The sequence below is a fragment of the Malus sylvestris genome, chromosome 12, assembly GCF_916048215.2.
Source record: "Malus sylvestris chromosome 12, drMalSylv7.2, whole genome shotgun sequence".
NCBI classification, from domain to species: Eukaryota; Viridiplantae; Streptophyta; class Magnoliopsida; order Rosales; family Rosaceae; genus Malus; species Malus sylvestris.
This window is the reverse complement of record NC_062271.1, coordinates 11,506,691-11,564,151: the sequence shown is the minus strand read 5'-3', so window position 1 is coordinate 11,564,151 and position 57,461 is coordinate 11,506,691. Positions and strand designations below refer to the sequence as shown.

The 57,461-nt window shown below is 37.5% G+C and overlaps 1 long non-coding RNA gene across 1 annotated transcript; it reads left to right on the top strand.

Annotated features, from left to right (window-relative positions):
* Nucleotides 1–42,975: 42,975 nt before the first annotated feature.
* LOC126594005 (uncharacterized) lies at nucleotides 42,976–44,120 on the top strand. Its single transcript, XR_007613099.1, has 2 exons — nucleotides 42,976–43,754; nucleotides 43,871–44,120. It is a non-coding gene; the product is annotated as an uncharacterized LOC126594005 (long non-coding RNA).
* The last annotated feature ends 13,341 nt before the right edge of the window (nucleotides 44,121–57,461 follow it).

The window sequence follows — 57,461 nt, the reverse complement described above, 5'->3', positions numbered from 1 at the left end:
TAAATTTGAGATTCGCGATCACCTGTTGTGCCGATGACTTCATTAACTATTCTACCTTATCTGCTGAAGATCTGATGCGATGGTTTGTTGAGTATTTACACACTCAAGGGGGAGTGTTGCAGTCATATTTAGAATAGGAATGTGATTGTGTAAATCTTAGGGAATCTGGAAATGTATCTTATATTCCTATTAGGATTAGATTACCTAGTAAATGTTGTAATCCTAAGGGGAAATGTTGTACCCTTCCTACTACTATAAATAAAGGCACAATGGGGTGAATCAAACACACCTCACAATTAAATCAATCTCTCTGGTGGCCGGCCCCCTCTCTCTAAACCCTAGATCGTTCAATCAAATAGGCCTACAACAAAATGCTATTTCTCCACCCACTATTATTCTCAAAATAACCTTTAATATATACATACATGTGAAATTATAAAATTGTCTCTTAAAAAATATAAACAAATAATATGTAAATGAAAAACCACTAAAATCTGCAAATTCAAATGGAAACAACAGCGGTATCCAAATTCAAAAGAATTCGACAACGACAAATTCAAAAATACGATGGACAAATTCAAATGACCCACACACAAATTATTCTTCTACATTTTCAATGGAAACATAATCTTCTACTTCTTTAGTAGAAGCGTCATCTTCCACCTCTTTAATGAAAAAGTCATCTTCTAAGTCCATTGATATTTTTTTTACTTTCTTTGAATGAAAGAAGATGAAAATATGAGTTAAGGTTTAAGGTAAACAAATCGTCTCCCACGCCCAACCTTTTTATTTTATTTTATTTTTAAATCAAGCAAAACAGGATAATTAATGTCCTGATTAGTCGTTTTTGCAAATGGACAAATTTGTAACTAAAACAATTATTAAAAGGTGGGTGGAAAGATAAGACATTGGGGTGGGAATAACATCACTCTAAAAAAATAGGACATTATTTTCGAATTGAGATTTTTTCTCCCACCTTTTCAAAATTTAAAATTTTTAATTTAGAAAATTTAAGTTTTAACCCAAAAATAATTCTTCTGCTCAAATAATTTTGAGCTAAAATTTTAGCTGAGATTATTAAAATGTATTTAGGCTAATTTTTTTTCTGCAACTTTTTTTAAAATAAAATTTATGTAGATTATCATAACTTATTTAGGGTGATTTTGTATATAATCAATAAAAAGTTACAATATTGACAATAAACCATATTTATATTAATTATAAATAGGTCAATAATGTATTATGACACTTAAATGCATTCAAAATATACAAAAAATTACAAAATCCGCCATTACAGTTGGCACCCACTACAAGTGGAGAAAAACTTGTGTGGGGCTTGATTTGCCACTGAACTTTACTGAGTGGCACTACAATCCACTTAAAACTCTCCACGTGGCAAGGCTTGCATATAATTTTTTATCATTCTTTTATATGTAAAATTCTCATAATTATTTTTCCTACCAATTAATATACACCATAAGATCAATCTAATGATTCAATTTTTTCTTCTTTTCTTTAAGAAAGTTATGCACCCCAAATATAGCAAGATCAATCTAAAGAGTTTATGTTTTGTCGTGAGTCTTCACTTTCTTCTCTCTCTCTCCCACCTCTTTCTTTCCGGTTTAATCCTTGTTTGACCTTCCCTTATCCACGTTTGAAAACCTGGTGTGAGCATCGGTTTCCTATCTCATCCCTCTTTTGATTTATCTCATGTAAATTTTTGTTTCAAGTTTTGCTAATTATGTTGAATTTGAATCTGACTGCAATTTTCTGCAATTTTTTCCCATGAGTTTTCACTTTTATAATGGAAAGCAACCAATAAAATATTCAAGTTCTTTAAAATTGACTACATGAGTTGTTTGACATTAAGGCTAAGAGAAGTTAGTAATGAAGGAGTTACTATCTATAAGCAACCGAAGAAGGTCATAAAGGAGGGAACACAATTGAGTTTATCTCTCATACTTCGATCCATATGGTTTCCTGCTCTTGTAAAATGTTTGAAGCTAAGTGCATATCGTGTCATCATGCTTTGAGGGTATTTGATTCGAGTCTGCATGTTTGTATTTAGAGAGAGGAGAAACGGTGGGGGGAAAGAAGATGACAGGGAAATTTTGGGAAGAAAAATGACAGAGGGGAGAAGAAGAAAAAAAAAAGAACAATTAGATTGATCTCATGACATATTAATTAGTAGGAAAAATAATTATGAGAATTATTATAAAAAGAATGATAAATGATATATTTAATAGTTGCCATATGACGAGTTTTAAGTGGACTGTAGTGCCACTCAACAAGGTACAGTGGCAAGCCAAGCCCCATTGTACATGTATACTTGATCATTTTTAAATATTTATTAAGTTTTTCTGTAAATGTACATAAGAATGGGAATGAACGAGGACGATGTGACATAGATATTAGGACATAGGAATGCAACCCAAAGGAGGAAAATCAAAGATAGTTAACACACAAGTTTACAATAAATTCCTCCTTGAAGATCTCCAATCAGAACTTTATGGAGATTTCACAAGAATTTTCTCCAACATTTTTTTCGGTTTTAAAACTAGTATTTGAATTTGTCAAATTGCAAATTTAAAACTTCATAAGAATGTCATGTTATTATTGTTGTTGTTGATGTTTTTTCAGCATTAACTATAAGCTCTAACTAATTTATAAGGACTTAAAGTCCATTTGGCATACATAGCGAGAAAGAAAGAGAGAAGGATAAAAGAGTCAAGAGGAGCATTTTTGCTCACCACCATAAACTATGGTGTATGCTCACCAACTTATTTATCACCGTTAGATAAGTTTGAATTTCGAGATTCGTGTAGTAGATAGGCACAAATCTCAAAATTCAAACTTATATAATGGTGATAAATAGGATGGTGAGCATTACCACCACTTGAGGGTGGTGAGCAAAAATGCACTTAAGAGTCAAGTTCTATATGTGTATAATGACATAAATCCCATGTGGCATTTATGATTGACCTATCCTTAATTAATAAAAGTAAATCATTGATTAAGTCCAAAATAAAAAATGCCATTGATAAATGATTAAATATTTAAGTTTATATTGATGTTTGGCTAAATTACCTTTATTTTTATGAACATTTTAGCCTAAAAATATTTATATTCCGATAAAAGTGAATTTTGTGTGGATGTTTGAACAAATACATAGGTATAAAAAGAGTTTTTTGGATGAATTGTAAACTAAATAATTTTTTTTATTTGTTTTAGCCATTGAAACTCTGCCTATGTAAGTTTATCTTATATTGCCAGTCTCAAGCCCAGATAAAGGAGGAGAGGGAATGCATCATGTAGTCGATAACCTGCACTCCTATATTACGTCAAATCCTTATGATAATGAATCCTAAACGAAATTACGCTAAAGCTAGGTTGTCATCCTCAAATGGCGCGTTGTGTGGCTCGAGCACAGTCATAAGTGAGTAAGAGTCATTGTATCTCCATCGGTGCTCGGATGCAGTGTTAAATGAGCAAGAGGGGCCATAGTAACTTTTTTTTAATGACTCCTCTCAAAGTTGTTTGGAAGTATCTGCTCCTATCAACTTTACACTTGACACACAAAAGAAGTACTTTGACCTTATTAGACGGGGGAAGGCGAAAAAGCTAGGACATGAGGGTATAGTTGAAGAGAGTAGAATGTGTTTAGGAACATGGAATATAGGAACTTTAACAGGAAAATCTATGGAAGTAGTGGAAGTTATGGTGAGGAGAAAGATAAGTATTATGTGCCTCCAAGAAACTAAGTGGGTTGGTCTTAAGGCAAAGGATCTTGAAAACTCAGGTTTTAAACTTTGGTATTCGGGCACAAATAGAATGATGGTGTTGGTATCATCGTGGGCAAGACCCCGACACATGATGTTGTAAATGTCAAGAGGGTAGGAGATAGAATTATGGCAATCAAGATTGTAATAGGACAATAACTCATCAATGTGATTAGTGCGTATGCATCTCAAGTAGGGTTGGTTACTAGTTTGAAGGAGAAATTTTGGGAAGACCTTGAAGATTTGGTGCAAGGAATCACTCAGATGGAGAAGGTATTTATTGGAGGAGATTTAAATGGACATGTGGGCAAGGAGACAGGCAACTACAGAGGTTTTCATGGTGGCCATGGTTTTGGGGAGAAAAACGAGGATGTGGAAGCCATCTTGGATTTTGCAATGAGATATGATCTCTTCTTAGCCAACACATTCTTAAAGAAAAGAGCAGAACATGTGATCGTATAAATTGTAAGGATTGCAAAGTCATACCGGGAGAGAGCTTGGCTAATCAACATCACTTGTTAGTGATGGATGTACATATCAAAAGAAAGAGAAAAAAGAACAACCCTTGAAGTGTTTGTAACGCCCCGACTCAAAAAATTTATTTCGGAAAATAATTTTGGTGATAGGCCAAATTAAACTCTTGTTTATCTAACTACCATTAATCACAATTCTTTATTTAAATTTCTTAATCACTTACAAAATCTGTAACCAAAATTTACTTACCAAAAACATAAGATTAAATTTTCTGATAATTCACCAAATTTCTTTTCTTAAATCAAATTTCCAACAAAAGATTAATCTCAATTATTTAAGGCTGCATCTAACCTCTGTTAGACTGCCTATGTACCCTTGAGTAGGATCAAACCTTTCGTAGTTCACCAACTTTTAAATGTCCAGAATTCTTATGAAGAACCTAATGTTGTCTTTTTGGATATCCTTTGTAGTGACGCTAAAGTCATACAACTCAATGCTTGCAAATAGTAATCACAACATCATTACCAAGTAGTTTATGATGTCTCATTCAACTCCATTGTTTGAAATAAACTCAACAATGTTTATTGGCACCACAATCCAAGTTCGAGACTCTAACCCTCAAATGTAAGCACACTCAACTACACAACCCTTTGTTTATCAATGAGCATAGATCTTTCCAAATAAACAAGCACATAATATCAAGTTAGAAAGTTGACAAAATCATTTATTGGAAAGTATTGAGCTTCCTGTACCTAATTAAATGGACCAAAATTCAAAATTGAATAGTAAGAAGAATTTAGGAGAGAAGATAAACGTTGACAATGTGAAGCATTGCATTTCCCAGGGAGATAATTCCATCTTATGCATTACTAAATTATTCATTCTTGTCTTCTTCGTCAGAATTACTATGCTAGAAATAATGCAAGCAATAATTCATGACAGTTGGTCTTGCTATAAGGATATTCTTGAAAAAAAATTCTAATTCCAATTCAAAACTGGTACAAGGATTAAGGAGTTAAAACACTTATGAAGTGGGTATAAAGTATAACCAAGATGCCTAATAAAATTCAAACTGATTAACAAACACAGATGAAAGGGATGTGAATTGGAGAATTGTACCCTTACCAGCTTAGTATCCAAATCTAACCCACTCACAACTTCTTGCTCCTACTGTTTTACTATCTTATCTGAAAACCAAACAGGGAAAGTCGGAGACGGTGAGTTCAAGCGATAGATGACGGTGAGAGAGGGATGGCGATGTACAATGAGAGAGAAAATAGAGAAGGCTACAGGGTTGGAGCCAATTTGGGTTGAAGTCCCATTCATTTTTATTTCTCTTTCTTCTTCTTCTTCTTCTTCTCCCCCATTCTTCTAGAACTCCCCCCGACCCTCCCCCTTCTTTTTCCCTCATTTCTTCCCTTCCCTCTTTCAGTTCCTCATCTCCTTCCCCCTTTTTCTAAAACTCTTCACGTGGCATATTTCCACCAAAACACACCGCCAGCCAAATCTGGAGCCTTCCATGGAAAAATGAAAATTTTGCCCCTACTTTCGTTCGTTTCTATTTCATTTGTTATAACTCTGTTTGTTGAACGGTTTTTTCCTACACGCTCATGGAATCGTCCTCTATCCAAATATGTCAAGAAATACAATAATATATATGAGAATAACATACATCCTCGTAAAATTACGTTTAGTCAACTTGGGGCATTTTTGTCTTTTCCACTTTTCGATAAATTTTCAGACGTAAATTATAATAAATCCGAGAAACAAAATTCTAATATTTCTTTAATCAAATTTTCATAACCATAAATCTATTTATTTTCGATTTACTCCACATATTTTAAATTTTTAGGGTATTACAGTGCCCAAGGACTAGATGGTGGAATCTAAAAGGAGAAAAACAAGTCATTTTCACATAGAAACTAATCACCCAATGCATTTAGGATAGAGAGGGGGAAACTAGCCAAATGTGAGATTCCGTGGCTAGTTGTATCTGAAAAGTAGCCAAAGGGGTATTAAGAGAGTCTAAGGGTTTTACTCCACACCAAAAGAAATCTTGGTGGTGGAAGGAGGAGGTGCAAAAAAAAGTTAGGGCTAAGAAGGAATGTTGTAAAGCCTTATACAAGGATAGAATCGACGAAAACAAGGAAAGGTATAGAATAGTGAAGAAAGAGGAGAAGAAAGCTGTGAGAGAAGTGAAGTTAACAAATTTTGACGATATGTATAAGCGACTAGATACCAAAGAAAGAGAGTTGGATATCTATAAACTAGCTTGAGCAAGGGAAAAGAAGATAAGAGACCTAAACCAAGTGAGGTGCAACAAGGATGAGAATGGAAATGTTCTTGCTACAGAGAACGCGGTCAAAGATAGATGGAGAGGTTATTTTCATAATCTTTTCAATAAACGACATGAAATGAGTACTTCTTTGGGGGAGTTAAGTAACTCAAAAGAGTGCAGAAACTACTCATTCTACAGCTAAATTAGGAAGGAAGAAATGGTTGTAGCTTTGAAAAAGATGAAGCATAGAAAAGCAGTGGGCCCAGATGATATATCGATCGAAGTGTGGAAAGTCTTGGGATAGACATTTATAACATGGCTCACAAACGTTTTCAATTAGATTTTGAAAATGAAAAAGATGCCAAATGAATGGCGAAATAGCACTTTTGTGCCTATCTACAAGAATAAGGGCGACGTACAAAATTGCATGAACTATAAGGGTATTAGGTTAATGAGTCATACAATGAAGCTCTGGGATAGAATAATTGAGCATAGACTGAGGCAAGATATGCGGATCTGGGACAACCAATTTGGGTTCATGCCAGGGCATTAAACAATGGAGGCAATCTATCTTTTACGAAGATGATGGAAAGATATAGAAATATGAAAAAGGATTTGCATATGGTCTTTATAGATTTAGAAAAAGCTTATGACAAGGTCCGAAAAGACATTCTTTGGAGGATTTTAAAGAAGAAAGAAGTACGAGTAGTATATATCCGAGCTATAAAGGATATGTATAATGGAGCAAGGACTGTTGTAAGAACTCATGAAGGACAAATTGAAAGCTTCCCCATAACTGTAAGGTTACATCAAGGCTTATCTTTAAGTGCTTACTTTTTTGCATTGGTAATGGATGAGTTAACGGGACATATTCAAGATGATATTCCTTGATGTATGCTTTTCACAGACGATATAGTGTTGATAGATGAAACTCAAGAAAGAGTAAATGCGAAGCTTAACCTTTTGAGAGACGTGTTTGAATCTAAAAGTCTTCACCGAAGTCAGTCAAAGATAGAGTATATGGAGTGCAAGTTTAATGCGAACGGAGGCTCAAATGAGTTAAAGGTGAGGATTGAAGATCAGGAAGTACCAAAGAGTGACCGCTACCTAGAATCTATCTTGCAAAAGAACAGAAAGTTGGATAGAAACCTCAACCATAGAATACAAGCTGGATGGATGAAGTGGAAAAGTGCATCGGTCTTGTTGTGCGGCTGTCGTATGCCACTAAAGCTCAAGGGAGAATTTTATAGGACATCAATAAGGCCATCAATGCTTTATGGCATAGAATGTTGGGTGGTAAAGCATCAACATATACATAAAATAAGTGTAGCGGAGATGAGAATGCTTCGTTGGATGTGTGGGCACACGAGAAATGATAAGATTAGGAATGAGGATATCCAAGGTAAAGTAAGAGTAGCCGAAACTGAAGCAAAGGTGAGAGAAAATTGGTTACGATGGTTTGAACATGTGAAACGAAGGCCTACAGACGCTTCGGTTAGAGATACGATTATGAGACAAAGGTTCAGGGTTGAAAGGGTAGACAAAGACCTAGGAAGACTTTGGAAGAGACCCTAAGAAAAAACTTGGAGTACTTAGATCTAACGGAAGACGTGGCACAGAACCGAGCGCAATGACGTTTTAGGATTCAAACAGTTGACCCACTTAATGGGAAAATGCTTTGTTGTTGTTGTTGTTTTAGCCGTTGAATTTAATTTTGGTTTGTTAGATTTTTTTTACTGTTAGATTTGATCATATTGAAAATCAGTCATTGGATTTAATGTATTTATAATTTTAAATGAAAAAGAAAAGTTTGAATATGGACCATTGGTCGAATGGTCTAGTTACCTTTACCATCTGATAAAAAAAAAGAGCTATTGGGCTCGGTTTGGTTGGGTGACAACGATGTCACCGATATTTCACATACCATAACATAAGTAGAGAAAATGATATTTTTTCATGTCTCTCCACTTATTTTGTGAAAAACACACCTGCCATTTGAATTTTGTTTTGCCTTTTCACCTCCACACTTCCTTATTTGTTCTTTCCCTAGATTTGCATTGATTATTTTTAGGGTGTTACTATCCACACACTCATTTTTACCTCTTACACACCCCTCTCAATTTTCGGTTGTTGGATCGAATGAATTGAAGAAGATTAATGAACAAAAGTTAACAAGAGTGTGTGAGAGGTTAAAAGAGGTGTGTAAATAGCCTACCCTATTTTTACTTAATACTAGCAATTTGTAGACATACTATGTATGTGATTATGAAGATTAATAATAAAAAAATAAAAAAAAAGAGTAGGCAAGGATTAACCCTCATATCTATTTCTAATACGTCACTGGAGTCTCGCCATTAGTATTATCCTTCCTTCTATGATCCCCCCCCCCCCCACCATCATGATGTACCTCACCACCATGCTAGCCTCCATAAAACTCCTTATTTCCCCGCAAACTACTTCTCTAAGAAGATTCCTCATCCCTCTTCCTTCACACCCCACCAAAACTTGGACATATCTCTCTTCAACTCCTTACATAGATTCAACCCAAGTTTAAAGCAAGACATGGCGTAGTTTGGTATAGCCGTCACAATTGATTTGAGTACTTGTTTACCTTAGGTTGATTGAAAACCTTCTGCCAAACTAACCTTGGACTCAACTGATCAGCTTATGAGACTTATGGAGCATGCATATGCGATCCCAGACATACCTCAGAACTGCTGGAAGGTTCTCCTTACAGCTTTCAAGGGATGAGGTAGGTGAGTCTATGTTAGAGCGTTGTTATTCTTATGCATGCAGCCTTTATCCATACCAGATATGACTGCTTAACCTCGTTGCGTCAACAATTCCCTTACTAAGTCAATGTAATTTCTCCACTTGCCATCGAATTGAAATTTTTTAAAGTTTTATGCATAGATACTTGACAAAGACATATATAGTACCCCAGATGTATATGCTATACTCTTCAATTGAATTGTTTTGTATCTTAATCTATTGTGTGGCGACTATACAGTAAATAATTAAGGCGATTTATGTCTCTGACTGAAAAGTGTGATATAAAAATGGATGATTAAATGAACTTGGATTTATTGCTGCTGGCATTTTGCATTCATAGCTTCTTCACATGCAGGCTCAATGAGTGTTAATAAAGTAAATTTGTATCAAGGTTACTGAAACTAAAGTTTTACATAGGGTATAAACACTAATAACTTTTGTACTTGAATGAAATTTTGTTCAAGGGATTCTTACTTGAATTTTATGAGTGACAATTTACTGCATGAGACCAATCTTTCCAAAGAGAGAAATAATGAATGGCTTGAACTGTGATTCAGTGTATAGTACTTTATAAAAGTTTTAAGCCAACTCTGTTCCCTTGTCCAAAGACTTGATTTGAGTTGCAATAAGCTATGCAAATAAGGATGTTGTGAAATAGCTATCCAAATAAAGATGTTGTGAAATAGCTATGCAAATAAGAATGCACGATTACGATTGCATAAGTGATATTTTATGTCTCTTGCCCTAAAGTGTTACATAAAATTGCATGTCATGGTTATTCATTGGACAATTAGTTTATCCGCATAGGGCATAAATGAGGCTTAATTGGAATTATTTAGGCAAAGTCATTAGAATTTGATAAGATCAAATATCATTGTATGATATTCTAATGTTTCATGTGAGAGTGAGGTTTTGTATGTGGGATTATGAAGTCTCTGATAAAAAAGGGAGTAACAATGAGGTTATCTCATTATGGTTTCAGATTTCGAAATTTCTTGTGTGTATCAGGAACTCATGAATTCAAATTTCGTTTCAGACATGATGTTTTGCATTAAAAAAATTTCAGTAATTAATATGATGACATGCAAGTATTTGTTTGTGATCTAATATAAAGATATTTTTCATTATTTGTAGATGAGTTGTAGTGAGATTATTGAGCATAAGTGTAATAGAACTGGGGTGGAATACATGTCCCTTTTTAGCAACATAAAGTCTCATGAATAGTGCGCAATTTTCTTGGTTTAAGAAAATGACACAACTTTGACCAGCTTCTGAAACTTGTGGAGTATGCATATGCAATCCCAGACATACCTCGGAACTGCTGAAAGGTTCTTCTTACAGCTTGTAAAGGATGAGGCAAGTGAGTCGATGTTAGAGTGTTGTTACTGTTATGCATGCAGACTTTATTTAGACTAGATATGTTGCTTAAACTCGGTTGCTTCCACAATTTCCTTAGACTTTAGTCAATGTAATTTCTCCCACTTGCCATCGAATGGAAATTTTAAAGTTTTACGCATGGATACTAGACAAAAGTAAAAACAGTAGCCCTAATGTATATGTTATGCTCTTCAACTTAATTGTATTGTATCTTAATCTATTGTGTGATGACTATATAGTAAATAATTAAGGCAGTTTACATCTCTTGCTCAAAAAGTGTGACATAAACATGCACGATTAAATGAACTTGATTTTGTGGCTCAATTCTAATTGGACATTTTGTTTTGTCTTAAGCCCATATTGTTTAGCCTTTAGCTGCCCATATGAGAGCCACATGTGACTAGGGTTTAAGGCAACACCCTTTTCTTTTATATGGTAGTAATCTTTTGGTTTCATGGGAGATGACAAAGCAGCCGACAAAAAAGAAAATGAGGGCTCCTACTTTTGTTCTCCAATTGTGCAATCATTCATTCAAAGTTCTTACTGCTACATTTTGTGGCTTTTGGGAAATAAGGATTTGGTATATATTTTCTTCTTCTTCATATGTTCTTTGTTTGAGTAAGAGTTATTGGGTGTATGTGGATTTTAGGATTTGATAGTTGAACTCTATTTGTAATCTCCATCTTGATATTAGTGGAATTTCCTCGCCATCTTTAAACTAGATGTAGGCTTACGTCGAACCAATATAAATCCTTGTATCATTTTGGATTGTTTGTCTTGTCATATTTTTCTATATTAGTTTATTGGTTTCATATTTGACGCTTCCGCACATCAAGTGGTATTAGAACTCCGGGTTTCGACTTGGGGCTTTGTATAGTATGTCTATGAAACCTCCGAATATGTTGGTGAAATATGATATTGAAAAATTCACGGGAGGATTGATTTTAGCCTTTGGCGTGTGAAGATGCAAGCTGTGCTAGTTCAACAAGAGTTGTTTAAGGCGCTAAAGGGCGTGGAAGCCTTGCCACAAGATTGGTCTATTGACGAAAAAGAAGATGCTTTGGATTGAGCACATATTGTAATTATGTTGTCACTATCTGAAGAAGTTCTTCGTGAAATGGATGATGAAACTACTACAGCTGGTTTGTGGCTTAAGTTGGAGAGTATATCACCAAATCCCTCACCAATCGGTTATATTTGAAGCAATGTTTGTACATTTTCCGTATGATTGAAGGTACGCTTATTCAAAACCATCTTGATGAGTTCAATAAGGTGATTATGGATTTGAAAAGTATGGATAATAAAATTGATGATAAGGACCAAGCTTTGATTTTTTTGTGTTCTTTGCCTTCTTTGTGTGCAAATTTTGTTGAAGCTTTGTTATATGGGAGAGATTCTATTTGCATGAAGGATGCAAAAGCTGCTTTGAATTTAGGAGAGTTAAAGAACAAAGTATTTGGATTTGAACGATGCTCATTCTCAGGCTTTGGTAGCAGAGGCAAAATTAGGGAATATGATTTAGGTAGTAATAGAGGAGATTTAAGATTGAAATCCAAGACTAGAAACAACACATGAAACTATTGTTGCAACGAAGGGCATTGGAAAGTTGATTGCCCAAAACTGAAGGATAAATTTGATGGTTCCTCTAATGTTGTGCTAGTGTGAACGTCGTCGATGATGACTTCGATTTTGTTCTATGATGGCTACACCAAATTTGAAAAAGGAATCTAGTGTTTTGGGTACTTTTGAATCTCTTCGCTACATATGGAGATTTAAGAGTTTGTAAGGATTCTTTTGTTATGATTTGCAAAAGTTACTTGGTAGCCTCTATGTATGTGTGTGTTATGTCAGTTTCCTCTACATCATTTTTTTGTTTTGGATAGTGGTATAGTTTTTTCTTGTGGTAAAATTGTATTCAGTGAAGGCCAATTTGTTGAGTTCAGCAAAGTTTGGATAGTGAGACATCACATTATTTTGGATACACTATGTGCAATTCAGAACATTTATGTGGAACCCTCTTGTAAAAGGCAAGTTATATGCTTTCTAACTTTCTTTAGTCTATGGACATTTGGTTGGATTTGTTTGCCCCTAATATTTGGTTTGTTGGTCTCCATCATCTGCAATTAGCTTTCTTTAAAGACTCCAGTTGAGGTATGGTTTCTCCTTATTTGAATTTGAAACATTTGCAGTTTTAGACCATGGTGTTTGTGAGCAAGTGGAGTTCATTATGTGTTCAACTTTGGTATGGTGTGCTTGATTTTGTTGGTGATACTGAAGAAATTCAGTTTTTTTGTTTGAATTGCTTTTGTTTTGATCATGGCACTTATGGTTTTGCAAATTTAGAGAAGATGGTGGAGAAATGTTATACTTTTGTTGGCTTTGGTACAATTTGGGTCGAGGTGGAGATCATTATGAGTATTGAGAGCTTGTGGAATCTGATTTGGCTTCAATTGTTGTTTAGTTCATATTTAGAGTGCTTATGATGATTGTTCATTCAACTTTTTTTTTTTTTTTGTGTTGTTGTGGAAATTCTGCCAAGGTGGAGATTGTTGAATTTTGTGGTTCAATTCTAATTGGACCCTTTGTTTTGTCTCACACCCATACTGTGTGGCCTTTAGCTGCCCATGTGAGAGCCACATGTGGCTAGGGTTTAAGGCAACAATCTTTTGGTTTCAAGGGAGATGAGAGAGAGCAACCAACAAAAAAAGAAAAGAAGGGATGCTACTTTTGTTCTCCAATTGTGCAATCATTCATTCAAAGATATTAGTGCTATATTTTGTGGCTTTTGGGAGAGAAGGATTTGGTATGTATTTTCTTCTTCTCCATTTGTTCTTTGTTTGAGTGAGAGCTATTGGGTGTATGTGAGTTTTTGGATTTGAGAGTTAAACTCTATTTTTAATCTCCATTTTGATATTAGTTGAATTTACTTGCCGTCTTCAAATTGGATGTAGGCTTACACCGAACCAGTATAAATCCTTGTGTCATTTTGGATTGTTTGTCTTGTCATATTTTTCCATATTAGTTTATTGGTTTCACACTTGACGCTTCTGCACAACAAATTTCACTACTGCTGACATTTTGTATACATTTATATGTAGGCTCAAGGAGTTAATAAAGTAAACTTGTGGCTTCTCGCATCCACAACGAATCCTAAACTTGAAGTAAGTAAAAGTCTATGTTATTTATTCATCTCTTTCATACACTTTTTTTTAATATATGGTTATCATTTTGTCGCAATGAAAGATATGAACCTGGTTGTCCATTTAAATATTTTCTTGTTCTTATTTTTGTGGTGGTTTTATTTTCTTTTCTTTTAATGAACTTTTTGGGCAGTTTTCAATTATTCTTTTTGTCTCGCATTAATTTTCTAGGGGACTAGAGTCTATATGGGATATTGGAAAAAAGAAGACCTTACTTTTGTTTATCAACTTGAGGAGGTGACCATGCATCTTTCTGCTTGCTAGGTCTAATGAAATTGAGTTTGCACGGTATATTCTTGAGCATGCTCAACATTTGAAGAAAGTGGTCATTGTTCTTGGTTACTATAGAACTATAGAGCTAGCAAAAGTTGCTACATAAATGGTACGTAGAAGCAAGATGTTTTGCTTGCCACACTTGTTATTCGGAGTGAATGGTTTGGAGAATGAAGAAGGAAGAAAAAATCTCAGTAAAGTATGCTTATCAATCATGACTTCTCAATTATCATGTTTGATAACTATTTAGAAAAATCAATATATTAATGTATAAGTTGACAATTACATAGCATCTTGGGTGAGAGTATTTATGAGTCAATTTTATACTATATATTTTCCTCTATTCTTAGGACGTTTTGGTAATTATCTTGGTGAGATTTTGATACTTTGATTTATATTTTCAAGTAGGACATGTGACTTATTCTTGAGCAAAAAGTGACCAAACGGATGGATTTTAGAGGGATTCCAATTGAGGGATGTTCGTTAGTCTCTTAGTTTGTTCTTATCAAAGTTTCATATTTTTTTTACCAAACGGATAATTTATGGCAATGAAATAAAGGATCAGCGCGCTAATCTGTTGAATTGACATTTTGAGCTTATTTGGACTTTTTAGCGTCCAAGATGGCATTTTCTAGGTTTGGACCCTTCTGGAGATATGTTCATGACATCTTAATCTTTAAAATAAGTTGTCTTGGGCCTATTTGAGTTTAGAACTTGGCTGATTAGTTTGTTGGCAGATTTCTCCACGTTTGACTACGAGATTGTTTCCTAGTTTCTCTTAATTTATTTTGTTTCCTAGTTGTATTTTAGGACATTTTCTACTAAAGATTTTATTTTGTAGTAGTATAAGTAAGGCTAATTAGCCATTAGGGTTCTCTACGCACAACTTTGAGAGCATTGCCGAAGCTCTGACGAGTTGAGAACTTTATTCTACAAGGTGTTTTCTTTTGCTAGAGCGAGACCACGAGTCTTAACATGGATATATAGTCTTTATTTAATTGCTTATGACATAACTCATGCACACCTTAAATTAATCACTGTGTTTAAACGGTCTCTATGTCTTAATGGTTAGCTACCATTAGGAATTTAGGATTTTTAGATAAGTAATCGGTTGCTTCTTGTGATTTATAATTGTAATTTCACTTAAGGTGAATATAACGCTCTTAAGGGTTGCATGGTTTTCAAAAGGTTTTCACAAAGCTTAACGAGTCTTGCATGTTCATATTTGATCTGAATATCATAGACGAGTTGCATGTTAGATATATGTTTTTACTTAAATATCACGAGGAGAATATGTATAAGGAAAACCTAACCTTCAAAGTGCATATGTAATTCATAAGTAATTGGTAAAATAATATAGGATTGTTAGGATGACGGTAGAACCCTAATGCTTTTACAAATTTGTTTTCTCAAAACCGTTTAATTTCAAAGTGATTTCTTTAAATTTGTCTGTTGCTAATTTTTTTTATTATTATTTTTTTTTGTTATTTTAAGTCACAAAATCAACCTTTCCCAAACTTTGTTTCCAAATAATTAATTAAGATTTGGTTTTTATATAAATTGTTTTAAATAATTCATGTAGGAACGACCTTGCATGAGCATTCTTACTACAATAACCTTATTCTCTTGAAAGTATTTTGTGTGATTTTAACCCTCTTTGTGCAGGTACTAAAAATTCTATCAAATATCATGAACGATATCTAGAGGTTCCTCATACCAAACTAGTTTTAGAACCAATACTCAAAGCACATTTGGCTAATCTATGTGCAATGCCAATGTAATTAAAACTATGAAACGACCAGTGTGCGTAGTTTCTCATTTTATGAACTAAGAGCATCTCTAAAGGAGATGTCAAAAATGCTACATAGACATACAACAACAAAAATGGCAGCAAACTCTCTCCAACCGAACCTTCAGTTTGTTACGTAACGCTAAGTCAATTGAAGGCAAAATCTTATGTTGTCAAATTCATTTAATAAATTTTTAATAAATGTGATGCAATATATAATAAATGTTGTTGTGTGTTCAAAGTATTTAATTAGTTGTTCCAGTAATTGATTCCACTATGAGATGAAATATTGTAAAATGACATTATTATTTAACATATCGGGTGGAGCAAAAAAATTGTACAAAATGTCAAATTGCCACATAAGCCATCAAATATCATTTTGATGTTTTAAATTTTACATCTCCTTAGAGATGCTTTAACAATTCTATGTATTTGTTCGACCAAGTAAAATTTATGAATCTATTCATTTTTTTTCTAAAAATAGATTTGACTTGTAAGTCAGAAGTTTTAGATTCAAATCTTGTATAAATATATCGTTGTGTAAAAAATATTAAACATTAAAACTTTGACAGCTAAGTGAACCCCAACAAATGCTAGCCCAAGACCATGTTTAAGAGGAATTTCGTGCCCAAGAGAAACCTGTTTTGAAATTCTTGCACAATTCCATCCCAAGAGCAAGCCCAAATTTGATTGGAAATCCATGCCAACTAAGTTAGAGACCAGTTAAAGCTAGGAATTGCTAACCCAAACCCATGTTTAGTAGGAAATCTCTGCTAACTGTGCTGCCATGCACAATCTTCCAATTTTGACTTAACTTGTCGTACAATCGGTGGATTGTCCTGATAGTGTCTTACTCTTCAATCCACTATGTTCTGGCTTCAAACCCTTCCTCTCTCCTTAGTGTAGATTTGTGTAAAATATCGTTTGAACTAAAAAAATACATATCCAAATGGTTCTCCTAAAGGGCAACTTTTAGTGTCTGGTATCCAGATCACGTCGCTATTTAAAATGCAGCAACAACCTATATAGCATTGAGAGTTGCTTCCTACCAAAACGTCTATGATGCTTTATATAGACGATCGTCTCCTTCTTCAAAAAAAGCAACGTTTGAGTAAACCGAATTGCGATACATTATTTTCAAAACAACCTCAAAGCTTTAAAAATGCATAGACCATCAGAGGCCTGTGTATGTGATTGGAGGACACTCATTTTTTGATACTTATTTTATTATAAGGCTTGTGGAGTAAAAAATAATCAAGAAAATTATGGAGGCAACACGTGGACTTTTGGATGAAAAAGATAAAATTACCCTTGAGGCACACTGGGATCCCCACGCGCATACAACGAACAATAACGGCTCAATCGAGGTCAAATGTGATCAAAATGGTAATCTTTTAAACCCTCTCATCAATCCTCACCAAATCCACACCCACAAGGTAACTTCCAATTATCCTTTTCAAATTGGGATTAATTACTGTGGATGCAAATTTCTTCCTCATTATTCTTGGACAAAATTGCACCTACAAGACAAATAACACCTTAGGTCAAGGCTAAGAGACTCACGCGCCCATGGTGAATTTGGGGGGGGGGGTTTGGCCGAAGAACCTCTGATGCTAAAGTTAGAATTTTGAGGGAAAAGTGTATGGATAATTTAGAGAGTTTAGCAAGAGAATTGGAAATTGCGTTTTGGAGAGAATGAGAGGCCTTTTATAGGGGTGCGGCCGGCCTCCTTGGGTGAGAGAGGACCTGCCACTTGGCTCTCTTTGTGGGCTGGGTTCTTGATATGTGTTTAATTGGGTATAATTGAATAATTAACTAATTAATAGAATAATTGCCTAATTGATTAGCTAATTAATATAATAAAAGGGGAAAGATTTGAGAGTTACCTTGTGGAGAGGATTTGATGAGGATGTATCAAATAGGTTTTGAATTGTTACCTATTTTGGGCACTTTTGACTTGGTTGAGGGATGATTGCCCGCTGCTCGCGCGTAGGAATCCTGATATGCCTCAAGGGTATTTTTGTCCTTTTAATCCAAAAATCCACATGTTGTCTTGTCATTATTTTGATTCCACAAATGCCCCCACACCTGTTGGGCTGCTCGCAGGAAAGGGCAATAGATGTAGAGATTTTCTTGTTTTAGGAAACTTTGGACTGCTTCCTATTTTGATGTAGATTCCCTCTTTAATAGGAAATTAGATCCTTCTAGGAAAGGGAAATAAATTTCTCACAAAACCTATTTATGTCCACCTTAAGTGGGTTATTAAATCAACTTTAGAGAGCGATTTATTCTACCCTACAAGAAAGAGAAAGCTTAGAGGATATTTGTTCCCCCTCCTCTAGCAATCTTCTACATCTTGCCCTTGCAAATGACCATCTTTCGTTGCTTTTGTTCCTCTTCTCCGTGCCGCACCGATGTAAGAAAAATTTAATTTTTCTTGTCTTCTTCTTGGATAGTGCTATTGCATGGCATCCGTCGGGATGGTGTGGCTCGTCGGCTAGTAGGGGCTAGAAGTCGGCTCAGCATGGACCAAGGATGTGTTGTGGCAGGGACCACTACTTTAGGCTGCTCGGCTTGGCTAAAGCCAAGGGTAGCTTGTGCGGCTGAGGTTGCGGATTGTGGCGCTAGGGCGCAGTGCTAGGCGAGCCGAATGGCTCATGTTCTTTGGGCTCTTGGACCTGACACGGACCAAGCTGGCGATTGGGAAAAATGAGGAGGTCGCGGGCCTCATGGGCTGCTAAAATGTTGGGCATGTAAACCTCTTGCCTGTTAGTTCGAGAGAAGAACTGAGGGAAAAACCAGTATGGGTTGAGCTCATTTGCTGAGTACTATGAATGGCGTTGGCTGCTTGGTCCTCTTTGCCAGGAAAAATGTCGGTTGCTCATGAGAGAGAAGATGAATAAGATCAAGGCGGATGCATTGGCTCGTCCAATTGCTGTTGTGGATCCCGCTGCAAGTGAAGGTGGGAAAAGTGATCTTCCCCGTTTGCTGAAGAGATGCTGGTTGAAAAAAAAAAAAACCAAAAGAATTCTTCCACTGCTCGTGAGGGTTCGTTGACTGCCCTAGGCTTGTGATTGACTTGATTTTTTCCAAGAGGACGAAAGATAAGGTTGCTAGATCTGAGCCAATGACGCTTGCCATGCCAAAGATGGCTAGTTCGATTGCTGATATGGTTACTCAGTGTAGAGCTGTTGTCATGCCCCTAATGCCAAATTTTGTACCAAGAGGTCCGTTGGGAGCTAAGTCTGGTTCACTTTTGGAAAAGCTTGCTATTATGAAGAGCGATAAGGTGGACTCTATTGTTGAAGTGGTGCGAAAGCCCGCTTTTCTTACTGCTGAGACTGATTCGCCTGCTAGAAATGAGGAGATTGCTTACTTGGGCAGCTATGAGAAATCCACTGAGCCTGCTTTTGGGGAGGCTGCTGAGATTTGTGCGCTTTTGAAACCAGATCTGTTTGAAGACATGTGCGTTTGTGCCAAGTTTGTTGATGGCGTTAAAGGGGTTGTTTGCCTAAGTTCTTTTGCGAAGAATATGACCGAGTATAGGAAGACTACCCTACTTGCCATGATGTAGAAGACAACTATCTTAGCAACCGAGTCTATGCTCATTGAAAAAAAGGAAACCAAGACTGCCAAGGAGGTGGCAAGGGCTGTGGCAGCTGAAGCTTATTCTTTAGCTGAGAAGATCAATAGGTTGGAATTTGAGCTCGTCACTTTGAAGAGGTTTAATATCTCTACCCCCACTTTTCTGTAGCTTAATACCGCTTGCCAAGGGATCGTCGACTTGAAGACTAAGCTTGATGCGATCCAACTTAAGTATGAAAGTGTAGAGAATGAGATCGGATGTCACATACCTCAGATTCAAGATCTTGAGCGTGCCGTTTCTGAGCTTCGTTCTGCTGCTTATGCAAATGATAAAGAGTTGATTGCTGCTTATAACCAAGTGATTCACTTCAAGAAGGTCGTTGATAGGCTTGAACCCCAAGTGTTGGAATTCCAAGGTGCACTGAGGATTAACGAAAGTTTGAAGAAAGAAGTAGATGAGTTACAACGCGTCGATGTTAGTCTGCTCGAAAAGATTGGGCAACTGAAATGTGAGACAGCTGGGCTCGAGGCTCCGCTTACTCAGAATCAGGCCGATTTCTACAAGCTGGGTTATGTAGATCATCTCTTTGGTAGACTGTCTGACTTCGAGTTTGCTGGGAGAAACTTTGAAACCTTCTCTATTTCTCCGGAAAACTTGCTTTCCTTTACTTTTGAGGCCTCTATTGGTGAAGTAGTCATAGATTTTGGCGCCCAGACTAAAACAGCCGGGGGTGAAACCTCGAATGGTGACACTGCTGAAAATGTCGAGACTATTGAAGGTGTGGCGACTAAGTAGTCGTGGAGGGTCCAAGCTGCTGAAGAATAGTCTTTTAGGTAGTCTTTAGGATTTTTTGTTTCCCTCGTTGCTTTTTGCTTTGCTTGAACTCCTTTAGTCTTTGCTAGTTGTTTATCAATTTTGCTAGAAAATTTAATAAACTTGCTTCCTTCGCTTTTCACCATCTTCGTTTTTTTCGTCCATGCCCTAACCTTTAGACTTTATAGACCAGTAGAAAACGTGCTACTTTTCTATAAGTAGACAGGCCTGCGTAGCCGATACAGCCATAAGTGTTGGTGTGGAACTTTGCAAAGTTGTTAGCCATAAGGCCGGCAGTCGGACGCCTTACTTATAAAAGCAGACAAGTCTGCGTGACCACTAGGCTGTTAACCTTGGCTTTCTCCTATTTCGTAGGTTGTGTAGCAAGTATTACAACACTTTAGGACTTGGTATAGGTCGTTCCGCGCTTAGCAAAGGTGAAGCTTATCGACTACATAACATGTCGGTAATGAATAAAGCTTCATATATGTACGTTAGCTTATTTAACCTTTCACAAGAATGTGCAGTTGTATAAATCTATTGTGGCTTTATTGCTCAAAGGGCAAACCGTAGGTAGTCTTCTGGAAACCGTAGGCTACCTTAGTGCACTTGGTAGCAGCTTGAGGTTTCCAGGGCAGACGTCCATTGGATGTACTGTGTAATGTGCCCCTCTATCTTTAGGACCCAGTTCCTCACGGATTAGGCTAAGAAACCCAAAATCCTTCAGTTAGCTAAGCCTTGAAAAAGTCCATTGTGGCTACTTTTAGGAATCCCGGCGCAAGCCATCATGCATCTAGTTATACTAAGGCAGCCCGGCTCATCCACGTCTGGATATTCGGAGTGTAGAGTTTATCCTCCCGTCTTAGAGAGTTGACCCATGTGGGTGTCGGGGAATTGGTTTACCCTTTCGCACTGGAGAGCAATTAGTTTACCCTCTCACACTGGAGAGTATGGTTGGTCTCTCAGGGGGCATAATTCTTGCGATGAGTCCCTAGGAAGGGCACAATCTTCTTTTGAAGTGCATGATTGATCAGTTGTTGTAAGCATGCAGTCGAGCCAAGTTGTGATTACTTTTGAATTCTTCATTAAAAAATGAGTGAAACGAACGAGAACTTAGCTGTAAGGTAGAATCTGCATAATAACTGGATAGTCCTCAACTTGTGAGGTGGTGCCCGTCGAGCTGCTTAAGTCTTCAGGCTTTGATGTAGTGGGAGGTCACACATGGTACTCTCTCATATTGTAGACGTTCCATTGTTTTTCGATCTTTTTGTAGTTCATGGTGGCGAAGGTGTAATTTTCTTTGCCTCCTACTCTGCTGATCTTGTACAGACCTTCCTATATGGGATTCATCTTTTTGGAGCCCTCTCTGCTTGCAGTGATGAAGGTTTTCCTTAAGACTAGATTTTTAGGCTGAAATTGCCGGATCTTAGCCCTTTTGTTGTAGTTGGAGAGGAGTTGCTGCTAGTAAGCTGAGATGTGGATGATGGTTTGCTCACGTTTCTCCTCTGCCAGATATAAGCTTATGGCCATCTCCTTACTATTCTGCTCAAAGCTTGGTAGTTAAGTGTGGTGGCTCGTCGTTTGGTGGTGTGATACGCCTTCAGATATCCTGGGAATTCATCTGGCCATTTTCTCTTCTTGTAGGAGAGAGACTTCTTAAGGCAGTCGAGGATCGTCTTATGAGATCTTTCGGCCTGCCCATTGCCTTGAGGATATCTCGGCGTGGACATGTGCTGCTTGATTTCACATTTTTGGAAGAACTTCGCCAAATCTTTGCTTACAAATTACGGGGCATTATTTGTGATGATGGATTGAAAGATGCCAAATTGGCAAATGATGTTCCTCTATATGAAGCGCTCTATATCCGTCCGAGTCGTGGACGTCATGGGCCCTGCTTCTACCCATTTGGTGAAGTAGTTGGTTGCCATGATCATCATGCCTCTACCCCAGTAACAAGTTGCATAGTTCTTACCAGGTCAATTGCCCACAGTATAAACAGCCAATGACTCGTTTGCTGGTATAGCTCGTTGGCAGGCAGTACTAGTACCAGCTTATAGCATTGGTAGTGGTCGTACTTTTGTAATGCGTTAAGAGTCTTCTGTGCTAAGGATTGGCCTCTGGATTGATTTCCACAAACACCTTCTTAGATTGAGCTTAGAACCTTTAGGTCGTCATGAGGCACTAGGCAGCGGAGATGTGGTCTAGTGTAGGATCTTTGGACGAGAATGTCATTCCACATGTAGTAGCGTGCTGCCTTTATTTGGAGCTTTCTAGACTCTAACCTTTCCATGAGGAATATGCCATTGACCAGGTAGTCTATAATAGAAATTTGTCGCTTTGGAATTGTACTAACCTGTGACACTTCGGCTGCTAGCTTTGCCTCTATACTTGGCTTGTCTAGATACTTCACCGAAGTAGAGCATTTGAGTTGGTGGTCAAGGGCGGAGCCTAGGCCGGCTAGTGCATTCATGTAAGCGTTGTCTACCAAGGGAACTTGGGTGAGGGTGTAAGTCTGAAATGCCTCAAGTAGTCTGGCTAGTGATTAGTTAGGAATCAGAATGAGTTACGAGCTTTTTCACCACCAAGTCTTTTTCCATTCGAATACCTGCTAGTAGTACCTCGTACTCTACTTCGTTTTTAGATGCTTTGAAGCCTAGAGTGATCACCTGCTCGGGCATCGAATCGTCTAGGGTGACAAAGACCACGTCTACTCTTAAACCTTTATAGTTGGATGTGCCGTCTATATGCAAATGCTAGACGTCTCCATCGGGTGCAGTAGGCGCGGCTAGGGCGTGCTCTATTATCTCCGAGGCATCATTGGGCCGCTCTGTTGCGTTGCTTAGGCTAGGCGTAAAGGCGCAGTAGAGAGTCGTAGAGCTGTTGTTGGGTCATCTTATTGCGTCGTGAATGCTTGGTAGAGAGCCATGGAGCTAGGACTATGTTACATGCAGCAGGAGATGCTCAACTAGCGGTATTGGGCCACTCTAGAGTTGAATTATGGAGCAAGGGTCAGCTGGGGCAGAGTGACATGTAGCAGGAGGTGGTGTTCGACTGTCGGTACATGTTGCTCCTATGTAGAATCTTTTAGGGCAACAAGGACAAAACTTGCTTTTGAGTATGTCATTCTAGTGTTTGTCTACCCTTGGCGTGCCTTTGGGCCTAGTTGTTGCGTTTGTCAGAAAATTTTGCATCTGCCAATGTCTACGCCTTTATCGTCGTGCGTCTGGATTGGGTAGAATAATGCATCATGAAGATGACTGTGTGCATTTGAAGGTAAAACTTGAGCTTTCGGGTTGCAACAACTATCTCCAAAGTTAGCTTTTGAATTTCTGGTAGCATCGATAAGAGCTTTTGAACTGTGGAATACAGGTAGTAGGGCCCCCAGATCTTCTCATATGATAATAAAGCATATTACTGCTTCAGATACCTTCAAACATGCGAATAAGTCATCTGCTACTTCCGGTTTGGATAGTAAGGAGGTGATGTCGAGTACTTCTTCAAGTCCTTAAATGTGCATTGGCGAGCCTCGTCCTAAAATGCATGCTTCTTTACCAAAGCGAAAGAGTCTTCCAAAGTTAGATCTTCTTTCATGATCAATTTTCCGAATAGCGGATGGTTTGTTGGAAGTCCTCTTTGGAAGGCTACTCTAGCTATTAAGTCGTTGCATTCGATTATCCTTACCTTATCTACTTTGAACCTTTTTGACATAGTCGCGAAGCGACTCCTTTAGGTTATTCTTGATGTTGAACAAATGGTCGGACTTCTTTTTGATCGAGCAATAAGATGAATATTCTTTGGTGAAAACCAAAGAAAGTTCGTCAAAACTCTAGATGGATTATGGCGGCAAGGTGTAAAACCAATCTTGCGCCTCACCTTGTAAAATGGTGGCGAATATCTTGCACATGAGATCGTCGTTGTTTCGATAAAAGATCATTGCGCCTCGATAATGCTTTAAGTGTCTTTCCAGGTCTTCATCCCCTTTGAAGATGTGAAATGTGGCATGTTGAACTTGTGTGGAGGCTCTGCCTGCTCGATCTTGTTCGTGAAGGGTGACTTGCTTATGTTGTTTAAGAGTCTCTCTACTTTTTCCTAAATTTACCTTTGTTGGTGTAGTGGAGCTCTCGGTTACCCCCAGTTGTGACTTGCTGGTCTAGGCTGCTTTTCCATGTGTTTGGCTCGTCTATGTTGCGGATACGGTGTGTTCCTAGTAGGCAAGCAGTTCTTCGCTGGCTGCCGATTGAACTTGAGCCGGATTGAGTGAATGTTTCTCTCCGTCAGTTATGCTGCCTACTCCGATGTGAGTTGGATGATGCTCCTTACGGGTTAAGCCGCGAACGAACACTTCACCTGAAATGTAGCTCATGTTGACTATCAAAGTGTGACCCCAACAGTGAATGTATGTTCGTCCGTGTGCCTAGTCGATAATGCACGCTCATCCGCGCGCTAAGACAGGAGTATAAGCTATCTCGAGGGCCCAGTAGGGAGTGTACACTGCCCAAACACTCGGTTCATGGCTGCTGAGGTTCTTCGTCTACCCTTGTCCTACTTTGGGACACCATGTCTAGGGCACGTTGCATCTCGGTGCGCTGCAAGAGCTAGTTCACCAAGGTCGTATATTGTGCGAGAGCGCTCGTCAACTATATGACTTGTCGAGACAAGTGTTGTTCTCCATTTGGGTTGGAAAAGCTTGGAAGGAATGTATCTCCTTGAGCAGTGGAAGTGTGGTGCACGAGATTTGAGTTGGGAAATGTCAAATCTGTAGAAAATTATGGTGAAAATGCTCCCGGTTCGATCGTCAATCCGAAAATTTGGAGCCGGGACGGTTGAACTAATCTTGGATCGATTTGGGCTGCTTGGAAAGCCATGGGAATGGGCTGCTCGATGTGTGGCACACGTGGGTGCGAGGCTAGGGCTCGGCTTGGCAACGCATTGGGTTCGCATTAGGCTTGGAGTGACATAGCTTAGGCCATAGGCCTTGGATGGCATGGCTTGGGCTTGTTTAGATCACACGACTCAGGCCGTGATGGTGACATCATGGACCTCGTCGCGGGTGGCCACTGCGGTGGTTCCCGTGGTGGAAACTTGTGGTGGTGTTGCCGCTCCACTTATTGTCACATTTAGCCTTGTGGATTGCCCTGGTACCATATCTTGAATATTGGAATTTTCACTTGTTGAATTTTCTAAATTTCTAGTCATTGTACTTCTCTTTTACGTTTTATCAAAGAATTTTTGCAAATAAAAAACTCTAATAATAAAAACGTACTAAAAATCTACAAATTGACAAGAAAATAGAAAAACCTTGGATACGAGAGTCTTCTACGAGTGTGAGACTCAACTCTTAATGAAAGCACCAATTTGTGGATGCAAATTTCTACCTCCTTGTTCTTGGACAAAATTGCACCTACAAAACAAATAACACCTTAGGTCAAGGCCAAGAGCCTCACACGCCCATGATGAATTGGGGGGGGGGGGAGGCTTTGGCCGAAGAACCTCCGATGTCAAAGTTAGAATTTTGAGGGAAAAGTGTTTGGAGAATTTAGAGAGTTTAGCAAGAGAATTGGATATTGCGTTTTGGAGAGAAGGAGAGGCCTTTTATAGGGGTGTGGCCGGCCTCCTTCAGTGAGAAAGGACCGGCCATTTGGCTCTCTTTGTGGGCTAGGTTCTTGATTTGTGTTTAATTGGGTATAATTGAATAATTAATTAATTAATTAATTAGTCAATTAATAGAATAATTGCCTAATTGATTAGCTAATTAATATAATAAAAAAGGGAAAGATTTGAGAGTTAACTTGTAGATAGGATTTGATGAGGATGGATGAAATAGGTTTTGAATTGTTACCTATTTTGGGAACTTTTGACTTGGTTGAGGGATGATTGCCCGCTGCTCGTGCATAGGAATCCTAATATGCCTCAAGGGTATTTTTATCTTTTTTCTATCCAAAAATCCACGTGTCATCTTGTCATTATTTTGGGCTCCACAATTACCAAAATTAATTGATTAATTTCCTAATTGACTGCAAGATATTATTTGGCATAATATCTTGCAATTAGAGCAAGAAAACCACCATAAGTGGTCGGTCCCCATTTCTCCAAATAAGGCCGGCCACACCCCTATGTATAGCCCATCATTTCTCCAAAAACCTAAGTCTAATTCTCTCCCAAAAATTATCTAAACACTTTCTCTCAAATTCTAACTTTGGCATCAGAGATTCTTTGGCCAAAACCCCTCATTCATCATGGGCGCGCGAGGCTCTTGGGCTTGATCTTAGGTGTTGACTGTTTTGCAAGTGCATTTTTGTCCAAGAAGAAGAAGGTGGAAATTTGCATCGACAAATTGGTGCTTTCATTGAGAGTTTGATTCACACCCTCGAAGAAGACTCTCGCATTCAACATTTCTAATTTTCTTTGTTCATTCGTAGATTTTCTCACACGTTCCTACTCCTAGAATTTTTATATAAATTCCTTGAATAGCCTTGGGGAAGAAATACGATGACGAAAAATTTATGAAACAACAACAAAAGGTGTTCCTTACAATTTGGGTTTTTGACCCACTCGACGGATCACGAAGCAAAGGTTGCAGCCATCACCCCCTGCCATTCTTGCAGCCATTGGTCCAATCCCGCAAGTTCACGGAGCAGTAATTGCAACAGCTCCAGCAATGAAGGAGGCCCTATACACCATTGTAGCAAGCACTGCGTCAGGAGAAGGCCTTGCCCTTCCAAAATCCAACCTAACCTGTACTAGTGTCACTTATCGCCCAAAATTAGCTCAGGACCAGATGGCCCACACGCGAACAGATGCGGCTTAGCAAGCATAGGGGTGCACAGCGCCTCCAACGCAGATTGCAGCAACAACAAGCTCGTGCCTTAATCCGCTCAGGCCCAGATTAGGGCTTAGGACCAGACGGCTCATCCATGCAAAAGCTCAGCACAGGCAGCCTAAGCCAGCGGCCCAGCCCACTTTAGCGATCCAACCACGCTTCGCGACCCCATTCGAGATCCAACCTATTCCCATGGCCCTCCAAGCAATCCAAGGTCGGTTCAACTGTCCCGATTCATATTTCTGGACCGACGATTGAACCAGGGGTATTTTCACCCTATTTCTCCACAGATTTGACATATCCTAACTCAAATCTCTCGCCCAGAGCCCATTACACTTCTATTACTTGAGGAAACGCATATCATCCAAGCTCTTCTAACCCAAATAGAGAATAATACTTGTCTCGACAAGTCATAAAGTTGACAAGCGCCCTCACACAACAGACAACCTTAGTGACTCAGCTATTGCAGCACACCGATATGCAACGTGCCCAGATGAGGTGTCCTGAAGTAAGACAAGGGCAGACAATGAACATTTCTAACAACATCCCAACAAGCAGTTCTTGGACCATCCACAACCAAGCGTTCGGGCAATGTACACTCTTGACTGGGCCCTCGAGATAACGTATACTCTCATCTTAGCGCGTTGAGGAGCTTGCACTCTCTGCTAGGCTCACGAATGAGCATACATTCACGGTTAGGGCTACACTCCGATAATCAACATGAGCAACCTTCTAGACAAAGTGTTCATTCGCGACTAAGCCTACAAGGAGCATCATCCACCTCATACCGGAGTAGGCAGCACGAAGAATGGAGAGAAACAGTCACTCAATCCGGCTTAAGTTTAACCGACAACCTACGAGTAACTCATTCTCCTACTAGGGATATACCACATACACCGCAGCTGCGGCGACTGAACACATAGAAGAGCACCCTAGACCAACAGGTCAAGACCGGGGGCAATCAAGGCAAATTCAATAAGAAGTAGAGAAGTTCTTGACCGAGCACTTATGTAATTTCCAATGCAATGAGGTCATTAACGACGCATTACAATGGGACATGACCAACATATGCAGGTCATCCTTTATCGATGAGATCAAGCAGGCAGAGCCTCCACGCAAGTTCAGCATGCTGCATTTCATATCCTTTAAATGGGATGGGGACCCGGAGAGACACCTAAAGCATTATTGAAGTGCAATGATCCTCTATCGAAACGACGTTGTCATGTGCAAGATATTCACCACCACTTTATAAGGCGAGGCGTAAGATTGGTTCCACACCCTATCACCATAATCCATTCGGAGTTTCAACGAACTTTCTTTGGTTTTCACCAAAGAATATTCATCATTTCGCTCGATCAAGAAGAAATCCTTTACCCTCGTAGAGGCCACTGAAGTGTAGAAAGATAACTCTACTTTAACCAAGAACGAGTCAAGAGAGGCCGAGCACATCTTTCTTGACCCAAAGTAGTGGTCAGACCATATCAACAACTTGGCGTAAACTTTCGACATCCTTAGAAAGTACAAGATGAAGCTCAATCCCCCCAAATGCACATTCGGAGTATTTTCAGGCAAATTCTTAGGGTACCTAGTAACCCAATGAGGAATCAAAGCACATCCCAAGCAGATCTGAGCAATCCTATAGATGAAGTCTCCAACTTCCTTGAAGGAGATCCAAAGCTTGACCAGACGAGCAGCCGCACTCAACCACTTTCTCTTGCGGTCCACCGGTCGATGCAAGCCTTTTTTCAAAGCAATCAAGAGGGCACAACAAGACAAATGGGATAATGAATCTGAAAGAGCTTTCCAAAACCTGAAGAAATGTCTTACATCACCTCTCTTACTATCCAAACCGAAAGCAGCAGAGGAATTATACATCTACTTAGCAGTTTCGGAAGTATCAGTGAACTTAGCCCTCATACGAGAAGAGTTGGGGGCCCAACTACCTGTATTCCACAATTTAAAAGCTCTCCTCGATGCGAAAACTAGTTACCAAAAATTCAAAAGCTAACTTTGGGGAACAATTGATGCAACCTAGAAGCTTAAGTTATACCTTCAGATGTACGTAGTCATCCTCATGACACACTATTCTACCTAATCCAAACGCGCAACGATAAAGGCCCAGACACTGGCGGATGCAAAGTTTTCTGGCGAACCCAACAACTTAGCCCAAAAGGCCACCAAGGGTAGACGAACACTAGATGGACACACTCAGAAGCAAGTTTTATCCTCATCGCCCCAAAAGATTCTATATATGAGTCACATATACTAGCAATTAAGCACTACTTCCTAATGCGCATCACACGACACCAGCCGACCCTTACTCCCTAATTCATCTCTAGAGTGGCCCAATACCAGTAGTTGAGCATCTCCTGCTGCGTGTAACATGGCCCCAGCTCCATGGCTCCCTAACATGCCTTCATGCCTAGCCTAGGTGACGCAATAGAGCAACCTAACGATGCCTCAGAGGTAACCGAGCATGCCCTAGCCACGCCTGCCTCACCCAATGAAGACTTCTGGCATTTGCACGTCGATGGTGCATCCAACTATAAGGGCTCCGAAACAGACGTGCCCCTTCTCACCCCAAACAGTTTGATGCTCAAGCAGGCAATCACTCTAAGCTTCAAAGCATCCAACAACAAAGTAGAGTATGAAGCCCTACCAGCAGGCCTCCGAATGGCAAAAGACCTAGCGATGAAAAAAACTTGCAATTCATTCTGATTCCCAGCTAATCACCAGCCAGACTACTAAAGAATACACGACAAAACATTTGAAGATGACGCATTACCTAGAGGATGTACGAAAGCAACCGGAGAAGTTTCAGACTTACATCCTCATTCAAGTTCCGTGCGCAGACAATGCCCATGAGGATGCACTAGCCGGCTTAGGCTCCACCCTCGAGCACCAACTCAAATGCTCTTCCGGTGAAGTATCTAGACAAGCCAAGCATAGAGGTGGAGCTTGTAACCGAGGTTCTAAGCTCCAAACAAAGGCAGCACGCTACTACATATAGAACGGTATTCTCATACGAAGATTCTACACTGAACCACATCGCCGTTGCCTAGCGCCTCCTGACGACCTAAAGGTTCTAAGCTCAATCCACGAAAGCATTTGTGGAAATCAATCCGAAGGCTGATCCTTAGCACAGAAGGCTCTTAATGTAGGCTACTACTAGCCTACTATGCATCAAGACGCTAAGGAGATTAGTACAAAAGTACAACCACTGCCAACTCTACAAGCCAGTACCAGCACTACCTGCCAGTGAACTACACTCGCAAACCTTGGCCATTCATGCAATAGGCAATCGATTTGGCAGGGTCAATGTCGCTCGCTACTAAGGGCAGAAGTATGATGATTGTGGCAACTGACTACTTCACCAAATGGGTAAAAGCAGAACCCATGATAACCACAACTCAGACGGACATAAAACACTTCATATGGAGGAACATCATTTGCCAATTTGGCATTCCTCAATCCATCATCACAGATAATGGCCGCAATTCGTAGGCAAAGATTTGGCGAAGTTTTTCCAAAAATATGGCATCAAGCAGCACATGTCCATGCCGAGGTATCCCCAAGGCAATGGGCAGGCCGAAGCATCCAACAAGATGATTCTTGACTGCCTAAAGAAATCCCTCTCCAACAAGAAGGGAAAATGGCCAAACGAACTTCCCAGATGTCTATGGGTGTATCGCACAACCAAACGATGAGCAACCACTGAGACTTATTTCTCTTTAGCATTTGGTTCAGAAACAATCATTCCTCTAAATGTCATTATGCCAAGTATCAGCACTCTACTGCCAAGCATCAAGTGAAACAGAAAGGAGATGGCCACAAACTTAGATCTGGCAGAAAAGAAACTGAGAAGGTCATCACCCACATCGTAGCCTACCAACAGCAGCTCCTCTCCAGCTGTAATAAAAGGGCTAAGATCCGACAGTTCCAGCCTAGAGATCTAGTCCTAAGAAAAACCTTCATCACTGCCCACAAAGAAGGCTCCAAAAAGATAGATCCCATCTAGGAAGGTCCATACAAGATCAGCAGAGTAAACGACAAGGGTAGTTACACCCTCGCCACTATGAACGATAAAGAGATCAAAAAGCAATGAAACGTCTACAATCTGAGGAAGTACCATGTGAGACCTCTCACTACATCAAAATTCGAAGACTCAAGCAGCTTGACGGTCATCACCTCGCAAGCGGAAGACTATCTAGTTGTTATGCAGTTCCTACTTTACAACTAAGTTTTCGTTCGTTACACTTGTTTTTCAATGAGGAATTCAGAAGTAATATACAACTTGGCTCTACTGCATGCTTACAACAACTGATCACTCATGCACTTCAAAAGAAGATTGTGCCTTTCTTAGGGACTAATCGTAGGAATTGCGCCTTTATGGAGACCAACCATGCTTTCCAATATGGGAGGGTAAATCAATTCCCCAACACCCATCTGGGTTTGCTCTCCAGTGCGAGAAGATAAACTAATTGCTCTTCAGTGCGAGAGGGTAAACCAATTTCCCGACACCCACATGGGTTTACTCTCCAATGCGGGAGGATAAACTTTACGCTCTGAATATCCAGATGTGGATGAGTCGGGCTGCCATGGTATAACTAGGTGCACGATGGCTTGCGTCAAGATTCTTAGAAGTAGCCACAATAGTCTTTTTCAAGGCTTAGCTAACTAAAGGATTTTGGGTCTCTTGGCCTAATCCGTGAGGAACTGGGCCTCAGAGATGGAGGAGGCACATTACGCAGTACGCCCTATGAACGACTGCCATATAACCCTAAAGTTGCTACTGAGTCCACTAAGGTAGCCTATGGTTTCCAAAAGACTGCTTAAAGCTTGCCCTTCAAGCAGTGAGTCGGGCTAAACTTATACAACAACACATTTTTGTAAAAGGTTAAACAAGTTAGTGTGCATATACGAAGCTTTATCCACTGCCGACATGCTCAATGGATAAGCTTCACCTCTGCCAGGCGTGGAATGATCGTTTAGATCTAAACTAGTTCCTAAAATGTTGTGATACTTGCTATGCAACCCACGAAATTGGTTACATAAAAAGGAAGGAGTTCTCTCGGGCCTTTGCTTACAAAATTCCATACAACCACATGCTTATGATACGAAAGGTTAGCGAATTTCTTGACCCAAAAATCTTTACTATGTTATGATGCAGGCCACAAACAACTTAAAGGATTGAAGAAAGCCAAGGTTAACATTCAAGTGGTCATGCGAACTCGTCTGCTTCTGTTAGTAAGGCATCTGGCTACTGACCCTATGGCTAACAACTTTGCAAAAATCCTACACCAACACACATGGCTACATAGGCTACGTGGGCATATCTACTTATAGAAAAGTAGTATGCATGCCGTTGGTCTAAAGGTTAAAGGTTGGGCATGAACAAAGAAGAGTGAAGCAAGCAAGTTTACTAAATTTTCTAGCAAAATTGATAAACAACTAGTAAAGGCCGAAGGAGTTCAAGCAAAGCAAAAAGCAACAAGGAACACAAAGAAAATCCTAAAGGCTACCTAGAAGACTACTCTTCAGCAGCTTGGACATCCCATGACTACTTAATCGCCACACCTTCAGCAGCTGCGACGCTCTCAACAGCAGCATCATCCAACGCTTTACCCCCAGCTGCCCCGGCCTGGGCACCAACTTCTCCGACTACTTCACCAATGGAAGCCTCAAAATTAAAGGTAATCAAGTCTTCTAGAAAAATAGAGAAGGTCTCGAAGTCTTTCCCAGCAAACTCAAAGTTAGACGGCCTACCAAAGAAATTATCTACATAACCCAACTTGTAGAAATCGACCTGACTCTAAACAAGTGAAGCCTAGAGCCCAGCATTCTCACCCTTCAACTGTTCGTTCTCTTCGAGCAAACCAACATGGACGCGCTACAGCTCATCCACTTCATTCTTCAAACTTTCGTTGATCTTCAATGCATCTTGAAGTACCAACACTTGGGGTTCAAGCCCATCGATGATCTTGTTAAAGTGGATCACTTGATTATAAGTAGCAATCAGCTATTTATCCTTTACGTAAGCAGTGGAACAAAGCTCAGAAACGGCACGCTCAAGATCTTGAATCTGAGGTATGTAACATCCACTCTCATTCTCTACACTTTATATTAGACCTCTTCAAAGCAACGAGCTCAGAATCCAACCTCTTGATCTCCTCGGCAGAGGAATAAGCTTCAGCTACCATAGTCTTCGCCATCTCCTTGGCAGCCTTGCTAGATCTGCATCATAGAAAGTAGAGCAGTCATTCTATATTGGGTCGTATGCTTCGCAAAGTAACTTGGGCAAATAATCCCTTTAATGCCATCAATAAGCTTGGCACACGCGTCCATGTCTTCAAGCAGATCCGGCTTCAAAAGTGCACAGATCTCAGCAACCTCTCTAGAAACACGCTTAATGGATTTCTCACAACTGCCCATGCGAGCAGTCTCCTCTTTCTCACCAGGCGAACCAGTCTCAGCAGCAAAAAAAATAGGCCTTGGTGCCACTTTAGCAGCAAAGTCCACCTTATCGCTCTTCATAGTAGCAAGCCTCTCCAAAGGTGAATTGGACTTAGCTCTAATAGACGTCTTGGTACAGACTTCAGCACTGGGGGCATAATAGAACTTCTACGCTAAGCAATCCTATCAACAATCGTACTACCCATTTTCGGCATGGCAGGCATCACAGGCTCAGATCTAACAGCCTCATTTTTCTTCCCAATAGAAGAAGTTAAGCCAATCACAGGCCTCTCAACAGCAGGCAAACCCTCACGAGCAACAGAGGAAGTCTTCATTTTTTTCTCAACCGGCATCTCTTTAATAGATAGGGAGAATCTTCTATTTCCACCTTCATTCATAGTAGGCTCCACGATAGTGATCAGATAAGCCAATGCATCCACCTTGATCTTCTTTATCTCACATCTCGGAAGCAGCCCACATTTCTCTCGGCGAAGAAAACTAAACAGCTAACGCCATTTCATGGTACTCAGTAGAGAAGCTCAACCTATGCTGGCTTTTCCTTCATTTTTTCTCTCGGACCAGCAGGCAGGAAACCTGCATGCCTAGCAGTCCAGCAACCCATAAGGCCCGCGACCTCCTCATTTCTCTCAATCGTTGGCTTGGCCCGCATCAGGTCTAAAAGCCCAAAGGACATGAGCTATGCGACTCGCCTAGCATTGCGCCACAGCGCCTCTATCTATGGCCCCAACCGCACAGCGGCCTTTGGCTCTAGCTAAGCTGAGCAGCCCAAGCAGTGGTCCCTACCACAACACACCTCGACCCATGCCGAGCCAACTACTAGCCCCTACCAGCCGACGTGCCGCACCACCTCAACGGCTGCCCCGTGACAACACTATCCAAAAATAAGACAAGGAAAATTAAATTTTTCTTACCTCGATGCGGCATAGAAAATACGAAGAAAGCAACAAAAGACGGTCCTTTGCATGGGCAAGTGTAAAAGATTGCTAGGGGAGGGGGAACAAATATCTTCTAGCTTTCTCTCTCTTGTATGGTAGAATAAATTGCTCTCTGAAGTTGATTTAATCATCTACTTAAGGTAGACTTAAATAGACTTTAGAAGTGATTTATTTCCCTTTCCTAGAAGGATCTAATTTCCAATTAATGAGCGAATCTACATCAAAATAGGAAACAATATTAAGTTTCCTAAAGCAAGGGAAGATCTCTACAGCTGCTGCCCTTTCCTGCAAGCAGCCCAACAGGTGTGGGGGCATTTGTGGAGCCAAAAATAATCAAGAAAATTATAGAGGCGACACGTGGACTTTTGGGGTAAAAAGACAAAATTACCCTTGAGGCACACCGAGATCCCCACATGCATGCAACAGACATTAACAGCTCAATCGAGGTCAAAGGTGATCAAAATGGTATTCTTTTAAACCCTCTCATCAATCCTTATCAAATCCACACCACAAGGTAACTCCCAATTATCCTTTTCAAATTGGGATTAATTACCAAAATTAATTGATTAATTTCCTAATTGATTGCAAGATATTATTTGGCATAATATCTTGCAATTAGAGCCAAAAAAACCACCATAAGTGGCCGATCCTCATTTCTCCAAATAGGGCCGGCCACACCTCTATATATAGTCCCTCATTTCTCAAAAAACCTAAGTCCAATTCTCTCCCAAAAATTCTCTACACACTTTCTCTCAAATTCTAACTTTGGCATCGGAGATTCTTTGGCCAAAACCCTCCCTATTCATCGTGGGCGCGTGAGGCTCTTGGCCTTTATCTTAGGTGTTGATTGTTTTGCAGGTGCATTTTCATCCAAGAAGAAGAAGGCAGAAATTTGCATCCACAAGGCTCATCCGTAACTTTTTTCAACAATTCAAACGTCTATCTTTTAGATCTTCTCTCATAGACCATGTCTACAAAAAATAATCAAAATCAAATACCATACAACCATTAAATTAAATGATAGTCACCTTAGTAATTTTTTAGTATTTCTTTGCAAAACTGTATTCATCTATTTTCTTCACTACAAATGAATGGCTTAATGGTTTGGATTGTCTAATTTTTTTCAAAGAATAATCTATGAATGATGAATTGACATATAGACTCTTCGGATCGTTGAAAAAAATATGAAGTGAGCCTTGCAAAGTGGATATCAAAATGTGTATTCAAAAAATGGGTGTCCCCCGATCCTAACCCTATATATATAGGAGTTAGGATTGGGGAGCCACCTATTTTTTGACACACCATTTGGAAGGTCCACTCCGTAACTTTTTCAAGGATCCAATTTGTCTATATTTCAATTCATCACTTATAAATCATTTTTGCAAAAACAAATAAAAGAAATAGAAATATTCAAACTCATTAAGACATTCATTTGTGGTGAAGAAAATGGACGAATATGGTTCTGTAAAGAAACATTAAAATGACTATGATTTGGGTCATATGAATTCAGATTTTGGTTATTTTTTATAGAGTAGATTATTGGATTGTTGAAATTCATTACGAACTAAACCTCATAAAATGTGCGTAAAAAAATGTGTGACCCTCAATCCTAACCATACAAGATTTTTTTTTTTTTTTTTTATTATTTGTCTAAGCATGGAAAACTAGTTGAAAGGTTAAATTTTGTTTCAATATCAGACTCGTACATGCATATGGAAATTGGAGAATGGATAGGTCGCTTTCAATTAGTAAAATGGGAAATGGTAAATAGCAAATAGCAAATAGCAAATAGTAAATAGTAAAAGAGGCTTTTGGGTGGGGGGCAACCACAACCCATTTCTTCTGGCATTGACTGCCACAATTGGATTCTTCTTTAGAAAAAAGCAGGCCTCAGTCTGACTGACCCACTATACCCGGCAAGAATCATTGAACTTGAAAACTTGCAATATGCCAAAGATCCTTTGTTTTCAATACCAAATCTTGCTTTCTTTAGGATGGATGGTACTATATTCATGCATGTGAATGGACAATGAGTCTATTACGTATAACTTATGACTTGCATTTCTTAAAAAATATTTGACCTCCTGCAAATCATATATTCCATGTGTTGGTGAATATATTCTAGGATCCAGTATAATGTTGTAATTGATATTTTACAATTGTGTAAATCTTAAGAATTTGGTTTAGGGTTACTCTTTATTGTACTCATTTTTTCCTATTAGGATTTGTATTACTTAGAGAGCAAATTTGTTTCTCTTTATGGTTTACTATAAATAAAGGCACTTGTATAGGAGAATATCATCCTACAATTTCTCTAAGCCATATTCTCTCCACTCTCTCTCGCTTTAGTAAATAGGCTACAACACGTAATCAAGCACGCTCCTAACAGTGCTCTAAGGAATCTAAAGGATATTTTCTGCTACAAACCAATTCACAATCCTCATCACCCATCCAAGTTTTTCTAAAACACAATCTTAAATGTCAATTTTTTTTTCTAGCCTTGATTGCATGATACATGAACCCAACTTTTACGCTTTTCAAATGATAGATTCTACTTAAATTGTGTTCACATTATTTTTCATATATATTCTATTGTGAATTGATGATTGTGAAAAAAAGAAAAAAAGAAGAAGCTAAAATTAGGGTTTTTTACCTTAAATTCGTACGAGCCACAACTTTGAGCCGTTTGAGCTACAAGCCACTTGTAGTTCGCTCAATACTTCAGTAATATCGTCAAAGCTTGGTGATATTCCAGCTTTTGGCAATCAAAGTTCCGTCCATGTGCGCAAGGTTGTACATCCTTTTTTCCTCCTACTCCAACGACTGTGTACAGTTCTTCCCAGTTTGCTCCAAACTTACCTTCTCTGGATATTTTGGTGTCCTCGAAGATTTCTCTTAGGACGAAAGCTCACCTCACCTCACTACATCACACGTGAGAGAAAGGGTTGAGAGCTATTGTTGAGTATATTCGAAGTACCCATGCTTTTTCATCTATTGTTAAGTCCCAACAACGATCTATGAAGAGAACACTGCATATATTAACCAGACCAAGTAAGGATGCATCAATAAAGTCAATGTCAAGCTTGTTGCATCTACATCACATCAGCAAAGTATCAAAAGTTGACGTCAAGTAGATCTGATCCCAAGATAACTCTTCATGAAGTCACTACCAAAGTAAACCTTCTAGAACCTTGTCCAAGGAATTGGTATGTGTTACTATCTCATTTGAAACATTTATAGTTCTTAGGGAGAGTTTTGTCGAGTTCAAGGGGAGTAACCTGAAGTATACTTTTGACCTATTGTACTCTTTTTCCCTTAGATCAAGAGCATTTTTTTTCCATTGGATCTTTTGCTAACCTAACAAGGTTTTGACGAGGCGCCCACATTGGGATGGTCATACCCTTGTTTGCGTTTTCTACTACTTACATCCTAAAAATGTTAAGTGTCGACATGTTGCATTAACTTATCTTTTTCTCCATAGACTATGGGTATTGCCCCCGTTGAGCATTACCATAGCCATGTTTTGGTGAGACTTACACTTACATGCAATCTCTACATGAGACTTGTGTTTACCACTTTTGCTGACTAGACGAGACAACTTCATTAAGTGCTTCTATATTTGTCTGAAGATCTGATGTGTCATCTACTTGAATATTTACAAACTCAAGGGGAGTATTGTGGTTAGAATTATATCTCATGTGTGATAATCCTAGTAGATTATGTATAGGAATCCTATGAGATCTAGATTATCTTTCCTATTAGTGTTTATATTACTTAGAGAGCAAGTTTCTCTCACCTTTACTAGTATAAATAATGGCACAAAGCGTGAGAAATATCGCACACATAATTTCTCAAGCCCCTTCTCTCCTTCTCTCTTTGCCGATTTCTTCCTCTTCCCTCTTTCTAAATTTATGCCACAACAACTAGCTGCAAGAAAATAGAGGTAAATTAATTTTCAAACACAAACATATATAAACAGCAAGATCATGTTAAAAAGAGCATCAACATGTAGTATTGTGTTATTTATCTTCAGATCAAATTAAAATCAAAGAACAGCAGCATTGAAAATTTGAAATTTTGATTAAAAAAAAACAAAGGTGGAAAAAACTGAATCTATCATTCGCATAGGGTGAAATTATACATACAATCAATTAGAAAATTCAAACGCTTAAGAAAATGTTACCAGATTTCCAATATATACGAAAACTTATAGAATACTAGTAATTAAGCTGTGAATGAAAATTTGTTTAATTGGATCCTAGTTATTGGATTTAACTCTAGAAAAAGAAGTACGACAGGTTAAAGGTGAGAAAAAAAATTTGTTTAAATGGGAAAACTCAAAATTTTCAGTTTTTTTTTTTTTTAACAAACAATATTAACAACACTAAGGATGAGAGAGTGGGTTAAGTCTCACAATGGGTTAGCAATAATGCGGTTCAAATTCACCTTTGACAATAATCAAACCTAAGACTTTTTACTAACAAATGAACAGGAATACCACTAACAATAATGCGGTCCAAATCAATTTTTGTTAACAACATACAAACCCCTTATAGCAATCCCAAAGTATACATCGAAACCATGTGTTATACTAGAAGGCAGTGTAAAACTAATTTTGATTACAGAAGACTTTCAAAAGCCATCATAGTCCTAGTCCTACACAAAATACAATGGCCTTCTTTGATGAGCCTCTTTTTGGCACTAATTTTCCAACTTTGGCATATCGTTAGGCTTTTGTGATTGTTTCTTTACGTCACTTTTGGGCGTGCATAATTAACTTTTCCTTGATAATTGGTATCCCCCTAAACCTAATATCATGCCCCACTTCAATGACAGAATTTTCAGTGTATTGGGAACACAGCTTAATACATTAAATATCATAATACTAGTGGTTGGATATTGGATTAAAAAATTTCAATCATTTGTATTATAATACTTAGTGTACTAAGAGCATCTTCAATGGGAGTCCCCACTTATGGACTCATTTAAGAGTTTTAGAGGAATATTCGAGTCCCTAAAAGAATAATGTCTACAATGGAAATTCCTTATAGTATATCCCTAAATATAGGGACTAAAATATTAAAAAATTATTATTCATTCCATTGAAATATTGTAACCATTGATAAAAATAAAAAACTATCTTTACCGTTGATTTTTCAAGAATTAAAAAGAAAAGGCAAATGAGAAGTTGCCCCACTTTTTTTTTTTTTTTGAATCAAGAAAAATATATTAAAGGGAAAAACCTTGAGTGAAACCGTTCTCTACAGAATCAAACTGAAGAGCATGAAGAGCAAATGAAGAAATACAATGATCCTAAATATGACAATCAGTAATAAGAAGGCCATGGCGAGCGAAGGCATCCGCCACAAAGTTAGCCTCTCTATAAATATGTTTCTAGTCAATGCAATAAAAATTGATAGTCGTTCACTTGATATTTTCAATAATAGGAACTAGATTCTGTGGCGTCTCACTCTGATCCAACACTGACCAAATGACTAACTTAGAGTTAGAAGTTGCCCCACTTGGGTGGGTTCAAAAAACAAGAAAAAAAAACCATAAATAGCAGCACTATTCCCACTCAAAATTTATATGAAGTCCATTATTTGAGTCCCTATATGTAGTCCTCATATTTGATAATTCTTTTGAGGTATCCGGCAAGTCTCTATGTATTAAGATACTTTGAGGAATTCAATTCCGGCCCATTGGAAATCATTTGTCCCTCTATTTAGAGACTATACAGTTGTAGGGACTCCATTTAGGGTCTCAATTGGAGATGTTGTAAGTTGTGTTCCCAACACACACAAAAATTTCGTCACTTAAACAACTTGATCCGATCTTTTAAATTATTTGTTTATGTTTTCAAAGATCTTAAAGGACAACTGTATCTCTTAATTTAACAGCCTTGGTTTTGGTTGTGGTTCACTTGTATTTGTCGACAAGTCTTTATACTTCTAAATCATGATTGGGTGAACCTCCTCAATTACTAAATATATATTAGGACCTATAAGCATGTCTTGTTTATTATTTTTAAGGGTTGTTTTAGGCTTTTTAGCTAAAATAATTTGATATTAGCATAACTTCTCATTTTTTTCTATAACATTGAAATCTGATAAAAATGATTTTTAAATTTGTCCATCATATATCAGTTTTGATCATTTCGTAAAAAATTTATCAATCACGTTATGGAGCACTTATATTTCCTAAACCGTAACCCTTGAAGCAGTTATATTCCCATGTTAAGGAGCACTAAATTGCATGCACTAAGACACGTCCAAGAAAAAAAAAATGAAGTCATACCAGAAAACTAACATCCAACCGAGGAAAAAAGGACTGACAACATTTGCAAGCCTACTCCCTGATATTAAAACCAAAAAGTTGTGTTACCAAGTCTAATGATTCATTAGTTTCTCTCTAAAACAATGAAAAAGATATGAAATCTTACCTCATGTGAAGCTTACACAACGTCGATTTTATATTTTATTTGTAAAATATAATTTATTTTCAATCAACATGTGTTCATTGTTAGGGTTTTGTTCTACAATGGAGGAAGGGTGTGAGTGGCTTTGAGATTTTTTTTTTTATTTTATTTTTTTTTTTTTTAACACTCGATATTATCTATATTAGGGAAGGGAAGGGGAGGGGGGGCGCTAAGGCTTACAATGGGCTAGCTATAATGTGGTTCAACTTTGCATTTGGCGAGAATCGAACCTAAGACCTCTCACGTACAAATGAAGAGGAATAAAGCTAGATCGTAGTACTAAATAGTTAGAGTTGAAGAAAATAATAATCTTCGCATATGTATGTTAAAAGTAATTTGGAGTATATTTAGATTTTTTCTTTTTAACTGTGTAAGATCAAAATTGTCGTTGCATATTATGGTATATAAGTCATTAATAATTAATAGTTATAATGTAGAGTGTATTCAACAATATGTGAAACTCTTTTTTAATTTTACTTATTTTTTAGTTTTTTTTTTTTTTTTATCCCAGTGCATTGATGTTCATGTGGCTCCATATACTAATTTACTAATTTAATAAACTCATATCCATAAATATATTCTTTAGAATGAATCCAAATTTTTAGGTACAATAGATTAAGGATTGATAACGTTCGTTTGATGTATTATAAAGAAATTGGAGGCACGAGTTACCTGCAATATTCTAAGAAAGGTTGAGAGAAATAAATTAATGTTGTACATTTTGATCTATGTTCGATTCATGGCGTTAATGGATCACACAATGATAGGAAGAGAGATGTTAAAATGTCTTTGTAAATTTTTCTGGCCCTCAAAAGAATTGACTATTGTGGTTTCACCACGAGCTCTTTTAAAAAAAGAAAAATGTGGCTTTGTTTGATTAAATAGCACTAGCTATTCATATTTAGCAGTTCGGTAATAAGTTAGGTTCAACTTTTTCAAGTGGCACATCTACGTCACATTTCCATTGATCCTTGAAAAGACTAACCTCCACCATATCTTGCACATGAACAATTTCATGTGGCGCGTCAATATTGTCAATTTGTTGACATTGACCCGCAAACTTAATTATTTGATATTTCATTACAAGTCAAATACTAATTGTAATTGTTTGTATATATTAATCATCCTTCTTTTCCTTTGTTATTTATGGATGATAAACTGTGTTGTCGACCAATAATTAATTAAAATATGGTGCTTATTTTGAAACAAACGATATTATCTATATTAAAGAGTGAGATAGTGGGTTAAGTCTCACAATGAGCTAGCAATAATGTAATTCAAAATTGTGTTTGGTGAAAATCGAATCTAAGGTACTTACAAGTGAAGAAAAATATCACTAGATAGCAATATTAAGTGGCAATATGGTGTTTGTTATTAGGACTTACTTATAAAAACAAACATCAAAATGGTAGGTACACCTCTCCCTTGATAATTAAGTTCCACATGTGGCTAATGTATAAATAGTTTTTTTTTTTAGGTCAACCATAATGCATATGTTGTAACAACCCATCCCGAATATTACGATTTTATTAATTTTAAAGGAGTGAATTGACGAAAATGCCCTTGAGGCGAGATTGTTGACTTTCGTTGATCGTATTTTCGTGACGCGTACGAGCTACCAATTTATTGTATTCTCGAAGTACTCGACGGTACGAACATGTAGGTGCAAGCAGAATTGAAATTGAAGTTACGATGGAGATTTTACAGAACTACGAATCCGAAAAAATACTTTTTTTTAAATTACTATTTATTATTTTATATATTTCTCATAATTAATATATTATTATTATTATTTTAATATTATTTGGGGGACATTTTTAACAGTTTAATAATATTTTTAGGCCCGTAGGACCCACACCTCACCCAAGCTATCCTCTCATTTTCTGTCGTGTGTCTCCATCTTCTCCAACAAATTCGGATCTATCTCTCTTCACTCACGCTCTTATCTCTCAGCTCTCTTTTGTCTCTCTCTCTGTGCAAGTGCAAAGAATCTTGCAAACTCGAGCACCATCACTTGTCGGCTCCAGCAAGCCAAACCGTCAAACCACCACAACTTATCATTCCCCACACCTCTGTTAAACTCATATCTTCATATCGAGAACCCAGACCAAACCCTAAACTTTACTGTATCACTGTTTCTGTTCGAGGAGTTTTCCGGCGAGTTCTCCACGATCCCGACCAAGGTAAGCCTAAGGACTTCCTAGATCTTTCCTTTCTTGTTGCTCTAAGTTTACTTCTGAAGCTACAGGCTTGTTTTGGTGGTGTTCAAGCATAGAAAAACCTCAGGGACAATTTTCCAAAAAATTGGTAGGGAAAAACCATGGCCATCCGACCACTTTCAGACCAACTTCCCGGCCAACACAGACCATGACTAGGCTACCAATAGGTATAGATCGACTCCATACATTTCTAGCTTCAAGTTGGTTTTTGTATCATTTATTTTGGTGGTGAATCGAGGTAGATATTAGCCCTGGAAGTTGGCCCAGAAATCAAGTCGAACATGTGCCTCGTGAAGACTGCGAGTATTGTTGTACTCACGGGCACGTGGGTTGCGAGTGGTGCTGCAGTGCTCGGCGAGTAGAGCACACGCGCCTTCCAGAGGTACTGTGCTTCAGCGCGTGGCCTCCCGAGCCTTGCGTGAGGTGTCGCGTAGGGGAACTTGAGGTCCCTTCTTAAGTTTCTCGACGTGCCGAATTCGAATCCACCGTATGTTTTTCGAAATTCGACCATTTTAAAATAGTTTCTTTATTTTCCATACTTTGTACGAAAACGCATTTATATGTTAGTATGTTATATATTTACGTAAATGGTTATGTTTCTAGGTGAAGCGCATTGCAAGGATCTTCGATGCCTGCAAGGCTGGTTCGACTTGACAACATGATTTGTGAGTAGGTCTTTACTTTTAAATACTATATATATTTATCTAGTTTCCATATATATGTTTAATAAAGAATTTACTACGTATACCTAGATTAGATTAACGTTTATAAGAATTAGTGAAATGATGGAATTTTATGCTAAATCCTACAGGATGCACAAGTATATACAACCATGATCAATATTTTATTTGAATAGTATGTTGTTGACTAGATTTATCGAATCGCTGTGGTATGACTATATTTACGTTGTCTGCTCATTGTGTGCTACATTAGTGTTTGTACTCGCCCGAGCCAGGGCCAGGCTTCACGTGTATGTTCACATCGCACTGTACACTCATTTTGGATCCCTTGTAGGTGCCAATCCTATCCTAGATTGCTATAGGCAATTAGGACTCTTATGTGATGCGCATAGCACCAGTTTTCATGTGATTGTAGTACTAGAGCGTAAATCATTATTGCACCCAATCTTGTTCATGTCAAAATACCTCTACATAAACTTGTGTGTTAGCATATGTCGATAAGCCCTCAATATGATATGTTTGTCTATACGAGGTTATGTGATTTCCAGACGTTAAATGTTATTTACGAAAATATTGTGACATATTGATTTCTTGAGAAATTGTAGGCTACTGCAAGTATTTTCATACTATATGTAGTATGTATATTTGGAAACTATACTTGTTTTACGGCGATGGATTATTATGTTTTGAAAAGGTTTTACAAAGCTTTATTTTTTAGGCCCACTCACCTTTGTTTTACGCCCTTCCAAATTTTAGTAGCTAAGCTTTCGTATCGATGGGGATTCTTGGCAATCTTGGTATTGGAGATTACCTTCGATGGTATAATTCTCAATCTACTCTGCTATACTTTAGTTGTGCTCACTTGTGAATTGGGTTCAATCCCGCTCACAAGCGCACTCTTGTATTTAGGCATTTTTAGGTTTAAATTTATCCACATTTTCCACATCACTAAACTTTATGGCTTCATCACCTCCCGACGTTGGCTAGCACAGCTCGATTCGGAGTCCAGGTGGACCTCCCGGGTCGGGGTGTGTCACTTTGGTATCAAAACATAAGTTTGGGCAGTATTGTGTTCATCACACATGTGATGTAAGCATTTTCGGTTTTTGAACCTAATGTCGAACCATGCCACCTTGTCTAATACGAAAAGAAAAAATGGTAGCTTTTCCTAAGTTTTGGGTTACTTAGACGACTTATCAACCTTCTAGAAGAACATTTTGGTGACCGCCTCTAGACTTAAATAAAGAACCTTCCTGCCAAGGAAATTTTTTTACTTGGTATAGATTGTTAGCCCTGAAGCAGGGCTAATGTATCGGTAATTGTGTGCCACCAGAGATTTACTAATCAATCCCACAACTACTGTCTTATCATCATTACCAACCATTTCGAGATAAGAAACCAGGCATAGTTTTGATTCCTTGGCAGCACCCGTTGGTATACCACCTATTGGAATTTCTACGAAGTTTTTCCTTTCATCGAAATTTCCAAAAATGTCTCGAGTGACGATGTGGTGCTAAAGTGGTAGCGCTCGATGGAAGAACATCTAGAGACAATCACTTTTGGTCCCCAATAGTAGTAATCTTCTCAAACGCACTAGTTATAATTATGGATCTTCAGGAGGAAGATCAAATCTCATTATACCTGTTCTGAAGTAGGTTATTAGCAAATTCCTTTTTCTGGCCTTAGGACATTTCAACTAACACTAGTTTCCAGAGTTTCTTTCGATGTTGTACTTGCCATGTTGATGAGTATATGCATGAGAGTGCAAGTTCCAGAAGCAGTGATCAATTTCCCCTAGAACCAACGAAACCAACTCTTAGGATCAATTCCTTACCAATCATATGAAACCATCCACCCGAGCAGGCTCTAACCTGTAATTAGCCTACAGTGGCACTACTAATTGATGACACCGTCAGATATCCAGAAGTTGTCAACCAATATTCAGGCGGTATGATTTCTAATACCGGACTCATGCTAGTATCTGGGAGTGATACCTTTGTGCCAGAACACCAGTTCACAATTTCTGGGTAACGAACAATATCAAAATATCATTATTGCATTAATTAGCAGCGCGACTGATAGACTAATTAACAATGACAACCTGAGCCGAATAAATTAAAATTGTGGAAACTTAGGAGTAAGCCTTGTTGGATATCAGTAAACTTGTAGTTGTTTTAACTATACTTTCCACTTAGGTAACCAAACCTCTTTGACCAGTCATATTTTCAATCACTTCCATAGGTAAACATTAGAATTGTAGCACTAGTTAAACTCTCGTTGTAAGAACGAGATGAGTATTGGGGAAGTTGTGAATGCCTTTAGTACATGGCGTTGTGAAAAGAAGTACTATTGTACATTTCGAGGACATATATATCCAGTGTCACTTCTCAAAATTTATCTAAGATACTACTAAAGCGAGAAGTAGAATACATTATCAATCAACTTTCTAGTATTACACCTATTTTCCTTGCATCTCCTTGAACAACTCCAACATGATTGAGAAAACTTAGTTACAAGAACTTACCGATTAGATATGTACCCAACCAAACACTTTATCTTAGAGAACCTCAAACTTATTTGTAAAGGCAAAAGACTCAACCTTAGGATCGTACCTAGATTTTAGCAACTCAATCGGGTGATGATTAAAACTGTTGATACCCATATTTCGAATTGATGGTCTACCCAACCAACTTTTAGGGTCCGAATTTCTTCCATAGCCTGATGAATTCGTAGTAGTCTTACTGATGACTTTCTCATCTACCCAAGCAACGAAATCAAAATTTTTAAACACCGACAGTCAGCTTTATACCAAATTCCTCAAGTGTAGCTTTGTTTAGATCAAGTACTTTTCTTGGGAGACATGATCTCATCAAACAATATTCATTTCTTTTCCCAAAAGGTTGTAATTGTAGAAATTGAAATCCTCACCAAGTGTTGTTGTAAATTATGAGATATCCTTGACCTTGTCAATTTTTATCAGCAGTTTGTTAACGACTCTTTAGCTGTAGTGTTTCTCCACACAAGTTGACTGAGGAAAGTTAGTTTAATTTTAGACTTTAAATGTGAATAAAGTTTCTAACAACTGAGGTGTTATCTATCTCTTACCCTTGTTTGTACAATTTTCGATAACATCGATAATTTCAAAATCCACGATGATATTTTCCCCGGATGTTTTGGCTATGTAGATGCAGCACGATGGAGTATCGCTTGTGCTTCCCAATGGTTGGACCTGTACAAAATGAACAATCTTATTCATGACTTAGAGTCAACAGTTAACACCTTCATTTGAAAATCGGGTGACACCTCTCTATGGAGAAATGTGCCCATAATCTTTACCAACCTTAGACTTCTCAAATACATCCTCATTTGAAATAAGCTAAATTTCTGACAGCGATGATGGAAGAACCAAATCAACGTCTACGATTACACTATCGTGTATTACCTCGGTTGTGCAAATGTAATTATTGATGAGTGCAGTAAATAACACATGTACGCTTGAACACTTTATGCATGCCCTGCTTATTTCAATTGGAATTCATGAGTATTGACGTGATGTTGCCTACAAATCAACAAGAAATCATTCGAGTGGTTATAATCACTTCCTGTATTCAAATTGAGATGGGGAAATATCACGATGAACTCTTGGTACAAGGTATCTTGTATATGTGGAGATTACAATGATGTCTCGATGATTATCAACCGACTTGACAAGTGAGCTTACTTTCCATTGGTCCAAATGGACTACATTTTAGACCACTTGGTAAAATTTCTCATTCTTGAATTTATCAGATTTTCTGGCATTTCGATCAACGTCTATTCTGACTATGATTCCATATTCACCTCTTTGTGCTAGAAAACATTCTAGTCGACCTTAGGTATGTGTTTATCCAACTACACTTCGTATAATGCAAACAAATTATTTAGGAAAATCGCTCAGACATCTAAATTTTCGTTGTGACCATTAATTCCTCAATCACCCAACAAATCTTTACCGTTGGTGATTGAATATTCCAAAAGCTACAGTTGTAGTGAGATATATGCATTTAATCCAGTTATCTTGTATTCTAGATTTGATGGACTTGTTTTGACCCTCAAAATCTGAGTGTTCTTTTAGCCTTCTCAACATAGTTTTTTGCAAAATTCAAGAGAAATTCACTATGAATCTGCTTGCTAAGGCGTTGTGAACCATATTGTTTGGCTACATGGTATACATGTCACTACTGTAGCTCACCGTGATGTACGTTTCATTTCCAAGTCTTGGGAAGTCTTCTTGAAGACCATGTGTACTATGTTTTTGGATAGTACCACATTTCACCCTTAGACTAACGGTTTGAACGAACTATCCAGACTTTGGTGTACATGTTGCGTTTTGTTCATTCTACAGACTTGGTATGGTTGTAACAGACATTTATCTTTATTAGAGTTGCGTGTAACTACGATTACCATTTTGTTTATGTGTATGGTACCATTTAAGTGGTTGTATAGAGATTTTACACATAGTACATGTTTGACAAATGAGTATTGTGAACTAGAATACGAATGATCGGGATTACGATGTAGCAATTTGTGTGCTATTGATGTTGTTGCCAAAAAGATAGTGTGTGAGCTCAATCAAGGCTTAAATCAGACGATATACATGTGTATTTCCCCAATGGGGGGCATAATGGTAACATTGCACCCTCGGGCTTATCGAGATAATAATGAGTTGTCAGTGTTACAGGATCAATAACTTATTCGTTCGATTCGTTAAGCAAGTGGGCAAGTAGTCTTGTCTACTTTAGTATTTTTATTTATTGTTTGGGCTTGACTCAAAGATACTACACGCATATCTTCGGAGTACATGACGCTATGAGCGTGTAGATGGAAAATCATTTTTATGTTAAGTTTTGATTTCAATACAATTATTTTAAGTTACTTTATTTTATATATATATATATATATGGACGTTATGTTATTACGTATGTATTTTTGACCTTATATTTTTATAAAGGTTCATTATTATAGGATTATACTGAAGGAGAAGAAATGTATGAGTTTGGGGGCATGAAAGATGAATCATTGCACTCCGATCGCGACGGAATGGCATTCTCTTTTGGGGACGAAATTTTTTTAAGGTGAGTAGATTGTACCAATCATTCCCTAATTTTATGATTTTATTAATTTTAAAGGAGTGAATTGACGAAAATGCCCTTGAGGAGAGATTGTTGACTTTCGTTGACTGTATTTTTGTGACGCATACGAGCTATCATTTTATCGTATTCTCGAAGTACTCAATGGTACGAACAAGTAGGCGCAAGTGGAATCGAAATCAGAATTACGATGGAGATTTTATGGAACTACGAATCCAAAAAATACTTTTGTAAAAATTACTATTTATTATTTTATATATTTCTCATAATTATTATATTATTATTTTAATAATATTTTATTATTATATTATTATTTTAATATTATTTGTGGGATATTTTAATAGTTTAATAATATTTTTAGGCCAGTGGGACTCACACCTCACCCAAGCTTTCCTCTCATTTTCTGCCGTTGTCTCCTTCTCCAACAAATCCAGATCTATCTCTCTTCACTCAAGCTCTCATCTCTCAGCTGCTCCTTGTCTCTCTCTCTGCAAGTGCAGAGAATCCTGCAAACCCGAGCACCATCACTCGTCAGCTTCGACGAGCCAAATCGTCAAACCACCACACCTTATCATTCCCCACACCTTCGTTAAACTCAAATCTTCCAATGGAACCTAGACCAGACCCTACACGTCACTGTAGCACTATTTCTGTTCGAGGAGTTTTTCGACGAGTTTTCCATGATCCCGACCAAGGTAAGCCTCGGGACTTCCTCAATCTTTCCCTTGTTGTTGTCTGAGTTTACTTTTGAAGTTACGCGCTTGTTTTGGTGGTGTTCAAGAGTAAAAAAATGTCGGGGACAATTTTCCAGAAAACTGGTAAGGAAAAACCAAGGCCATCCGACCACTTTTAAACCAACTTCCCTGCCAACACCAACCACGATTGGGCTACCAATAGGTATAGATCGACTCCCTACATTTCTAGCTTCAAGTTGGTTTTTGTATCATCGATTTTGGTGGTGAATCGAGCTACATATTAGCCCTGGAAGTTGCCCTAGAAATCGAGCCGAACATGTGCTTCGCGAAGACGGCGAGTATTGTTGTACTTGGCGTGTGGAGCACACGCGCCTTTCCGAAGTTACTATGCTCCATCGTCGTCCATGGCAACACTGACGACTTTTCTAGCTAACTTTTCGACAACTCAATTCAGTGCGTGGCCTCCCGGGACGCCGTCCCGTGGCAACGCGTGGGGGAACCTGAGGTCCCTCATTAAGTTTCTTGACGTGCCGAATTTGAATCCACCATTCGTTTTCCGAAATTCAACCGTTTTAAAATAGTTTCTTTATTTGTCATACTTTGTATGAAAACGCGTTAGTACGTCATATATTTACATAAATGGTTTCATTTCTAGGTGAAACGCATTGCAAGGATCTTCGATGCCCGCGAGGTGGGTTCGACTTGATGACGTGATTTGTGAATAGGTCTTTTCTTTTATATACTATATATATTTATCTAGTTACCATATATGTTTAATAAAGAATTTACTACGTATACCTAGATTAGATTAACGTTTATAAGAATTAGCGAAATGATGAAATTTAAGAAAGTATGCTAAATCCTACGTGATGCACATGCATGCGTACTATTATGAAATTTTATATACGGTCATGATCAATATTTTATTTGAATAGTATGTTGTTGACTAGATTTATCGAATCACTGTGGTATGACCATATTTACGTTGTCTGCTCATCGTGTGCTACACTGGTGTTTGTACTCACCTGGGCCAGAGCCAGACTTCACGTGTATGTTCACATCGCACCGTACGCTCACTTTGGATCCATTGTAGGTGCCAATCCTGTCCTAGATTGCTATAGGCAATTAGGACTCGTATGCGATGTGCATAGCTCCAGTCTTCACGTGATTGTAGTACTATAGTGTAATTCATTATTACACCCAGTAATGTTCATGTCAGAATACCTCTACATGAACTCGTGTGTCAGTATATGTCGATGAGCACTCGATATGATATGTTTGTCTATGCGAGATTATGTGATTTTTGAACGTTAGATGTTTATTTACGAAATATATTGTGACGCATTGAATTCTTGAGAAATTGCAAGCTACGGTAAGTGTTTTCATACTATACGTAGTATGTATATTTGGAAATTATACTTGTTTTATGACAAGGGATTATTACGTTTTGAAAAGGTTTTACAAAGCTTTATTTTTTCTACCCACTCACCTTTGTTTTTGGCCCTCCAAGTTTTAGTAGCTAAGTTTTCATATCGACAGGGATTATTGGCAATCTTGGTATTGGAGATTACCTTCAATGGTATAATTCTCAATCTACTCTACTGTACTTTACTTGTGCTCTGCATCACGTGTGAATTAAGTTCGCTCACAAGCGCACTCTTATATTTAGGCACTTATAGGTTTAAATGTATCAACATTTTCCACATCACTACGCTTTATGGCTTCTTCACCTCCTGGTGTCAGCCAATACAGCTCGATTCGGAGTCCAAGTGGACCTCCCGGGTCGGGATGTGTCATATGTGGTTAATGATGTAATTTTATTGAAGAAAAAAAAAATTGAATCTCCCACCTAAATGTCATTGTTGAGTTTTTTATAATTCATTATTTATTTTTTATGGAATTATAATTAATTATCTAGAATTCTAGCATAAAGCGATTTTAATTATAAGTAATGCTAAAGAGGTAGTAGAGTGTCGTCTCCTTAATATTTTTCTTTGATTATATATTTATCACGACCACCTCATGTTATTTATGTTGTGCATATGCCTATGTTAAGATTTTCAAATGTTTATTTAGGAAAATAGCAATAATAACATGAAAACTCTCTCTCTCTCTCTCTCTCCCTCTCTCAAATAGATACATAGATACATATATATATATATATATATATATATATATATATATATATATATATATATATATTACTACTATGGAGAGAGAGTCGGATGCATAAGAAAGTGTACATACAGCTCTAATCAACGCAGCTACACGCACATATAACATGAAAGTTCAAATAAAAATGATGCTTCAAATAAATTAATATGACGTGACAAAGTAACATGTGCACTACATTAATTAGGACTATTAGGAAGATTGAGTAAACTAATATTTCCTTAAACATTTCGGGTGGATGAATACAGTTAGTATATTATATTATATATAATGTCCTATAAAATCAAAATGATGTACCTAATTAGAATGACCAAAAAAAACATTTGTTGGAGGCATGTTTTCAGAGGGGTAAATTTTCTGGCGAATGCCATCACTAGTGTTGGTTTTTCAGTTGATGATTTTCATGTTTGAGATAGAACTTTTTCTTTAACGGCTTTCTTTTTTAGTGTACTCAAACGGATTGCCCTAGGGGTTTTGCTCTTTAATGAATTTCTTTTCTATCAAAAAAAAAACATTTTGTTTTAAATTAAAATGATTGAAATGAGTTTAGTAAGAAAATAAATGGACATGCACACTAAAAAGAGATTGATTAAATTGGCTTTAATTCATTTAATCCAAATTAATGGAGTTCATGGTGAAACAATATGTATGTAATAATCTAAGCTATGATCATAATAGATCATGATGAGTGCCCACTACACATAATATGTGGTACCCGGGATCAACTTCAGGTAACTTCTTTTAGACATGGAGAAAAAACAAATTGATGAAGGTAAAGGGGGGAGGGGGACCATGAAGACATGAACCAGGAAAAGCCCTTTTAGACATGGAGAAAAAACAAATTGATGAAGGTAAAGGGGGGAGGGGGACCATGAAGGCAAGAACCAGGAAAAGCCCTGAGACATGGAAGAAGAGGGACCCCATATATATATATATATATATATATATATATATATATATACACACACACACCATATATATGTATATATATACACACATATATGGCATTGTATATGTATATATACATATATATATATATATATACACACACCATATATATGTATTGCCTTTTAAGGGAAGGCATCCCCCTTTTTTAAAGAAATTGAGGACTAGTTATGAGACTCATTTTATATCAAACTTTAGCGACTCAAATCGTCTATTTTGTAGTCTTGATTTGTAGATAATTCTTGCAAATTAAAATTCAATTGAATCTAAAACCATTTGCCGATTTAATTGTTATAATGAAATTTCAATGTTTCTTCAAACATAGTGTTCGTCATTCTCTTGAACTCAAATATTTCTAATCAAGTAATGCTATGGAGACTAAATTTGTAGACAAAATTTGCAAATCAAATGATGTGTCACCAATATGAAATGAGCACATTTACTATCACTTAAGTAATAATTCAACTATCAACTTAGATCATCACCAAAAGAGATGTCAAATTTTAAACATAAAATTTAAATTTGAAGGCTTATGTGGCACATTAATCTTTTATTTATTTATTATTATTTTGTTATTTAACCAATATGTCAAATTTAAACAATTATTTATTAAATTATTTACTTTTTGTAGTTGTAATAAGTATAAAAATTATGAAAATCATTTATTAATTACTAAAAATAGATTTGAAGTTGCTGTCAAATTTGATGGCAACTTCTTCTGCTGCCTTTTTATGTCATGCCACATAGAAATTTTCATTTCGGTTGGAAAACACTAGTGATGTTTTTTTTTACCATTATTGCTGATGTGAACTTTTTGATATCTCATTTAGAGACGCTCTTACATATCTTTTTTTACTATATATAATGAACGAATACGATTCGAAGATCCGGAGAGAATCCTCCTGGGAAATCAGTATTCGTTTTGCCTGTCAATAAGTTGTACGTGACAAGACATGTGGTGAGGTGATCGAAGATGCCTGCTCTTTCAAACTCTGCTAGCAATAAGCCGATTCGCATTTCGTGATAGCATACCCATTAACTAATCACACGTTTTCCTTTTGCTTTATCGCAGTGAAAAGGAATGTGATTTAACCGATTTCTCGATTCGTGATTATATGACGTATCGATAAATGGTTATTTGTAAGAGTGAATATGTTTAAGTTCTGTTACCCTTTCTCCCTTCTGTCTTTAATGATTTACTGAAAGCGTATGAGCTGCTAATAATCTGTTGATCGTGACAAAATCATCAGTAATAATCTGTTGATCGTGATTATATTTTGTGACAATTATTAATTAATAAAATGAGCAGCTAATTAATAATAAGAAGTAAGAAGTACTAATCAACAAGTCAACAACAATGCATGCGACAGGATCCCGGAATCGATTTGTATTGGTCCATGAGTTTGAGCGTAAACAATTATATGTCCTGCAGGCGTTGGTAAGGTTACGATGTCATATGATGAAATATATGAAATGAGAACATGCAAAGTTCCTGCGGGCCTGCGGTGGTGGACAACCAGTAATGTCACAAATGATCGACCACGGCCAAACTTGCGAATATTTGGCTTACTTCTGTCCATACATCTCTTACTCTTACCACCTGGTGTTGAATATATTAGCTTGACGAAAAACTTTACGGTTCTTCGAAATCTTTTAACAGATTAAAAACTCCAGATAAAATATTTCCGAGTATACTAGAAAATCTATCTGTATCTGTGGTCGTCTTCTATATAATAATTGTGAGGGGGAGGGGGTTTTCAATGGGGTCTGGCCAATTTTCGTGCCAAGTGATTGGTTGGTGGCTTAAGCTTGCATGCATGTTCAGTTGTATATTTCAGATCCATAGTAAAGTTTATTAGGATTACTTAGAAAGTTCAGCTAAGAACTTTAGCTTAGAATGTTCTCCTTATTTATAGCACTTTAGTTTGAACTTAGAAGCGTATATATTATCCTTTTTAAGAGTTCTAGGTGCTAATTGTAAAACGCACTTCAGCATATATTTCGCATTGGACTGGGCGTTGTGGTGCTACCTGACCTGAACTTGACCCATTAATTCGGGTAATATGATCTAACCCGTTAGTGTCAAAAAAAATATATTTTAAATCAATAAATAATAAAAGAAAAACATAATACTAAAAACCTAAGTGAGATCAAAGAATTCAACAGTAAAGACTCAAATCATTTGGATATTGTTGTAGTAAAGCTTTTAATAATTTTTTAATTTATGTAGAAGTGTGAAAAATATTAAAAAAAATATACTTGAAGACCCCTTCAGTTTCGGAGAAAGTCGGATTCTTGTGTGTGCGAGGCTTCCCTTCTTGTTCTCTTTTGATTTCGTCATCTTTTCCATTTCATTCCATTTGAACTTGAGGGGTTGGGGTTTGCGAATTTAACCAAATCAAGGCCAACTGGAATTTTGATAAATTTCAGGAATTGGAAAGGTTTCATGTTGAATTTGGATTCTTTTGGGTCGGGCTGTGAATTTGTTGATGGATACGGAAGATTGTGAGGCTGGGGCTGATGGCCAAGATTGGGGTGCAATTTTGTTGGAGTCGAGGAGGGAAGAGGGAGAGAAATTTTTTTATTTTTTATTGTTATTAATTTTTTATTTTTTAATTTTTAATATACACATGGGTTCATATTAACACGTGACGTCCAGTTATTATCTACATGGGCGCGCCACGTATCACATCCCGGCCCGAGGCGAACCACTTCCCGGGCTCGCTCCACCACTGTAGCATGATATTGTCCACTTTGGGCCCCGACCACGCCCTCACGGTTTTATTTCTAGGAATTCACACGAGAACTTCCCAGTAAGTCACCCATCATGGGAGTACTCTCGCGCGCTACTCGCTTAACTTCAAAGTTCCGATGGAACCCGAAGCCAGTGAGCTTCCAAAAAGCCTCGTGCTAGGTAGGGATGGGAATATACATTTAAGGATCACTCCCCTGGACGATGTGGGATGTTATACCACGTCATAGGTTTACGGTTTTTTTTATAGACAGCTTAACAAATGTATGAAAGTGTCTCAGAATTATGATTTTAGGTACTAAACTGGGACAAAAAAAAAACTTAATGTATGAAATGTTGAAAAAAAAAAAAACTTTAAGGTAGTAAAATGAGATTAATTTTAGTTTTTGATATTCTAATAATTTAAAAGGAACTTTAATGAAAAGCTTCCGGTACTATTTATTTTAATAAAAATCACATTTTTACAATAAAAAATTAATCATGATATTATTTACTGTACCTTTTATTTTGTCATATAATTCGACATGACAAGACCGGGAAGAAGGAAAATTCGTTAAATTTGAGTCCATCGTTGTTGGTGGAGCTGAGCAACATGGGATCAATGGATCAACAATCATGTCTGCAATGGCAGGTTATGTCTCCAATGTGGTACTGGCCCTACAAGTTTAACAAGCGTGGATTGTGAGTGACAGGTTGTACAACAAAAAATAAAAGTGTGTCTGGGAATCTTTTCTACAAATATCACGAACAAAATGGCTGTTTTAAGATAATGCTACGAATATCAAATTTTATAAATTAAATTTGTTAAAAAAATAATGTGGTTATTGATAATTAAATTATTAATTAAATATTGATTAACATACTTATTTTTTATTGATGATATATTATTTGATTTATAAATTTGGTTTAAAATTTTAATCTTTCTATCATTATTAGACAAATTATCTTTTGCATCTGGTGTTCCAACCTCCACTTTAAAGACAGAACATAAGCTTCTTTTTCTTTTTTTTTCTCCAATTTGTGGTTTTTTTTCCTTTTTTAATTTCGTTGGATGAACATGTTTTCTTGGTGTTGGAAGGATGAACAAATTTTTAAAAATTTAAATTTTGTGGATCAAATTGTATATACTTTTAATACCTATTCATTAATTTGTTTGGTAATTGTTTTTAGTTTTTATAAAAATAAAAACTGAAAGCTAAGTTTGTGAGCATTCAATTGTAATTATTTTAAACATTTTAAAACAATTACTAAATAAGTTATCAGTTTTAAATATGAAAATTGAAAAACATAAAATAAAAAATTGAAATGATTATCAAATGGGTCTGTAATTCTACAAATTGAAACACGTTTGTACCAAATCTATTTTGAGGAAATATGATGATAATGAACAACTTCAGTTCCTTAGTAGATTCATAAACTGTGATTTTTTTAATATATATGATATTATCTACACTAATGAACAAGAGAATGGGCTCATATGGGCTAGCCATGATAGTTTTATCCAAAGTCAATAATAGGAATACCACTAAATCGTAATATTAACTGGTCCAACCTTTATTTTTTTAAGAATGCTAATTTAGACATGATAGGATAAGACGACTCAAAAAGGGTACAAATAATTGTATTTTACTTTTTGTTTTTTCTCTGCCAAATTGTATTTTACTTGAATTAATATAGAGTATTTATCAAATATAGCCAAAAATTAACTCTTAATTTCAAAAATATCACTTTTTATAAAAACTTTCAAATATATCCAAAATTTCACTTAAATAGACACAAATAATCTCAAATTTAACAATTAAATAAATTAAAAGCTTTTTA